Below are 72,089 nucleotides of genomic sequence, written 5' to 3' on the forward strand. Positions count from 1 at the left end.
GAGATGTAAACTTCAATTCTGGAGACTCTCAGGCATTCATCAATGCTAGCAAGTCATCAGTTGTCAGAGCAGATAATTTATTCAGCCAATACCAAATTATCTAGTACTTACTATGTTCCAGGCACTTTGCTCTGCTTTGATTTTCTTGTCCTTGAGGAGCACACAGTCCACTGGGGAAGAGAAGCAGTTAGCAAAGCATTCTAATATAATGTGGAAAGGCTATAATAGAGAGAATAAAGTGTCATAGCTACATTAAGGAAGAGAATATTAACCCTGCCTGAGGGAGCCTAGAAGGACTTCAGTGAGGAAATAACATACACACTAGTCCTTGAAGGATGAACAGTAGTCTAGCAGGCAGAGAATTTCATAAAAACAAACAAAAAAGGCTTTCTATACATTGAGAGAGCAACACCAAAATTATGGAAGCATGAAAGAAAATAGCATGTTTGGAGACTAATAAGGGGTTTTGTGCAGCTCCAAGTATAATACATATGGTATAGAATCTTAGAGAAAAGCTTAGAATGTTTAGTTGGGGCAAGATCATAGAGGGCTTTGCATGCTGTGCTAAGGAGGGAATTTTTAAAATTCCTTCAAGAAGTAGGGAGTTAAATAAAGATGTTAGGGGTAAGAGTGTGATGATTAGAGTTTATATTAAAAAGTATACCTGGCATATAATGGAGAAAGGATCAAATGTAAAAATAACTAGAAGTAGAGAGATCAATAAAGTGCTATTGTATAGCTAAATCAAGAGAGAATGAGATTACTACTAATTCATCTGAATGAATGTCCAATCTCAATTCATGTGAGTCAGGAGTCATAGTAGGTTCACCTTTCAGAGGAAGAGCATATAGAGTAAGGAAAGAAGAAGTCTGAACATTAATTACTGGTAATTTCAACTGAGGGAGAAGAGGATTAAAGAAGCACTTGAAGGGGCTTTTGGGGGAAAAAAAGGAGAAAATAATGTCACGGTGACCAAGGGAAAAAATCATCCTTAAGAAGGAGAAAGCAGTAAATAACATTAAAGACCAAGGAAGATCAAGTCAAATGAAAACTAAAAATAGTCATTGGAGTTTGGGGGTTTTTTGTAATCATTTTCCGGAGTGATTTTTTGGGAAGAAGTCAAAAGGAAGCCAGATTTCAAAGGGTCTAATAATCAATGGAGAGTAAAAAGTAGAAGCTTAAAGCAGAGACCATCCTTTTAAGATGTTTTGAAGGCCTGGGGAGCACAATGGCGGTGACTGACCAGGGGCATCTGGACCTAAGGAAAGTGAATGTTTAACATGGAAGGGACTTAGAAATGTGTGTAGGACAAAGTGAAAGTAAATGGAAGGGAGTGTTGAAAATACAAAACAAAATAATTTCTTTTTAAAACTTCTTGAGAAGAAAGATTCTTGGTGTGTGTAGGCACAGAGCCAAAAGCTAAGGCAAAGAAAAAGGTTTATCTTGTATTAATATGAGCTAAAGGTTTATCTAAGACAGTAGAAAGGAGACAATGAAAGTGCCTGGCACATTGTAGGCATTCATAATTGGGACTTGAATGAATGTTAGCAAATCAGGGAGTAATGGTAAATTGAAGACTTGTTTTCTATTTTTCTCCTATGATGGTCATAGTTTCAAGATAATATGCTGAGAAAAGCAACAAAGGCATGGTAACAAATTTAAGGACAGTGCTAAATGTTTGAGGTATTTGTTACAGAAAATGAAAAATCCAGATATCTTTAAAGATACGAAGAGTTTCCTGAAGATGCAGATGACGTTATCAGTTTTGTATTATATTGGGGTTTATCTATAGTGGCCCTGTGATTTTCTCTAATGTTAGCAGGAGCTCAGCTACATACTGCCATAGATAAGAGTACTTTTGGAAAATTAAGATGACAGTTAAAGTGATTGGCAATAGGGCAACGGAGAGAGAAGAAAATTAAATCAGAAGTATTTAACTCAAACTAGAAGCATAAAAGGAGTTGAGGCCTGGGCATCACAATAAGGATAAACAAAAGACATTGTTGGCATAATGCAATGAGTAGGGAGTAACATTATGATAAAAGTCTGTGAACAAAATAAGGTTGGGGTTTAAGAATTTTGTGACAGAAGAATTCTAGCAGAATAAAACTGCCCACAGACTTTTATTTGTTCATGTATGTGACTCTTGTTTGTTGGAACATGTTTGTTGGAACTCTGCTTCTATTACTGTTAACATCTTTTTCCCCAGCAGTCCTATAAACTTCATCACATCATGTGAATGGCAAAGGAGAGTATGGGATTCTCCAGACTTTTGATATAGTCCAGATTCTTTCCAGGCAGACATGATTCCCAGAAGAATCCAGAGTATTTCTTTCCAGGACTGGAATGGGTGTTACCTATAACTTGTAAGGGAAAGGATTCTCTACCAGAATTGTAATTCCGTATGTTCTTCCGAATGAGTTTTGCTCTCACTTGTGTACTTCCATCTACTTTTCATCCTATCTGAAACTTCTTTTCATCCTGTCTGAAATCCCACATGTCTACACCCATGCCTTTCCTTGCCTTCCACTTTTTATCTTAGGACAAATCTACTTCTCTACACCAAATAAGGTAAGAGGGAAAAAAGCACAGAAAACAAAAATAATAAACCCAAAACTTATGTTACAAGAGAAATGCAATTGAGAAAAGGGCTGTATGCAAGTACTACTTAAAGGGTCTGGAAGTCAGTTAATTCACTTCTAGTGCTAGCTTCGCCAGTATATGTTGTCTGGCCTTTGATGGATTACCAAACCTGTTGGGACCTCAGTTTCTTTATTCTTAAAAACAGTGATTTTGCTAGCTTATCTTTAAGCTGCCTCTCCATTCAGAAATTCTATAGTAGGTTATCCATTTGCTTTTAAAAAGTCAATCACAGTAGATTTTTTCATGAGTTTCTTAATGTTAGTGAAGACCTCATAAAACTTATCAGATTCCTTTTAACAAATATAATAGATGGCACTTAAAAGCTATGTTCCTTGAAGTATTTCAGTTTTTTTCATTTTATATTTTGAAGTCATATTATTAACAGTATAAAAATTTTGAATTGTTATATGTTCCTGTGAAATTGAATCTTTTATCGTTAATTATTGCTTCTCTTTATTGCTTGCAACGTCCTTTACCCTAAAGTCTACTTTGTGGGATAACAATATAGGACACCTTCTTTTGCTTAGTATTAGTTAGTATTAATAACTACTGGTTATTTATTCTTTTGGTTATTATTAATACAGTTGGTATTTTTTGATTTATTCTGACAGTTTTGTCTTTTAATTTCAGAATCTAGTCCATTTATATTTATTATAATAATATAATATATATATATAACATATAATACATAACATTATATATGTTATATAATAATATAATAAATATAATAATTAAGAAATTTGAAATTGTTTCCACCCTAATTATTTGGGGCTTTCTAATGCTCCCTTTTTCTACATCATTTTTCTCCTTTCCTGCTTTTTTTAAAATTTGACATAGAATATTTTTTATCATTATTTGCTTGCTTGTTTGTCCCCTCCCTAGTCCCCATATATTTCCATTCCATTAGTTTGGAAGCTACATACTTTACCTCTATTCTATTTGTGATTATCCCAAAAATGTTAGCATGTATATTTAGCTTTTCATGTCCAAAGTTAAGGTATATCTGTTCCCTCTTTCTAAACATTATAGGCCCTTAGAGTGTTTTATCTCCAAACTTATATTTTTACCCAATATTTTAATTCTAACATTTAATTTTTACAAATTAGATATTGTTAGTATTGTTCTATACCATCGTTTTATTTAACCTTATACTTGCTATTTTCTCTGATTACCATTCCTCTGTCACTCTGTCTTTCCTTCTTAATGATTTTTAACTTCTTCATGAAGTTCATCCTCTAGTTCTTTAAGATCTGTTGATAGTAAGTTCTCTCAATTTTCCCTATCTAAAAACAGTCTTTACTTAACGCTTTTTCTTGAAAAATAATTTTACAGGCTATACAAGTCTGTGTTCAAAATTAGATTTTCTCAGAATTTTAAAGATATTATTCCACAGCCTTCTGGCTTCCATTGAGCATCTACTTCAATGTCAGATATCAGTCTAATCGTTGCTCCTTTGTAACTTGACTTTGTTTTCCATCAATATTCATTTTAATTATAGTAAATCATGATTGGGATGGCTTTTGATTTATATTTCTTATGATCAGTTGGGTTTCAAATACTGTAATTTCATAGCCATTAATTACCTCATTCAATATTGCCTTTCTCCCATTCATTCTATTCTCTATGGAACTCAAATTACATACATCTTAGAACTTCTGTTTCTACAATTCATATCTTTTAGAATGTCTTTTTTATTTTCTATTTCATTGTTTCTTTGTGTTGATTTCTGGACAATTTCTCTAGCTCTATCTTCCAGTTTACTAATTCTCTCTTCACTTGTGACTAATCTGCTGTTTAGCTGTCCCAATCAGTTTCTAATTTCCGTTTTTATATTTGTATTTCTATGGCTTTCTTTTACAATACTACCTTGATAACTCTGATAATGTCCTGCTCTTTAGTCACACTTGTTATTCTCTCTTTTATTTATTTAAACATTTACTAATTTTATATTTATATATTTATTTATATATTTATTTATTATATCATATTTATATATGATAATTATATATGATAATTCCAATATCTGTAGGTTTTGCTGGTCTGATATTACTATTATTGGCTCTACTAAATTTAACTCATGGTAGCTTGTTTCTGTATGTGCTTTATGATTTTTCCCCCTAGTCTTAGTTCATATTCCTTGCAATTTTATGTGTGAGAAAATTAGATGTGTCTGGGTTTTTTGCTCATTCTAGATGCCTAGGGGTACAATTAACATAAAACCACTTTTAATTAAATGTTGAGCTTATACCTTTTTTGATGATCCAAAGATAAATTAAAAATCCAAGCCCATCCAAGCCCATGTACCAATCAATTGATAGATATACAGAGTGTTATTTTAAAGTTTAAGATCAACCACTGGTTCTCTCTCAGAGTTATAGACTTTCATAGAGATTTAAAGTCTGCCTTCCTATCTCACAGAGATTCTAGTCTTTGCTTTCAGTCCTCCTCACATGAGTCATTCAAATCAAAGCTGTAGGCTGCTGGAGATTGGGAAATATTCCACAGCAGTCACAGGCTTTAGTACTGGTTTACCTCCCTGGATTTGTCATTTCTCATTATCTTTAGCCTCTAAAAATTTTCTTTTCTCTCTTAAATGCCCAGCGATGGCTCTGATAATGATGGCTCATATCATTATCCTTTTACATGTAAAAATCTATTCTAGTTTTACTTTTTATAAAGAAATAAGACTTTACAGATATGACAGTTTCTTCCACCATTTAATGAGAGGTCAGCAAACTATGGTCTGTGGGTCAAGTATAGCCTACTGCCTACTTTTGTAAACAAAATTTTATAGGAACACAGTCATGGTCATTCATTTATGAATTTCTATGGCTAATTTTGTGCTATAACATCAGAGTTGAGTAGTTGCCACAGAGCCAAAAACATTTACTGTCTAGCTTTACAGAGGTTTTCGGACCCCTGATCTAAATCATCAGCAACTTATTTATCTTACAACAAACATCTTGGACTTAATAAAACAGCAAAGTATTATTCAATCTGGGCATTCATTTACTTAATGTATGCATGTGTTCAATATAGGTTTATAGTATCACTACAGCAGACTGGAACTTCTTTGATGGTATGAGTTATATATCTAAAAGGTTTTAGTAGCAGATCCATCATAGAAATACACTTAATAGATGCTTTTGATTACGATGACGATGATGGTGATGATGACATCTTGAATTCTCATAATTTTCTAAGCCATGACAGACATAGGAACAGATATCGTTTTGTAGAGTTAAATGTACTTGTCAAGTCATTTTGGAATGTGGTAAATCACCTTAATTGGGTACATTTTGCCTCCAGGAATCTTAACTGCTTATGTTCTCTGACACTCTTACTGATGAAACTCATTGCCATAGATTAAAGCTATGAATGTTACTCACTTTCTAACATTATAGCTTTTATTACAGGGGATTATCTTTACTATGTGTATAATATCCCATGTTCTTCCACAAAAGAAGAAATACACATTTACATAGAAAAAAAATGCAATATTCCAGTGATAGCTCTTCACTACCTATTTTTAGAGTACACATAGCCTCGGTTGTTCTGGTCCACAGAGAAAAAACAGATAATGAGATACACTTTAAAATATATATACATGTTGTTTTTGAAAAGGCTCCTGACAAAAGACAGAGATGCAGCCTGCAAAAGTAAAAGAAATGGCTGAATAAAAATATTGTCACAAGGGAAAAAGAGAAATATGTTACAAAATTTTATTCCTGGGTTAGGGAATACTGTACTTGGTGAGAGAAGCCAGAAGGAGTGAATGAATTAATGGTATTTGCTAGATAGAAGAAAGTGCCAAGTAAAATGAATATAGAATACTTGTAAAGTGTCCCCAATGGAGAGATAGAGTACTAGATATAAGGGACAGTTGGCATTGCTAAAACACATGAGTGGCATGTCCCAGAGTAAGAAAGGCAGTGCTAGGCATAATGGCATCTAGTGTAGAGAGCACGGACAGCAGCTTTTCTGCAGAGCAATGTTGTTCGTGGCTAGTAGTGATCTGCGGAAAATGTAAGTGAACAGTTTTGACGGAGCAGCATGTGAAAGGGAATAAACTAACCAGGATATCTGGCTGCAGCGCAACTGACTAAGGGAAAATTCTATGGGTACAAAATCAAGCTGTAATCTCTTTGGAAACCAGGCAGTAAGTCTGAGAAAAAAATTCTGAGATTGAAGTGAGTAGTACAGCATTTCAATTCAATAGATTTGTATGGCAATCTTCCATTTGTGTTAGGAAAAAAAAGTGTTGTAGAATGCTAATGAATTAGTTACAGAAACTTACAGTGTGCAAAACTTTGTCAATTGTTCATTTCATTTGTTTAAACTATTTTTCTCCAATTGATATGGCTGTAAATGGAAAGAGCATTTCCTGAATGGGCTCCATGCACAGAGCACGTGTGAAGGACTTAGTGGACTTAGTGGGGAGAGAGAGGTGCAGTGGAGGTGATTCTGATTGTGGGGAACAAGGTTCTAGTTTAAATAGAGCTTATAAACTCAAAGCACAGACCACTGAAAATGCACCACATTGAATATATGTGTAGTGGTCCAACATAAATAGATTTCTCAATGTTAACAGAAACATGTCAGAGGATTGCTTTGCAAATGTTAAATGCCACATCAAGGTCAATATTGCCAAGAAAATCCATGAATGCTGTTTTAAAGTGTCATTATAAAGCAAAGAAAGTAAAGTAGCTCTGGGTGTTATTAATAATAGCCCTAGGATTTGGATTCCATGGACAAGAAACATGAGATTTTTCCCAAAGGATAATTATTTTAGGAATCTCATTTTTGTCTGAAACTCACCTGTGTATATTGACCATCAAACCTTGATACAAGGCTTATCTTTTAAAATGGCTGTTCCTAGGCGGTACTGAATGTTTGAAATACAATATCTTTGCTGGATCTGTTTGTGATTTAACATTCTTACAATATATCTTATTACAGAGGCTATTATTTTCATAAATCCTGTAAAACAATGAATAAATATTTGCAGGGAAGGTTTAATAGATGACATCAAAATGACTCAACACAGAGTATTTATAAAAAGTATGGCAAGATGCATATGGAAGAGGCTCTCAGAAGTGCTGACAATACTACTGAAGCAGATTACCTTAAAAGAAAACACATATGGTTCCATTTTGTGCTTTCTTGCTCAACTAAATGTTTAGAGGCACAAGCTTGCAACCTGCTGAGTGAATCCTATTTTATCCATATGTGGATTATAGAACTAAAGAGGAGACAGTTAAGATTATTATTCAGTTACTTTTTCACATTTCAAGATGAAAAAGATGAGCAAATGTATGGGTTTCCCCTTTCCTTTTACAGGTTCAGACCCCAGAATTAATTTCTTTTCCTACAATGAACTACCTACTGATACTCCTGCTTCCCAAACTTGGTGACTTTCAGGCCTCTAAAATTCAACATCATTTTGTTTTACTATAGGACATCTCTAAATTGGGAAGAATATTTTGTGTAAAGACAAAAGCAAGGATAGCCAATTATCACTTCACTCTCCATCTACAATTTCCCCCATCAGTATACCCTAATTTTGTCCATTCTAAAACAAATAACTCAACCCCACTCCTCACCCCAGTTACTGTCCTTTCTTCTCTCCTTCACAGTCAAAAATTTTGAGTGTATTATCTACCCTCACTCTATTGACTTCCCTACCCAAACTTTCCTTAAAACACTCCAATCTGACTTCCCTCCAAAACTGTTTTGAAAACTAACTTTGGCTTAGTCATCAATGACTTTTATGTTAAGTTTCTGTCCTCTCAATTTCTTGATCTCTCAATTTGACTCAATACTATTGATTATTCCTTTCTTCTTGATAGCTTCCATGACGTCATAATTTCTGTTTGTTTTACTTAAAACAAAGTAAGGCGTCTCCTTTGGCTCACCATTCAGAATTTAAATGTTCAGATTTCTCAGAGATCTGTCCTAGACTCTGTTATCTGCTCACCCATGCTTTTCAAAGGTAACCTGATATGCTACTCTGGCTGCAGTTTTCATCTGTAGTGACACATCTCTAGCCTAGGCTTCTTCCCTGAGCTACAGGTCAGTATAGCCTCTACCTACTGGTATCTCTACCTCCATGTCTCAAAAGAAACTCTAGGTGGAACAGGTCTAAAGTAACCCACACATCATGGCCCACCTCCTCCATCCCAGTGTATGGCATCTTCCTCCTTTCAGTTGTGCAAACCAGAAACATGGAAGTAAGCCTTGACTCCTCCTGTCTCCACATCCATAACCGAAAAATCTTCAAGATTTGTCAACTTCATCTTCTGTATCTCTAGAATCCAACCATTTCTCTCCAGGTTCACTACTGCTGCTCAATCCAGGTGTTTCACCCATTATAGCTCAAAAACATCTCTTGAATTCCACCTTCCCTTCTCAACACTCATCTTTTGTCATTAACTTGAACTTCTGGGATAACAAGATTCATTGCCACCAATTTTTCTCCAGGTCAAACAACCTTCTACAATGCTGTCAGAGTTATTTTCTTCAATTAAAAGATAAGAAAACTATTGCCTAGTTAAGATATTTGTTTGATCCCTGTTACCAAGAGGAAAAATTCAAATTCTATAACTTAGCTGTGACTTCCATAATTTATTCCCAACCTCTGTCCAGTCTCATTTCAGAATATTACCCAACTTCATCAACTCTAATTGCAAGCCAGAGTGAAGTTCTCTGTCACTTTTCTTGGGGCCTGCCTACTCCTTTTATGATTCTTCTGGCTTTTATACTTGATGATTTCTCAGTCTTGTACACTCACTTTTTATTCTTCCAGATACAAGTCGAATATTACCTGAAGCTGCCTTTGCCTCCGGTAGAGTTCTTTGTTCGCCTTTTGTGCCTCTGTATCTCTTGATCCATCTATCTGCTTTAGTATGAACTGAACTATATTTTCAATTCTCTATTTACATGTATATCCTCCCAAAAGACTATGAGCTTCATGATGGCAAGGATTGTCTCAGTCACCTTTAGGTGCTTATCACACATAATAGGTACTCAACAAAGTTTTAAACTGAAGTATTAGAATATTTATAAAATCATGACATAAATAAAAGTATAAGAGCACAAATTTAAATAGGAATATTGTGATACATATATTTGAGACCTCACTAAATTAAAAGCAAGGCCACAAGGTAGGAAATTATAAATAAATTTGATGTCAAAACCAACACCACAGAGGAAAAACAGGTTTTGGGGGGCTGACCAGCTTTAGACACTGAGTTAGCACAAAGGATGACTTAAGTCTAGTATATTACGAGTTACTCAGAGGTTTTTTTAAAAAAAAGACATAAAGAGGAAAGCTAGTATATGTACATATTTGTTAAGGCATATTCTAGTGGGAAATTTTGAGGGGTGGCCACTTTTGGAAGTTCAGAACTGTACCCTTCTAAGCCCTTACCGCTTTACCTGGTTTCAAGTGTCTAGTCAGGTGCTTCAACTGCTTCACATCTCTAAGGTCCAGATCACAGAATCTGTAGTGTCCTTTCATTTTTTAATACCCTATGGGTCTCCAATACTTCCTCCAGAGCCCCAGTGCTTCCTTCAGGCATATTACTGCTTGTATATCTATTAATGCTCTATGTTTTTTTCTCATTTCTTAACATTTTTGCACATGCTTTTCCTCTGCCTAAAACTCTTCCTCTCTCTTATGTCTGAAGTGTCAATTTAGCTTCCTAGAAACTTTCCATGATTTTAAAAATTGATACCCCTTTATGTATGACCAGAGCCCTGATATGTCTTCACATCATAGTATGTATTACATTACTGGGTAATTACCTATTTACCTATCATTTCCTAGACTACAAGTGGAAGGATAAGTACTATATATCTTAATTGTAGTTGTCTGCCCAATGCCCAGAACTGTCCCTGACACCTAGGAGCTCAATAAATGTGTGTTGAATGATTACTTAGGGTCCCTCAGAGAACATTTCTGTCCATAACACCATGTTATATTAGGGACCTGTCACTTCCTGCTTCTTGTGCTAAGCAGAAAGAGGCCAGACACAATTTCGTTTGTTCACTCCGTTTGATTATTAGGGCTGTTCTCTTGCAAAATCAGACATCTCAGTCATGGCATGTTACATACTTGGATCATGCTGAAGTTACTGATCCTGCGCTTGCCTTTGACATCACAATTCCCAGATTTTTGACCTGTCAAAATCATAGATATCACAGGTTTCCTGGCCTCTGCTTTGATTTTATGGTTGCTGGCTTGTCAGCTTGCTGCCAAGAACTGAGAGTCCACATTGTTTAGTTGCCTCTTTGACCTGGGGTCATCTGGACCCTTGCCTAATCCCTCATTTACAGCAATCTCAGAAACTTGTATTCCCAGTTTCATGATCTCAGACTCAAGCCGCAGTCCCTAGCCTGACTAAACCCCGCCTAAGTCCTCTTGCAAAAATGACTCGAAAAACTGGTACCTATATATAATTATGAAAATCTGAAGAATATTGAGAGCTGAAGGATGGCTTAAAATAAACATCTAATGTAAAAAAGTGTTAATAAGATGTTTACCAGTCCTTCATTAACATGCAAAATGGAACTAGAGCAAATTAATATTTTGTTTCTATACATACGAACTTATGAGAGATAAAAATAACATTTATGCCAGAATTATGTGGGTGTTACAAAGGAAAATATTACTATTTTAACAATGAATGTTTTATTATTGTTATTAGTAGTAGTAGATTATATTGTTTTATTTGGTTTGTTATGAGGCTGTGGCTGGGATATGTGATGCACAAATGAAAGTGTATGTCCAGTGCAAAGGATGGTAGGTATTTTGCCCTGAGATTATGCACCCAAGTTTGTGAACCCAAGCTGAACTTGCTAAAAGACCTGCAAGCTGGCAAAGCAATGGCAAAATGTATCTGAATCCAAGCATAATCATGGTGAATAAAACGGTATCATTCAGGTTCAGAACAGAAACTGAGGGAAAGGCCCTACAACCAACAACAGAGAAAATTTCTCAGGTGATGCCCACTGAGGGAATTTCTAATCCCATAGGGAAAGGAATGGGAGTTTGTGCATTGGTCTTGTGAGGAGAGCTCTAAGAGGATAAAACAGACAATATGTATAAGACTGGAGGGGAGTGCACACATTTGGTATTTCACGATAGGGGCAGTGAGAGAAAATGAATTGTTTGCGTAGATCCTTTTGCCTTAGGATTGCAATTGCCTGTAACAATATTACAAAGGCTGGCTCCTTTGGTTCAAGAAAAACAAATATGGAAAAAAAAAAAGCTTTTTTGCATGTCTATTTTCCTGAAAAGGATTTCTAGCATTATTTTTTTCTTTATATTCTCTAACCTTAGGTGACACTGACTCCTGGGGGACTGGTCTGGGCTGTCTTCCACTTACGTTTAGTTTATATATTTATTTTTGCCATGGAGAACTTTAGGGCCGTGTCAAAAAAATGCTTGCTCCTACCCCCAGAGTCAGCAAGAAAATGAATCAGGTTTTTAAAAAAATTTCCAGTTAAATATCACCTCTTTATATTCTATCCCTCCATTTATTTCCCAAACTTCGATAGAAAATAAATGAATGAATGAATATATCATTCACACATACATACATACGTACATACAATTAGGTTCCCTTAAGTGAATCGCCTCTCTGTGGTGAACTCCTTCCGGAAATACTCTATGGACTTCTGAGGACTAATCATCCCCCAGATTACAAACACGTACAATCTCCCCACCTCAAGACACACACACACATACATACATATACACCCTGCTTCCCTAATTATTATTTTTTTCACAATTCTTTAGTCAGGGGTCTTTATGTAATTTTTAATCATTGTATTTGGGTTCACTTTTATCAGTGAGCCAAATAAATATTCCTATTAAATTCTTCAAGATCTCTACTACCAAATACATTTAAAAATTCAGTAGAACACTACAGCATCTTTTTATGAATATGCATGTATAATAGAACACCTATAGCTACTTTTGTAAAACACATATCTAAGCATATAGACACCCACACCAACATAGAAAAAGCAGAGATAATTAGCATGTTATTTATTTAGAAAAACTCCTACAAAATGTACAAAGTTAGAGACTTCAGAAGTAATAATCACATTTGAAATTACTTAAGTTTATGATGAATTAATACAAGCTCAAGACCAAGTTTCTGCAGCTGTAATCAACAAACTATTGAGAATATAACACTCTTTCCAGAGTCAACATAGGTATTCCTAGTGAATCAGAGAATTGAGGCTCTTTCAGGGAAGTAATATGTAGAAGTTGAAGGAGGAGCCATAAACACTATAATCCAGAAAAAATTGAATATATAATAATTGAAGAGTAACTACAGTCTATATAATGAGTATATAACTTGACACACTGACAATACCTTCCTTTCAAGTATTAAATCTACTTAATCTATGATAAAAATAAATGAGTTATTGTACGTCTATTTATCCTGCCAATGGAAAAGTTGTACAAGAATTGAGAGGGTTAATGAAAAATTAATAATAAAAAAAGAAGGGCAAAAGATGATACAAGTAGTGTGTTGGATGAGATATAGGGTCACAGACATTTATAGAGTCAAGAGAGGAGAAAATTGAAGGGGATTTGATCACAGTCTATAAATACCTTACAAGTACTATCTGTATAAATGAAAGAATGTGATAATTCAAAGCATCAGAAGACGGAAGGACAAGGAGCACTGATCTGGAACTAAAGAAAAAATGTCTCAGCCTTATATTAAGAAATACTTTGCAACAGTAGGAGGACTTTGCATTAGAAATAAAAATCAAGGACAATACATAAAGTTTAGAAAAGGCCTGAAAATGATGTACCTATAAGTACAGAGAATAAATCAGAAATGACAAAGGGAAGAATGGAAAACAGTGACACTCACAGGATCAGAAGATGCACTTGTTCAGGATGTGTGAAATGTTAGCTGCCAATCTTTCTGTTAAATAAGATTCTCTAAGTCTCATCCTAAGAAACTATACCAAAACTTGAAAACGTTTAAATAAATGAAAAAATTTAGCCTATATTATAACCAACTATTCTACTATACTCTGACACCCAGTAATTTCCAGCTGTTGCCTATGTTCTTGCATTTGATAAAGAGCAATGCAGTTAAGTGATGATAGCTGGAGTTTATGATTGTAGATTTACCTAGATTTTTTGACCCACACAGAGATCTATACATAGCATACTCTTTATAATTGCTTTAATTATACAGGTTCAGACCCTCTCCTAAAGAAAATGTTAAATAATAACTAATTAAATAATAAAGAGATCACTGAAAACAAACATATTTCTTTCTATACATAATACTTTTCCACCCGAGAAAAAGGAAAACCCAATAAAAATTACATATTTCCTTTTCTTAAAAAGGACTAAACATTAATTCTCTGATTAAATAATGAAAAATTCATTGTTTGTTGATTTCAGACTGCTTTCAATCATTTGGGTTTTTTCATTGCTCAAACTTCAGATTTTACCTGCTTCTTCTATCCTTTCCTCTTACGAGTGAACCTCCTACTGCCTTATCTAAAGCTCCAAAGTTTTTCAGTTTTAAGAGAGATGCTTCCAAGAGTAACAAGAGGTTTGCTGCTCCCTTGGCAAAGGGTGTAGTCAAAGATGAATAAAGGGATTATTGAGAATAAAGAAGCGCTTAGCTGGCATTAAATGAAAGGAATTTGCTGTGGACCAAATTCATTAATTCACCCACTTTAAAACAAACAGACAAAAAAGAAAATTAAAGATTTTCTAATCATCTTCTATGTATCAGGAGCTGAACTAAGTAGATTTAAGAGTATGAGAAATTTCTAGCTAAAGATGATTTTGATCCAATCCAGCTATTTGGCCTGGTTCGTTTTCACTTCCCTAGTTTCCTGTACGTATAACTTTGCAATGCTCAATGCTTTGCAGGTGGAGAAAGTGGAGACTGGTTATCTAGGAGTTTTTGATAGGGCAATCTCTAGGATGCTAGTGTTTATACTGTTAATAAGGTTGACTACGTTTAAAGGCTGGGTAGAAAAGTAATGCAACCAGAAAGAGATGATGTCCTTAGAGAACACAATATTTAATAAGAGCACATGATAAGGAAAAAGTAGATTCAGAAGAAATTAAAAATTAGAGAAGGTGGAAATCAGAGCTGATAGTCAGAAAGAAGATTTCAGAAATTCCAAATTATAGAATTTAGAATCTGAAATCAGAATTGAGTGGTCATTGGGTTACTATTATGGAATGGAGATGCAGGTGACTGTCAGCAAGGAACCCAGAAGTTCTTAATTGGTGAAATAAAGGATTTCAGTAAATGATACATTAGAGTTATGTAGATGTTTTTATGTACATTAGGAGTTATAAACAAAACAGAAAATATCTTCATAATTTAGGTGTTCAAGTAAACTCATTTGACTTTTATGTTAAGAACATTAAAGGTCAAGTTCGCCAAATTAAATGTAATTTATTCTTCTATCAAATATTCTTTTGTAGCACACGATTAGAACTATTAGAACATCACTTGATTATTGAATTTCACTGTCTTAGGCTTAACATCAAAACATGTAGCAAATGTTTAAAAATGAGTAAAACAGCTAGACTCTAAAAAACACATGCAAAATATGTAATATTACTATATTAACTCTATAACTTCTCCTTTTGGCTCCTAGGCTCCTACTTATATATGAATACTACACATATACATATATACAGCTTTGATGACTGATGAAATAGCATAATTTCAAATTATTTCCCTCTCCCTCCCTTCTTCCTTCTTCTCTCCTCTCTCTCTCTCTCTCAATCATCAAATTCGAAATGTTACTTAACAAGTTTAAATTAATTATGTGTCCCATACTGAAGACTGGCCTATAATATTATATCTTAAATCACATATTTTTGTAAGACTTGAGTGCCTAATAGAATTCTTGCAAAACCTATCAAAGTGTTTCAGAACATACGAAATATATCAATTGGACAGAAACAGTTCTTCATTATGCTTTACACACAATTTTGCTCAACTGCTTATTTTAATTAGAGCAGAACTCTAGCTTCTGCTCATTGGTTTAGCATAAGCAATAAAATGAAGTTTATTTAATTTTCTAAAATAAGTAAAGCAGAGTAAAGTTAATTAAAAGTTAATTACAGAATAATGAATCATCTACCCTTGCTGTGCTAGTGTTGCCCAGATGATTAGATGCTGTCCTTCCTGAATACACTTCCATTCCCATAAGCTGGGTATTCCCTTCATTCCATGTTTTTCATTTGTGTCCTTTAAAAGTTTATGCTGCCTTTTTCTGAAGGTGTCTTTTTCAGGAAATACACACGTACATAGATGTACCTACACACACCTTCCTAGTTTCTCTCCTTTTATATGCTTTCCTCAGGCATAATTTTCATTTAGACTTCTGATTGCCTTTTAAATTTGACAGAATATACCTATAAAATTCGTTAGTAATTGTTTCATTTCCCAGCATGGCATGTGTAGTTAACCTTGAAAGACAGATTGGACGTTAACTGTAGTGAACCCAACCTTTGCCAGTATCACAAAGGTCATGGATCTGTTCTCCCTGGTCCTGTGTCTTCAAGTAGAAGGTTTTGTACATATTGGAATTAGAATGCTTTTATTGCTCATTAATTCATCATTAAAATGATGTTAACTAATCATTCTCTATAAGGCTCTGGCGTACAGATTTTCTGGCATGAACTGCTACAGCTGGCTCCCAGCCACTTACACCTTCCTGAAAACAACAGCATTCATGTTTTTGGTAGACTTAAATCTTTTTGTCAAATTTTATTGTAAGTAGTATGTCTTATAAACTTTCACTGGGAATATAATGTGGCTTATACTGAGAGTATCTTAATTTTTATGAATGGATATATATATGGAAACACTTGAATTTCAATTTTGTAGCAGGCTTCTCATAGTATAAGAAATAATGTGCAATGAATATTATGTATACACCTCAATCATGTGTCTTGCATCTTGACATAAATATGAAGGCATTGTAACAAATACTGTTACTTAAAATAGGGAAAGAAGTGAATCAGTGTAACTTGGGATATTTACATTGATTCAATACATTCACCTTAGATATTTTTACTCCTTGACTATGTGTCCAGTCTATGTAAGCAGCTATTAGTTTTGCAAAATCATATGAGATTCAATGGTACAAATGTGATATGAACTAACTACAAACAACTGAATTCCTGAATCCTTCTTTAAAAGTATACAGATCTTCCTTGACTTACAATGAAGTTACATCCCAATAAACCCACCCTAATTCGAAAATACTGTGAAGTCCCAAATGCATTTAATACACCCAACCTACCAAACATCATAGCTTAGCTTAGCCTACCTTTAACATGCTCAGAACAAGTAAGTTAGCCTACAGTTGGGCAAAATCACCTAACAATGCCTATTTTATAATAAAGTTTGAATATCTTGTATCATACCACATTCCACTAGCCCGAGAAAAGATTCAAATTCAAAATCTGAAAAACTGTTTCTACTGATTTTGTATTGCTTTCACACCATCAAGTCAAAAAATCATAAGTCGAACCATGGTTAACTCGGGGACCATCTGTATTCTATATTCTACATCCATAATTTTTCAACCTTCTGCTAAAGGATACATGTAGAGGCATTTATGTTCCCACATGTTGTTAATCAGATGTTAAATAAGAAGAAAATAGATGGAAAAGACCTGAAAATAAAATTTTGAAAGGATCTTTTACACAGGGACTATGAGGAGTTGGAAGAGAGGGTGCAATCATGTTTTCACAACTTCTTACTTGCTGCCGTGCATTTATCTTCACTATTCTAACACTTTCCCTCATTCTTCTTTTCAGATTTTTTTCCTGCCTTTATATGTTAGTTATGTGTGCAACTTCTTCACTATTATATTCTAATTTTCTGGTTCTCAATTTTCCAAACTTTAATATGATGAGAATAATGGTTCAAAAAAAGAAAACCTTTCAGTTCAGAAATGCTGACTTCTCTTTCAACTATCATTTTTAAATGTTAATTCAAAACTTCATATTCAACTCCATCTTGTAAACACGGATCTTGGCTGTTCTTTCCATTTGCTTATGAAAAATATGTCATATTAGGAAAGTGCCATTTTGTGAGGGGGGTTGTTCACTATTTTTTTCTTGGCATTACAATTTTTATGGTAATGTTATTTTGATCCATTTGATTCAGATACTTCTCTTTAATAATGTCTGAAATTCTTGGTAGAGAAAAAATAAAAGAATTCAACCCATACCATAAAGTGAATTATGGGTAGTTTACTATAACTGTGCAGAAATAAATTATACGTAATGATGGAAATTCCCTCTTCTAGCTTTTTGGTTACAAAGAGAGATGGTCAAACGGATGCCAAAATGTGCCAAGTTTTTATAAACGGCTTCATATTATCTTCATTCCTGGGGAGAGTTAGGTCTCAAAATGTTCCACTCTCCACAGAGACAAGTTTGTGATTAAAGACTCCAATCTTAACAATCAGAAAGCATTTCTATAAGAACACGATAGAAAAAACTGTATGGATTTCAAAGCATTCTACATATATAAGGATCTATTGTTTTTGTATTATTTTTACCTCCTATCATTACTACCAATTTATACATATATTTAGAGTTCAACTTTTATTGTTATGTAATTGCTCCAGTTAATACATAAACAAACACCCAGTTGTTATGTCAAGAAAATCCAATTAATTTATAAATTTTATACAAAATATGACTGGCAGGTAGTGACATCATAAAACGTTTAACTTCTCTGCATTGAACCATATGAGTCATCTATTTGGACCATAATAGAGTATATATGTATGTTTGAAAGAATTTTTTATATGCTTAACCAGTTACTTTTAATGTTTTTGAATTCTTATTTATTGAATCAAAAGTTTAAACATTATAAGAAGTGTAAAATTGGCAGCACCATGTGTGGAAACTATGAGAAACCATAGATGAAATAATAACGCAACACGGGCTTATATAAATAATGGGACAGAGTGTGTTTCAAAAATCCACGTGTTAAATAAAATGTGTTATTATATTAATAATAATTAAGATGTCCCAGAACAGCTAGTTTATACAAATTATTAATCATATAAAGTGAGAAAAAACAGTAAATAAGTAACTAAACTCTAAGCCAGCTAGTACAGTAGGGCAGAATGTGCTTCTTTCATGTATATGTAATATAAATGAATAACGGGAAAGCAATGGACATAATATGTTTGTTAACATTTTTACTCTGCTTCACTGAAACTTTCTGCTCAATATGCTATAAGAAAACAAAAATTATGCAAAATTAGTCTCAAATGTCTTTAACTCTGCCAACTAAATTAACCTCTGAAGGAAAATATATATGCATAAACCATTGCCAATCTGTGAAAGTTGTTTAGGGACTTGTGCAACACAGTAACACACTGAACAGATTGACAATGCAGTCCTTCTCCAACATGGTATTGGGTTGGCCAAAAAGTTCGTTCGGGTTTTTCCATGTCTTACGGAAAACCTGAACGAACTTTTTGGCCAACCCAATACTTGCAGAAAGAAAAAACTTGCTGGATTCGTTACCTAGTATTGACATTATGGCTTCTAGAACCCAAATAAGAATCTGTGCTGCCTGTTTCAGGCATGATGATCTCCAGTTCTGTTTGAGATAAGAGGGGCATGGCATTAGCACTTCTAAAAGGGAGATGGAAAACCAACGACTCAATTTTAAGAACAGCACGTTGCTACACGTTGGTATATCTTCTGATGGGAAAGGAAAATCAAAAGGAGTCAGTATTGCTAAGAGAGCTCTCTAAAATGGAGCTGGGAGGCCAATGATGAAGTGTAACTTATGCATGTCTCAGCCTGGATGGGATCTGACCTTTTCACTACTTATTGCACTTAAAGAGAGTATCCAGAACATCTGCCAGAAACTCAAGATACTTATGGAACACTTAATCTAAAATAACTCACGATAACCATCCCTTAAGACAAATATTTCTTTTCTTGTGTCACAGCACAACTTCATGGCTTTTGCCTTTTTAAGCCCCTGACTCCTTCTCCCCAGAACACTCTTTCTAGGGAAGAACAAACCTGTCTTCCAGATTCTAATTCTTAAGACTCCAAATAAACAATTTTATTACTTGAAGACTTCTGAATTATTTTTTGGTTAACGTTACAGACAGGAGGTTTTTTTTCTAACCTCTTTTATTGATGTATCCCCCCGTCCTAGAACATTGCCTCATACTTACAGGCATTCAGTAAAACATTTCTGAATGAATGAATGTGAATCATTAAGATATCTCACTGAAGGAGAGAGGAGAAATACTTTCTCCTAAAAGAATAAGCATGAACGTAAAATGTACCTCTTTCTAACTATTTTGGTCTGAGTACTGCAGCTTGCAGCAAGCTAAGCCAAACTCCTAGGTCATTTCTTTTTATTTCTCTGTATACTTTTTAAAACTTTAAGTATAATTGATTTACAATATTGTGTTAGTTTTAGGTATACAGCACAGTGATTCAGTTTTTTGCAGACTGTATTCCATTATAAGTTATTATAAGATATTGGGTATAATTTCCTGTGCTATACAGTAAATCCTTGTTGCTTATCTATTTTATGTACAGTCGTCTGTATCTGTTAATTCCATACCCCTAATTTTTCCCTCCCCTCTCTCTCTCCCCTTTGGTAACCATATGTTTGTTTTCTATGTCTGAGTCTGATTCTGTTTTGTATATAGATTCATTTGTATTATTTTTCAAAGTCCACATATAAGTGATATCATATAGTATTTGTCTTTTTCTGCCTGACTTATCTCACTAAGCATAATATTCTCTAGATTCATCCACGTTGATGCAAATGGAAATATTTCATTCTTTTTGTGGCTGAGTAATATTCCAGTCATAAAATCGTCTGTTGCTGGGCACTTAGGTTGCCCCCATGTCTTGGCTATTGTAAACAGTGCTGCTACGAACACTGGGGTGCATGTATATTTTTGAGTTAGTGTCTTCGTTTTTTCCAGATATATACCCAGGAGTAGAACTGCAGTATCATATGGTAGTTCTATTTTCAGTTTTCTAAGGAACCTCCAAACTGTTTTTCATAGTGGCTGCACCAATTTTACACTCCCACCAACAGTGTAGGAGGGTTCCCTTTTCTCCACACCGCCTCTAGCATTTATTATTTGTAGACATTTTGATAATGGCCATTCTGACCAGTGAGAGGTGATATCTCATTGTGGATCTTATTTGCATTTCTCTAATAATCAGTTGATGTTGAGCATCTTTTCATGTGCCTGTTAGCCATCTGTATGTCTCCTTTAGAAAAATGTCTATTCAAGTCTTCTGCCCATTTTTTGATTGGATTACTTGTTTTTTTGATATTGAGCTGTGCGAGCTTTTTCTATAGTCTCGATATTAATCCCTCATCAGTTGCATCATTGCAAAAAGCTTCTCCCATTCTATAGGTTGTCTTTTCATTTTGCTGATGGTTTTCATTTGCTGTGCAAAAGCTTTAAAATTTAAATAGGTCCCATTTGTTTATTTTTGCTTTTATTAATTTTTCCTTGGGAGACTGATCTAAGAAAATATTGCTATGATTTACGTCAAAGAGTGTTTCACCTATGTTCTCTTCTAGGAGATTTATGGTTATATGGAACTACAAAAGACTGCAAATTGCCAAGGCAATCCTGAAAAAAAAGAACAAAGCTGGAGGTATAACCCACCCAGACTTCACTACAGTAATCAAAACATCATGGTATTGGTCCAAAAAACAGACACATTGCTCAATGGAACAGAATAGAGAGCCTGGGAAGAAACCCATTCACCTATGGTCAATTAATCTATGACAAAGGAGACATAGTACATGACAAAAAATATACTATGGAGAACAGACAGTCTCTTCAACAAGTGGTGCTGAGAAATCTGGACAGCTACATGTAAAACACTGAAATTAGAACATTCCCTCACACCATATACAAAAATAAACTCAAAATAGTTTAAAGATCTAATTGTAAGACATGACACCATGAAACTCCTAGGCCATTGGTGAGTATATCATTAACTCAGCCAGTTATGTTTTTCTCTATTTGCAGACCTGATCATTGCTTCTGCTACAGTTCCATCTATTCTCACATCAAAGACTACTCTGGTTGCCAACCAGAGTTTATCTCTCACTTTCGTAACATATAGACAAGGGAAAAGAACACCAGCAGGGAATATAATCCTTCCCCTTTATAAAATTTAACACTAGCTTGTGTTTACCTGGCTAGCCACATCTCACACCTCTCTTTCTATTCCCACACTGCTGGAACACTGCGGGGAAGAGAAGAAGCAGCCAATTTTAAGCTTAATTTTAATTAAAATGATTAACAAGCCCAAGAATTTCCAAAATAATACTTCAAGGTTTATGCTGACAGATCCATACTGAGGGCAATTAAAGTCGCATAGCCTTCCCTTGCCAAAAAACAAAATCTAGCCAAAGAAATTCTTAAACATTTCTTTTTTCATTCAACTATAAAATTATTTATTGGCTTTAGTTGACCCACAAAGAATATGATCAAATGTGGAAAAGACAGAGTTTACTAGTTTCACAAGCAACTATTCCAACTATCAAACTAGCAGGTTACATGAGTTGGAGATCTTAGCCCTGTTCCATATAACAGATAGACGTCCACATCAAAGATAAAGTCACTGCTCTTGAAACCTTTGGAAAAACTCAGCAGAAACCAAAAGGCAGAATGGCTTTGAGGTTAAATTAGACATCAGACTAAAAAAAAGTGAACCATATCATATGAAAATATATCACCTTCTTTTTGCAAATAGCGGATCAAAAATTACTAGATCAAAGAAATTAGACCTATATTTTTAAAAGAGAGACAAAGGACATATATTTCTATTTCTAAAACAGAATACATTCAAATAAAAAATAAATTTAATCTTTTTACCTTGCATTTTTATGTACCAAAATGCAGAATAACCCCCAATATTGAAAGTTACAGAATATAATCTAATTAAGTCTACACTTTCCATAATTCTTTCACTATGTCAAAAGTTTTTCTTTATTTGCGAGCCTTATGCAAAACAGTGAACTTCATATGTATACATAGAGCTGATTCACTTCGTTGTACAGCAGAAACACAACGTTGTAAAGCAACTATACTCCAATAAAAAAATTAATCCTGTGGAAATAAATGAATCAAACTGGCTTGCCATTTTAAAGACAGAAATGTCAGTCGTTTGAGAGGCCGTGTCAAATATTGGTTAAGAATATGGTCATTGGAGACATCTTCCCTGGGTATAAATCCTGCCTCTGCTGAGAGCTCTGTTGACCTTGGAAGAGTTACTTAACTTCTCTGTTCCTCAGTATACTCTCTCAAGTGAGGATAACAATAGTACCTAATTCATAGATTTGATTGAAAATTAAGCGAAATAACGCAAAGAAGGCTTGTTATGATATCTAGGAAATAATAACTGTTCAATAAATAAATTTCTGTTTTAGTCAGACTAGGGGAGAAAGGGACAGCGCTCAGCGAATCCTGGAAGTTGCTACAGATTACATTTCCTAACTAAAAGGAGAGGAGGGAGACCCTTGTTTCTATTAAAAGGACCCACAAGACATAAATACAGAGGTAATCTTAGGCCAACTATTAAATGTTAAGGACCCTAAATTGCCCAGGATCGTGGATGCTCTATGCCACGTACTCCTCCAAACTCTACAGGTCTATAAGGGTAATGGATTATGGAGTTGAAAGAACAGCATTTTAAAAATTATCCCTTAACCATTCCTTTATAGGTTTGTAATGTAACGAATCACCTTATCCAAAATTTAGCTCAGGTCAATTTCATATCATCTTTCTAAAACATATACTTTAATTCTATACTTACGAACAAGGTTTGCAACTAAAACTTTAAAATTGCCTTTGTTTTCTATATGTCTCAGCGTCATATGGATGTCAACTCAGTTATTACAATGACTTAATAGGAAGTTTTTATTTAAATCTTATATGCATAAAGGTTTAGAAGTCAACATCGTCTACATGAAGATTTTCTCTTTAGTTTTATCATGTAAATTTAATTATAGCATATACATGATAACTTGACACTAGTTAATCCAGTAAAGTCCATTTTGGTAGCACTCATATAACAGTTCAACAAATACCTCCAAATGTATAAATATTTATGTTCTTATAATTGTGGAAAAGTTAAAAATGCCCAAGTGGCTAAATTATTTTTCATTTAAGACATTTTTAGTTTTTAATTCAAATCGCATTCAAGACATTTTTAGTTTCCAATTTGATACCTCATACTTGGTTACAGATACAAACTTATTTATAGAGACTCAAAGCACACTGTATATTTATAGGTGTTTCTACATATTTAGAATGTATTTAATGAAGGTCAAGAATAAAACTGCAAATGAGGTTTATGGCATTGTTCTAAAGGTTCATTATTATCATTGTGTGGGAAAGTATAATTTTCTTAAGAGAAATGATGACATATACATAATAAAGTCCCTGTCCGTGTCATGACAGCTCAAGAGCATGCCATCGTTACCACCTATGTCACACTGCAGGTGTGCCTGCTATATGGGTGACAGCTACTGACTTCTCTGATCAACACATAATTATCTCTGAATAAAAATGCACGTTGAAGTTAGCTGGACATAATGGATTGAAGACCCAGGGCAAAATTATCTTTGTCATGGCACATAGCACCACCTGGGGGTAGGAGAGGGCTAGAGAGAAGTGTTGGCAATGATGCAACCTTGAGAAGCCTGCTGTGGTGTGGGTACTTCTGGGGTGTTCATGTTTATCCTGCTTGTCTTCTTTTGGACAGAAGAGGTCACTCGGTTAATGGTTAGGATGCTCCTGACAGAGAAAGTTTCCCGCTGATCAGCGATATTCTCCACTGATCTAACTGTATATCTCTCCCTCCACAACTAGTTTCCATTTGCAGAGTCCCCTTCCCCCATAAGATAATAAATATCATATCACAAGGATGGCAGTGCTCCTTCATGGAACACTGACTGTTTATTAGAGGCAAAAAAGTTTAAGGGAAATGCTAACAATGTTCATTAATGGCCCGCATCCAGGTTTAATGAGGCATGTCAATATGCGGACTGGGCAACATCAGTGGCATAATAGTGGTGGTAAATGGGAGTAATTGTATCCAATTGTACGGCACAGCTTCCAGGAATGAGCCCGAACTGCCAACTGACAATGACAGAGCAATTATGGGAAGGCAAGCGAGCTGTGTCAAATTAGCACTTGGTGAGAACTCATTTTTCAGAGATGTGCTTGCTCTACACCACCACAAGTGATAGCTACTTTATTGTGAGTGATAGGAAGACCAGCACTTAGACTGATGTTCTGATTTGTCAATAGCTGTATTTGAAAGCTTAGTGTCACAAATATATAGAGATATTCAGGGAGAGAGGCACACTGCTCATGATCCGAAGGATAAGAACGTTGCCGAGAAGGTCATCTGTCAGTGTGAGCTGTCAGAAAGAGATCACACTCTATGAAAAGGGAACATTCAGCCGACTTAAGTAATTATCTTTGACTGAGATTTGAAGATGTCTTCTTTTGTTGGCCTACATTGACTGCATAATTTATAATTTACTGCAATCAGCAAAGGGCCAGGAATTGTAACTAAGAAAATTCTTATTCTATTTCCCATAATTACTTTTTTCTCTCTCTCTTTTTTTTAACTCCTTTAGCACTTCAGAAGTGTAAAGTGGGAAACTGATGAAATTCATTTTTTCTATCTTTCTTAAATGACTCAGCCTCAAGTACATCAGAAACAATGTATTTACTTTTGACTGCTATTTCACAGAGCCATAGCTCTCTACCATCACACTATAAAAGGTATAAAACACCCCCTTTATCCTTGATGTATTTTTTTCTTGCTTTGTGGGATTACCAGTTAAAGAGGATAAAGTAGTAATTCAATTTTGTCTCTCTAGTGCAGAAAAATAAGAAAGAAAAAACAGATTTGGAGTACTGAGCACTGAAATTGTAATTCACATCCTCAGATTCTCATCAGTTTGACTGAGTTGTCAAAACCATAAAGAGATAACTGTTATGGCAAATATTTCAGAACAACTATATGGATTAACAGAATTTTCAATTCTTCTTGTCTTTCCCCCCACCCTGCCCTAGGACATATCACAGGATCAATGTCTGTAAAATAATTCCTTTGCCTTTAATAACCTTATGAAAAAAATATTTGGGGACCCATTATATCCTGGAGTGCAATAAGCCCCAAAATTTTATTTTTAATATATTTCTAGAAAAAGTAATTACTTAATTTTGTTAGCTAAAATAGGGATATGTAACAGTGTAGCTTTTGATTTATTTTATTCCCTGAATCCCTGAATTAAAAGAAGAACCTGTGAAGAAATATTAAACTTCTATTATTTGGCATCTTTATCAAATTCTTGCTGCTCTGTTTTTATTTTTTTCCTTATTGTGACCAATTGATTAATGAATTGTAACTAAAAATTACCAAGATTAGCCTGCCTTCTGGCAAAAACTGCTGTTTAATTCTAGGTGTATTGATTTACTGTAGAGATATTGACAAAAGAATTAATTTAAGTACTTTAAGTCAATATTACTTGAGTGGACACTTTACCTTTTAGGTATAAAGAAATACTCTTAGAATATTCTTCTATTAATATGGTGTAAAATTACTGTCACATAATAAACATTCATTTCTTCCCCTCTTAAAGTCTGCATAGGTTCATGCTGCTCTTTAGTTTTCCTCAAGACCCATCATGCACTCATATTTGAAATGAGTAATTGTGGGGTTTAGGATGTTTGCTAATGTATTTAATGTTTCCTCTAAACTTTAACTATTCTGCTAAAAAATATTTTGTTTTCCATAGTTTACCATTTACTACGTGAGATTATTTTAAATTATATACTTTGATGTTTCCGAAAGACTTTTTAATTATTTTTTTTAATATTTCAGAATTCTTTGGACCACTCAGTTTCTCATCATACAAAGCTGTTTAATTCACAATGCCTTTAGTAGAGGCCCATCATCTAGTCTATAGTGCCTGTGCCACTTAATAATGGAATAGTGCATCAAAGTGGCACTTAGGTCTCAAATTGTTATGTATGACTGTCAAAGCGGTAAGAAAAAAAGAATTAAAAAAGGAGTTGGGAGGGGTGGAAGAAAAACCCTTGATTTGTCTTTATACTGAAACGTGAATTTGTCAGCCAGGTTCTGAAATCACAACAGCATTGCATCCCCAGCGAGATGTTGAAATCTTGACAGGTACATATTTTTTTCAACTACAAACACTTCTATAATGAAAACTAAATATACAAATCTTATTTTTTTTAATTTTTTTTCTTTTTTTGCTCTTGACACACAGTTGTTGCCAATGGGATTTAATGTTCAGGTTCAAGTTGTCAAGAGAAATAACCAATAAGCAATCCAAAGAGCCACAATACAGATATGCAAAGGCAAAAAGCCTGGCTTCTGTGATATACTGAAAGGATTTGAGTGTATAATTAACCAAGTCCAAACCACTGGCACTTAATCTTCCTCCTAATGACAAGTAAAGCCCATTATAGCTCTCCGGGGGACAAACTGTAACTTGTTTAGTAGTCACCAAGGCTTTTGATCATCATTGTTCTTTTCACTTCATCATTTAAAGATGAGTTTGCTTTGGTCTGGCATTTTTCCATTTATCATTGCTTATTCTCAGAAAGAATAAAAGGGTAGTCCCCAATCCAGTAATGAAATTCTGTCATCCTAAGTATTTTTTTAAAATCTCCCTAAATATTCTTATAACCAGAACTATCTACTTTTGAGTCTGATTCAGAGTATAGCCTGTGTATATAATTTCTTTGGGTCTGTTTTGTGAACACTTTAAGTGCCCTGACAACCACTATTAATACCTACAATGATGCTCAGTGTGTGGTAATTATTTACCTGCTGGTAGCTTCACTATATTACCAAAAACCTTATGGGTATGCCTGGATGTTTTCTGTAGGAAGAAGGAAGGAGACCTGTAGTTGTAGCGCTATTTCCAAGAAATTATAAATTGCAACTGGTTGTCACCCACTGCTCTATATAAATCAGTCTTGCAGAATTGCATTCAACCATTTGCCTGGGGCAAGTGATATTTTTGACAGGTGAGTGGAATTTTGCAAGGCTAGATAATGCTCCACAAACCACATATGAATAACTGAAAACTACAACTCCCATCATGCCCTGCAACTGAACATTAAATAATCATGACCTCTTCAGAAGTTTGTTTGTTGTTAATTTTATTTTATTGTGGTAAGAATACTTAACATAGGAACTACTCTCTTAACAGATTTTTTAAGTGTATAATATAGCATTCTTATCTATAACACAATGTTGTACAGCAGAGCTCTAGAATCCTGGTAAACACCATTCAAATTTTTTTTTTTTTTTTTTTTGCCTCTTTGAGTTTGACTATTTTAAATACCTCATATAAGTGGAATCATGTAATATCTGTCCTTCTGTGACTGGCTTGTTTCACTTAGCATAATGTCCTTAGTTTCACCCTTGAGGTGGCATATTGCAGGATTTCTTTCTTTTTAAATGATGAATAATATTCGATTGCATGTATATACCACATTTTTTTATCCATTCAACCATGGATGAGCATTTAGGTTGATTCCATATCTTGGCTATTGTGAATAGTGCTGCAACAAACATGGGAGTGCTACTATCACTCTGAGATCAGGATTTCAATTCTTTTGTATAAATACCCAAAAGTGGGATTGCAGGATCATATGGTAGCTCCATTTTTAATTTTTTTGAGAAATCTCTGTACTGTTTTCCATAGTGTTGAACCATTTTGAAACCCTACCAATACTGTACAAGGTTCCAATTTTTCCACAACCTTGCAAACACTCGTCTTTTGTAGGTGTTTTTGTTTTGTTTTGTTTTTATAATAGCCATTCTAACAGGTGTAAGATGGTATCTCATTGGAGACTCATTTGTATTTCTCTGATGATTAATGATGTTGAGCATCTTTTCTGTTGGCCATTTGTATATCTTCTTTGAAGAAACATATATGGATCTCCTTTGTCCATTTTTAATCAGTTTTTCTTTTTTGCTCTTGGGTTGTATGAGTACTTTATATTACTAAACCCTTATCAGATACAAGACTTGGAAATATTTTCTCCCATTCTGTAGGTTGCTTTTTCATTTTGTTTCTTTTGCTATACAGAAGCTTTTAAGTTTGATGTAGTCCCACATAATAGATGTTCAGTCAGTAGAAGCTATTATTGTATATTGCTTGACTATTTCATTTCTGCATGTGTTTCCTTCTGTCCCTAACCAGGTCCAAGGCTGCTATGAGAAAAGGACAGTGATGGTCATATGACTTCACTTAAGTGTACATGGAGTTCCGTTACCTATGAACTGATTTGGAACCTTGCTTTGTTAATCAGAAGAGACAAAAACAAACTATAAACTGATCAACTGAATGACTGATTGATAACTTGCCTGATGTAGTTGCACTTATTTTTACTTTTATTGCCTGTGCTTTTGGTGTTATATCCAAGAAATAATTTCCAAGGCCAATGTCAATAAGCTCTTTCTTCCCCTGTGTTTTCCTCCAAAAGTTTTACAGTTTCAGATCTTACATTTAAATCTTTAATTAATTTTGAGTTGATTTTTATATATGGGGTAAGATAAGGGTCCAATTTCATTCTTTTCCAAGCAGATATCCACTTTTCCCAGCACCGTTTGTTGAAGAGACCGTCTGTTCCTCATGTGTTGTCATGTGATTAATACACGCCTTTTGAATCAGATCTCAAAATCCACAGAGAACAAATCGACATGACAGCCTTAGAAATGAGTCTTAGTATAATTCAGCTCTACAAATTGTTACCACAAAAGTTTCTACATTCTCTTACTCTTTCAGGAAGTAAAAGTTAGGATACTCCTGAAAACTCTATTTTCAAAAGACTATTGCAACTTAAAGAGTCATTTTAGTGTTTAAGCTTCCAAACATTAATTGATACACTCATCTTTGATTTTCTTTTTCCCTTTCCCTTATTGTCCACAAGTAATTTATCAGCAACTCCTTCTATGCCACTTCAAAAATCTATCCTGGAGTCCTTCTTCTTCTGTCACCTAAACAACTGTAGTAGCTCTCTGGTCTCCCTGCATTCACTATCGCCTCTTCTGCTCTACATGCAGCGGGAGGAATCTTTTGGAAATAAAAATCAACCATGATCATTTCCGTTCCACTGACTACACTTGTGTTAAAATACAGCCAAAGGTCTCAACTTATTTAATGCCCACAACAGAAAGATCAAATCTCACTAAAATTCTTAATAGTCCCTGCTCTTTTTGACTCCTTATTATTACGTGGCTCCTTTTCTGTCTGACCCACAGCTCCACTAAACTAACTTCTCATAGGGCTCAACGCCAGTACTCCTTCTTCTGAGAAAGATTTTACTTGCTTCTCCAACAAAGAACATAACTTCCCCCGCCCCCAATATATTGGTAGCACAGTGCCGAATGTGTTCCTCTATCATAACATTTGTTATACTAAATTGAACTTTTCTATTTGGGTGCCTCTCTCCCACATAGAATATGCTAATTTTGAGGACTGGCACTGAGTTGTATTCACAGGCTTGTATTCTGAGACTGACAGAGTATTTGGCATTCTAGACCCTTAATAAAATTAGTTGAATGAATGAATGAAACATTCCCTGAGGCAGGAGCCATTGTATTACATTTAATTCAGTAGAATTATAACATCTAAACTGAAGACCTAGTTATATTACCTTGAGAAAGAAACTTTGGTTCTCAGTTTAATCACTTAAAAAAAAAATGGGAAACACCATTTCCATCACATCCCTCATAAAGTTAAGTGGTTAAATAAGATATTTATAGAAAATTAAGTGCCTACTGCTTAGCAAACCTTCAATAAATGTTTGCTTCACATTGTTTCCTTCTCCATTTCTAACTGAACTCCCCTATTTAAAACTACACTTTCAATTAACTTATTAAAGAAGAATGGAACCTCTCATGAGATGATCTTTAAGAAGACAACAGAGAAACTGAGAAAAATATATTTAGTATTTAGTCTAAACTATGTTTAGACTATGACATGTTTGTGACTTTTTTCTTCCCATACATTTTACATCAAATAAGTCTCATTTGTCCACATGTTCACAATGATTGTGGCACTCAAACAATTCTGTTTTCTTAAAATGCCTTAGTATTTACTAAAAAATGGAAGGTAGGGACATTTCACTTGGCCATTTGAAATCTGAATAGCTCAAGGTTATAGGAATCTGTGAGTTAACAGGATGAGGTTTGTGGTTTAGCAGGCAGCTTTCTAACATACTGTCATAAATGAACTGAATGAAATACTACTGGCTGTCTTCTAAGGAAAAATAATCTTTCAGCTTGTAGTTATAATTTCCAAAAAGTTACAGACTTCTAAATATCCTATACATTAATGTGTAAAGGTTATATGGGAAACCATGTGAAGTAATCATTCCCATGAAGAAAATCCATGTATATTTATGTGATAGTTTAAAGAAAATGACCCTACATTTTATGTGGGCAAGTGAAGACGATAAGGGAATTATTTTCATAAATAAGTGAAATGTATAGCATCTACAGAAACAGGATAATATCAAAACTACACTCTCAAAATCAGTCACTATAAAAAGTTATAAAAAAAAAGTTATATTTGATTAACCAATGCCCGATCTGGAAGTCTACTTTTCTAAATCTGTATACGATTTGCAAGATGTTTCAGGATTTGCAGTGCTATAAATCTTAATGTATATGCATTTAACAAAAAAATCGCACAAAATACACACCAGGTCTATGAAAGAGTATTTAATGGCATTGCTTTTCTTGGTTTTCCATGCAGGCTTTACAATCACATATTAATCCAGATTCCTTAAGCACTGTTTCTTAAAATTGGAATGGATGTACAGAATATGGAAAACAGATTAGTTTATTCAGTAATAAGTAGGTTATTTGATCCTGGCAGATTAGCCATAGTATGATCCTACCGCAAAGTTTTCCCCCCACCTTTCCAACCGTCACCATTTCCATTTAGAAGGAATGTAGAATTAGGCAAAGCCACAAGTGAAGCACTCCCTGTAGATTCTTACTCTTCCTAAGCCTTCAGCAAAATCTTCTCTGGAATCAGAAGGTAAATGAAATTAAGAAGCAATAATATATGGCTTGACTTGGGTTTTTTTTTTTCTTTGATCTGGAAGACACAACTACTCTGTCGGATAACTGTGTGATACAAATCAAACCTAGTGTGTTCCCCATTTGAAGCCTAAAACCAGTGCTTTAGAACAAACATCAACAATGTTTTCCTTTTAATTCTGATACCAGTTTATTCACGACACTTTGAGATTCAATTCTGAAGTGATAAAGTCTGATATGCCAATTTGACATCAGAAGATAACATCTATTATTTTTTAAATGTTGTAATTTTGACTCAGGTAAGTTTTCCAATGTATTTAAGAGTTGACCTTTATCATGATTTTTTTTTTCAAAAGCAAAAAAAGAAAATATCACAAAAATAGAAAATAAAGCTAGCCTTCATAAAGCAGAGCATGGACTTTTCAAACAGCAATTCTCTCTCTTTCCTATGAACATCAATGACATTGCAAACCAGACATGTAACAAAAAAGAGAAATACAATATACCCTGAAAGTGGAAAACAAGGTCAGAGGTGAGGCTTTAGCTAAAAGACTTTCTTTAGGCAACAGAGACAGCAAATCAAGCTTATTCTTTTTTCTGTTCGAATCCTCATAAAAAAAGCCATAATACTTCAGGTTTTTATTTTTCCTTCCATGAAGTGCTATGTTAACACTTTCCTGCATTGTTATTTCCAAACATATTATGCATAAACCAGCACTGAAAAAGACTTAATTTTTTAAAAAGGAAGGAAAGAAAGAAGAAGAGAGGGCAAGAGAGCTAACAGGCGGGAGATGGGACAGAAGAGGGAAAGGGAGGGAGACAGAGGGGAAAAGATAAGGAAAGGAGAGTGAGGGAGGCAGGTAGAGAGATACAGAGAGGAAGAAGAAAAGAAAACGGAAGGGAAGAGAAATTGGAGGGATGGAGAGACATGTTTTATTCAATGTGGTATATCTGATTTGGGTAAGCAAATTAATAAAGAAATCTAACACTATTAACAGAGAAATCTAAAAGTGTTTCATGGCATGAGGATACGTTAAATAAGTCTACCAGGTATGAGACCAGATTTCTGTATTTCTTATACTTTATCTACTTTATGATTTCCAAATTTATTTATTTTTGTCCCTTTTATTAGATAACTCTTATAAACGGACATCTACCAGATTCCTCACTATGATTTTTATTTGTTTATCCTTCTGAAGTATTCAACTCCTGGTGACTTCTACTTCCCTTAATGTATTTGTTATTTGTTCCTCTTTGCCTTATCGCTTTCTCTTCCTAAGTTTAAAACATCATCTTATCATAGGGACACATGTAGTATTATTGTTTTTTTTTTTAAGTCTGTTCCTAAAGAATGGACCAAAAGCAAAGTGGAGCCATTAGAATAATCATCTATTTCAATGCCCTAAACTGGCTTATTCAAAGCTCACGGGCAGAGGATAGACTGTTGTTTTACAAAAATAAATGTACTTATTTATAATCAGTAACTGTTTAAACACTTTACAATTTATCAAAACTAATACAGAGAGAATATAAAGAATTTTGTATCAAAACTCATACAGAGAGAACATAAAGAATTTTGTCTTTGATCTGGTAGTCTATTAAATGATGAATTATTTCAACCATTCGTTATTATTCATTTATGCAATTGCATTTGAATTTCACTTATTTTATCCTATCCTAAAACATCCTTAGCCAATAACAAAGGTGTCTATCGTGTAGTATAAATCTTGGTGGTGAGATTATATTTATAAGTGTATCTAAGAAACAGAGTGAAGGGATTGTGACTAAATTCATAGTAGGGGGAGGGGAATAAATGGTTCTATTTGTAAAGAAGAGGGGCACAGAGCACTGTACAACAATTCTCCCTGAAACATTTGAAAATTGATCTCAGTTTGAGCTGAAGTCCTTACCAGCCTCACCTCAACAAAGTGCCCAAATGACTTTTTAAAAGGGTACAGCACAAACCAGGGGAGAATGAGGGAAAGGGCAGGTTTGAAACTTACAGTGTTTCTATAATCAATACTCTGCTCCTGAACAAAAGTGTAAAGAGGTGCACAAATGTGCTAAACTGCATTTCAAAAATGACATCGTAATTGCTGGCACTGCCCAGCCTACCCTGGCCTCAGCATTGCCAGGTTTTAAATTTATTTCAAACTGTTCTTCCAAAGCCTGCCTAATTTTTTTTTGTCCAAATAGCAGCAACTCGCAGTTAGTGAACAAAGCTTCAGGATTTTTTTTACTTACAGCTAAATTTAACTTTACCCATCCAATAAAAAAGAAATAAGGGAGCCTTTATTATCTCCCTGGATTTCTGAGTATGATACCACATCATAGAGAAGTGGTTATTAGAGACAATGGCCTACCAAGGTGAAGTTTGTAATAAAGCCTATTATGTGGTTTCACCATTGACACTAATGGAATGTAACAGTGATTTAGAATGATTTAATGGTTCCCAGGTTGTGCTCTAATAGTGCTCTTTATATTATGATGTATATCACAAAACCTAATGTGGCTGTTGTGATATATTGATAGTATTCATGCTGTTTCATTTTTTTAGAGGAATTTAAAAAACTGTCAAAGAGGAAAATTAATAGCTGCAACTGCTTTATTTTCAAGGGTTCTGTTTTTTAAATGTATGTGCATAAATTTCCATTTGGTGCCACTCTTAGGCTAATAAATTCATTTGCATTTTCATTCTGAGGTAATAAAGAAGTATGCATGTGTATACGTTTGTGTGTGTATTTATGCATGTGTGTATATACATATATATTTGTGTTTGAAATCCGACTTGGAGAAGACTGCACTGTCATTTCATATGTTTACAAAATGGTTCTATTAGATTAAAATGTACCTGAAGGAATAGTACAGGAGAAATCATAGTTTTATGGTGTAAGATAAAATTATTTACTTTCAACTGTGAAGCAGAAGGCTAGGATTTTAGTACTAGTTCACTAAAAAACAAAAACAAAATCCCTTGGGTAGCTGGCATGTGAGCTCTTAGATTTCTGAGTAAAAGGAGAATAGAATTAGTCTAAAAGGAGAACTGACGCGGCAACGATGCTCCTTAGAGCTTGTAAGCATCACAACAATGCCTGATCTTTTATGGAGGCATATTTTGAACTCAAATAGAAGGTGAACAGCATTGCAAAATTTAAGCCTCTTATTGTCGAAAGTTGTCAAACTGGAGAGTTGTAGATAAAACCTAAAAAGAGGGAGGGTTTTCAAGAGCTTCCATGTTCCATCTCTCAAACATTTTGATCACTACTTCTTATCTGCTCAGTTTGTTCTTTCTTTGGAATGTCCTACTTTCCCCATTTCCACGTAGCATTCTTTTCTTAAGAAATCTAAAAGACTTTCTATAAATCCTACTTAATTTATGAAATCGTCTTCCTCCTTTCCAGCCCACAGCAATTTTCATGGCTCTGACCTCCCTTTATAGTCAGTTAATATGCAGTTCATCTGCTGTTATATTTCAAGTAAACACATGATAAGCATTCGGCACATACCTTCTAGTTATTTGATAGATTGATGTGATTGCATACAACTTCACCCAATTCTACTGCTATCCAACCAGACCATGCCTTCTTGTGGAAAAGAAGGCTACCATATTGGTTGGATATGAGGCCTTCAGATATTGGATTACTTCAATAAAAAATAACAACTTGATCATGATAAGAGCTTTTTTATTTGAGGAAAAATACTCCTAAATTCTATAGTTAATTTATTACAAACTTGTACCACATAGAAAAAATATTACTTTTAATATTTACTTGAGGTACATAATTTTCTTTATGTTACTGTTGGTATTGCATCTTAAATGTAATCAGAGATATATCTGAATAAATATATATAACTTTTACCTTGAATCCCTCTCTCCACCTGTATAAAGATCACTAGCATACATCATATGCACATGGGTATACGTATGCTTATACATGTAAGTAGACTTCTGGTGGGTCCAGAGAATTAATTATAAGAGAAACAGTGCATTTTCATTTAATACATACAGGGCAACATATTTATACAAATGTACGTATTAACTTCAGGGCATTTTTAAACTATAACATTTGTAAAGTATATGACATTCAGTAATGAGCTAGTTATTAAATTAGCCTATTTAAATCTTTTCATTTGAAACCTAGTGGCTTATGTATCCAATTGGCCATCTTAAGCTCTCTTTGCCGAAGCTGGCAAATTAGAAAAAGTAAATAGAAGAGGAATGAGAAGAAAATTTGAGTAAATGAAAATACATCTTATTCTTGGCTTGGGGACACTCAATACTGCAAAGAGGCCAATTTTCCCAACAATTAATGTATAATGTAAATTTAATATTACACAAATTTTGGTGAGAAGTCAACAAATGATATTAAAGTTCATCCAGAAAGCAGCCGCATAGCACAGGGAGATCAGCTCGATGCTTTGTGACCACCTAGAGGGGTGGGATAGGGAGGGTGGGAGGGAGGGAGACGCAAGAGGGAAGAGATATGGGAACATATGTATATGTATAACTGATTCACTTTGTTAAAAAGCAGAAACTAGCACACCACTGTAAAGCAATTATACTCCAATAAAGGTATAAAAAATAAATAAATTATTTAATAAAGTTCATCCAAAATGTTAAGGTAAAAAATCTAAAACATTTTGAAAGGAAAAAGAAACTATTATTAAAACACATTAAAAAAAACAAATTTAATTATAACAGCTCATAATTAAGTTCTGGAATAGACAGAAAGTTCTAACCAAGTGGGAAGTCCAGAAATAAATTCAAGTGTATATTGGAATTTAGTGAATGACAAAGTTGACAATTTAAATCAGTAGAGAATAGTGTATTAATTGAGAAATAGTATTTGGACAACTAGCTAGCCATTTAGGGATAAAAAAGGAACAATAAATGCTTCTGGGTTTATTTTACTCCAAAATAACCCCCCTAGATCAAAGATTTAACTGTAAAATTTGAAACCATAAGAGATCTAGAAGAGATCATTAGTTACTTAAAAAAATAATAATTTGTGGTGCTTTGAGTAGAGAAGGCCATCCTAAATATAGACAAAACCCTAAAACCATGAAGAAAGAAGATTGATAAATTTGGCCACATAAAAACAAAAACCTTTGTGTGGCTAAAGATAGGATAAGCCAAATCAAAGGGCAAACTAAAGGAAATATTTGCCATAGACAAAAATCTTAGTAAATTTGTAAGAATCCTTAAGAAATCAGTAAAATAATCAATCCAATAAAAAAAAAAGATCAAAGACAGCAGTAAATATCACACAAAAAATGGCAAAAATGGTTAAAAGAAAAAAAACAACAAGCACAGAACGATGCTCAAAGTCAGCCATAACGAAAGAAAAGCATCACGGTAATAATGTGATTTTTTGTTTGTTTGTTTGCACTTAAAGTTTGATAGTTCCCAGTGCTGTTAAGGGTGTGAGGGAATATGCATTCTATACTGTTGATGATATAAGTGCAATTTTTTAAGGCAACTTGCAAAATCTACTGATATTACCCAATAAACATTAAAATGTGCTTATATTCATTGGTAACCATGGAAATACAAATTAAAACAACAATGTGATACTGTTACATGCACCAAAGAATGACTAAAATTAATAAGACTTCAACAACACAAATCTCTACTAAGATATAAAACAGCAGGAACTCTCTTATACTGTTAGTGAAGAAATACATTGGTACAATCTGTTTGAAAAACTGGCATCATTTTGTCATTTTGAAGATATGCCTGATTTATGACCCTAATTCAACTCCTAATTATACACACAACCAAAAAACCTGCACACACTGTGTTTAAAACAGCATGATTTGTAATATTCCCAAACTAGAAACCCAAATGTTCATCTGCTGTAGAACGGATAAATTAGTCAAGTGGTATTCATAAAATAGATAACAACAACGACAATGACTCAATTACTGAAGTATACAACTACAATGAAGAACCTATCCAATATAATGTTAAGTGAAAGAAGCCAGATACAAAAGTGATTCCATGTATATAAAGACCAAACAAAATTTAACTTTAAAGTTAGAAGTCAGAAAAGTGGTTACCTTTGGAAAAGAGGAAGGAAAAAAGATGGAAGTAGCAATTGTCAAAGGTCCAAAGGATGTTGTTGGTTTGCTGCCAATTTTGTATTTGTTGACCTGCCTGGTGACTACTCAGATGCTCACTTGTGATCACTCTTTGAGCTATATATTTATGTTTTGTGCAAATGATCTGAATGGGTGTTATACTTTACAGTAAAAGGTTTAAAAAACAAGAAAGGGCAGGTTAAAGGGAAAGAATAAAGAGATGTTCATAATTTTTAAGGCTCAAAAAAACCTCTGTAGGTTGCCATAATGGCCCTTAATAATAATAGTAGCTTCTAAGCCAGCAGCTTTAGAAATGTAAATATAGATATAACTGGTTAGTAGACTAATCATCCATTGATTTTAACCTGTTGGTACAATTCTGCCATTAAATATGGAATTATGAAAGTCACAGAAAATAATACTTTTTTCATACACACAAGTATTCTGCCTTCTTATCCTCATGCTTTAATTAAAAGTATGGGAAAAAGCCTGATAAATATAAATAGGCTAAACATTTTGATGGCTAACAAGTTTATGGCTTTTTACAACTTTGTAAATTGGTGGGATTATCTTCATTCTCTGGGAGTTGTTCTAGATCTGAAGAAAATTCCAGGCCTGAGAAGAATAAAGACATTCTGTGCACCCATTTAACCAATTCAATGTTTATTAAACTCCCAGTATATTCTGATTACCATAAGAAATAAGACATAGTTTTTGACCTCATGGACACAGAGATGAATTTAATAAGAGATGAGCCCACATAAAGATCACTTTGCATACACTGCATGGCATGGTTACCTTCAGTCTTACCTTTCCTTAAAATGAAAAACAGAATTTCAATTTGGAAAAGAATAAGGTGACTTTCCTCAAATGGGGGGAATTAGGCCATCATGGCTCCTGTTATGGAAAAGATGCAGTCTTGCTGGGAGAGAGTGGCCCCTGAGCCAGAAAGAACTTGTTTCAAATATAGTCACTGAGTTTGCAACACGGTGACTTTCCCGAGCCTCAGTAAGGACAGCTTAACGAATGAAAGTATCTCACAATCCTGTGTCCATTCATTGGAGTTATATAGACTGACTGGCCACCTATAGGTGCTTAATAATTTTAGTTACCTTCTCCTGTTTCAACTGTTTGCTATAGTCACTTGACTAGTGTCTTACTTCCCATATTGGTCTGTAAGCTTTTTGAAATTAGGGATCATATCTTATTCTTCTTTATACCCCTTATAGAGCTTGGCATAATGCCATGTGCAGAGCTGAAATTTCACATTTGCTGAAGGAATGAAATTTTTTCAACCACATACTGACTATGAGAAATGAAGATATGTGCCCTTAATTCTGCTGAAGCTAAAGGAGAACCTACTCAATGAACCCAAACCGAATGATGCTTTACTCACATTCACTCTAGAGAAAACTAAATGTGTATTTAACAACTGTCATGAGGTTGTTATACAAAAAATAAATAAATAAAAAGGGACTATTGCTTTGTGTAAGGAGATGGTAGGAAGAAATAAGTTTCAACTCATTGAAGAAGCTTGTAATACAATGGTTAGCTATAAAGACTGACTTTTTGTTGTCCTTGTATTATCAAGTTATTACTTGAGAGTCATATTGCTTTTTGCAGATACACGTGATGCTGAATTTTAGAATTTTATATAAAATATAGCCTCTGGGGCTTCCCTGGTGGCGCAGTGGTTGAGAGTCCGATGCAGGGGACACGGGTTTGTGCCCCGGTCCGGGAGGGTCCCACATGCCGCGGGGCGGCTGGGCCCGTGGGCCATGGCTGCTAAGCCTGCACGTCCGGAGCCTGTGCTCCGCAACGGGAGAGGCCACAACAGTGAGAGGCCCACGTACCGCAAAAAAAAAAAAAAAATAGCCTCCCCCGAAACAGCTTAGCTACTTGATGCCAGGATGTAGAAGGAGTAGATAAATTAATGCCAAGGTCCTTTAAAGTCCTACGATTCTTTGACCTATTTGGTTTTCCCTTCTATCTCTCCTCTTAGGAAAGCTCTGAAAACTTTAAACATAAAATTAGACAACTAGCAAAAGAACTCTAAAGCTGTTCAACTATTCCTCTTATACTAGAATGGTACATCATAATGAAGCGTATCAATGTTCTAGGTGACAAAGGTCATATATATATGATAGGTAATAATCACACCATTGTGTGTTAATAGCACACCTATCCCATCCTACTGTATTTGAACTTTCCATGAAAACAATAGCCTGTGGTGAAACAGCTTGTCGTGGATACTAATGAAAAATTACCCGATGGGATTCCTCCTGCATTCATTCTGCCCCTGAGGTCTGGAAAGTCACTGAACACAAAAGTGAGATTTTCCTCTATCTCTTATATTCTGCCAAAAATTGTACACAAATTCAGAATATCTCAAGTGGCAAAAGTGGGTAATGTGCAGAATGGTTTTTAGAATACAACCACACATTGATTAATTACAGTGCTGAATGGAAAGAGGACAGGTTGACGGAGGGGGAAAGTCAGTTGTTTTTGACACCAAAGTTATTTCAAGCCTACAAGCAAACAGATGTTCACTTTTGTTTCTAATTTTGTATAGCACCTTGCCAGTGGTGAACTGGGCAGATTCCTACAGAATAAAAACAGGCAAAATGCCTCCCCTATGTAACCTTAATGTTCTCTAAAAATAATAGTGTATTCTCATCACTGGAGCTTTCTGTTTCCAAAGATTCTATACAGTAGGTTTGGAAAAGTAAATGAGGGAATGACTAAGAAATACAAAGACTTTTTGTAAGATAATAAAATAGGATTTGAATATTATCCCATTTTGATTTTTCAACTTTAGAGTCTCTCTCTATATGGGTCAATTTCTAGTGCCTTAATTAGCAAAATAAAAATAACAAAAAATGGCAATTTCCTACACTTTCTCTTAGGTTCTTTTTTTTTTTTTTCGATTGCAGCCTGTAGCAATAATTATATTTTACAAATGCAAAATACCTCATTTAAAATGCAAGCTTCCCAGAAGTTGGCCAACTCTTACGTGCTCAAAGTGGCAGAAACAAGCAAATCATTTTCTCTGACATCTTCCCGTTAAAACTCCTTTTGGCACATGCACTGAATATGAATCAGCCACCATGTAAATACATTTCTGCGTCAATATTTTTTATTGTAAAATATTTTGCCCATTGGAGTAAAAGAAGAACAAGGGTTCACAAATCAGATTACTAGCTGATTAGCACATTTCTAATTTATACCTTGCACAGATAGCCTTTAAGCCACAGTTCACCTCTTATTTTGTGCGTGTGTGTGTACATATATATAATATATATATATATATGTATATATTAGCTGGAAACAATTCATCAAGTAAGTTATCCCCTTTCCTTTCAAATCCACTTGTATTACTAAAAGATTGAGTAAAGACCTCTAGGGACCACGGGCAATTTTTGACATGGGTCTCAACAGATTAAACTGTGCGGGGACAATATAGAATACACTGGAGCAATAACATTATCACATCACAGGCTGATTGAGAGGCATTTCCTTGCATTTCTGTCCTTTTACCATAAGCCAATAGTAGCCACAGGCACTTGACTGGAGAGCCTGGAGGATTGACAGGCCTGGCAGTCATTACACGCTGGATTGAATACTAGATTACTCCAAAGTGGCTGAGGGTCAGGGATCAGTGTGTTCCCTTTTGGCACTAAATGACTTTAATATCCTTACTGTATTAGTCAATTACTTTAAAGCTGCTGCTCTCTGAGCTCTCTCTGCCCCCCTGCAGTTTACTGTGGACATCTGAATTGCTCCCATACTTAACCCGCACATCTGCTTTTAGCTGTCAAAAGAACAGTGCTATCAGTGGAGCTATTGACAATATGAAAAGAACTGAGATACTTGCTGGAGGTGTCAAGTGCCTCTTTCTTTTGGCTGCTTAGTTTAAAAAAATAAAAAAAACTTAATAACTCAGTTACAAAGGTGGTCTTCAAAGAAAAGGAACTCAGAGTCTTTTAATCTATTGGCATGTAAAGTGACCAATAGGAAAGAAAATGGTGGAGTTGATTTTCTTTTTTACTACTCACTTCCATAAATTATGCATCTTCTATGTAGGTTTTTATGAAGTTTTGTGAACAAACACTTTGAATGTAACTGTGAAAGAGTGTGCACCTGAGTGAGGACCTGTATCAAAGTCTTTATTTCATTTCACGATGGTTCCAGTGACAGTGGAGAATTATACTGCACTTCTCAATTTATTGGTGCAACACAGTGAAGAATTTTATATCATAGCCACTGAATTTTTAAAAGGTCTGGTGTGGCTTGGTGTTAAACCAACATATCGAAATTAAATATGCGCTAACCTGATTTTAAATTTAAAACTACTTGAAAGTCGTGCCTTCAGTGTTTCAGAAAAAAGTGATATGATTCCCACACAAGAGGACATCTGTTGAGCGGGCCCTGACTTTCATGTGTTTGCATGTGGGTATAGAGTCTGTTTGCTTGTGAGTGTCAGTGAGAGCATGTGTAAGTCACAGCACTACAATGATAGTAAGGAGATCACAAATTTCTAAAAGATTCTTAAGAGCTATTTCACATAGAAGATTTTTTAAATGGACAGATACTTAAAGAAGGGTTAACACATTGCCATTAGCTTACTTATACCATAACCTGGGAAAACCACTGATTTCCTACTTTAAGGCCTCCTTTCAATGAGACTATCTGATTATTTGAATGAAAAGTACTCAGCTGTTTTGCTAAGTTTCCATTACTGATTTTGACTTTTGTGTATACTAAAATATATATAGATATAAGCAATTCTTCACAGCATAAAATTTAAGTAAAAGCCTAATTTTTCTAAAATAATGACTAAATAAACAAACACAACAGAAAATTTTTCACTTGTTTCTAAAAATTTGAACCCATAAGCTGTGCTTTCAGGAACCATCCATCTCTCCTGCTTAGAAAAGATTCTTCTCAGTTATGAAAACATACCACAAAACACAATGTCAGCAGAAACATAATATAACCAACCCAAGTCAAAAATAGTAAAGAAATTACAAGTTTAGATTGTTATCAAGTCAGTAGAGAAGACAGCTTTTGTCATCAGAGTGGCACTTTTAAGGTGATTTAAAGGGGAAATGGCATGAAATTATAAGATTTGAGAACCATTCTGTATTATTTGCTAAATATAAAGATTTTGACTCAATTGTTGAAAATGACATCAGCCTGATCCTAAAGATTTAAAATATACCTTTAATACAGGACAGTTTCCAAATCTTATCATTTCAAGCCATTTTCCTTTAATTAAAATGTTGGGTTTTTTTCATTAGTCTAGTTTTTATGAGTGTAGATCATATAATTAAATATGGAATAAACTACATATACTTGGGACTTTAAAAGCTGATATGATTCATACCACAGGAAAGACAGACATACCAGAAGACAATATTATATATTTCCTTTCAGTGGACATCTATTAAAAATACAAATATTACTGCCTTGGGAAATTAATTTCAGGATTTTGCTCATTTAAAATGTAGTCAGCAAAGTACCTTTAAAAACTTAATACCTCTTGGCAATCATGCATCATTAGCACTTTCCATTCAGTTATATTTTGTTGTGTTTTGGGAATTGAGTATTCTAGGGAAGAAAGGTAGCCTGACGAGAAAGTGATTGAGTCAGCCCCCTTTATAGCTGGGATGACAGAAGGTGAAGAACTGTAGCTGCAGCTGACAACTTCTTTAAAATGAGTCACTTATAAATATTTACAATTCATAATTCAACAATAAGTCTATGGGTAGCACATAAACAGAAGTATCTGATGGTTTGTTTGGAATCCTGATCATTACTATTTTGATAGGAGTGTGTTTCTATTAGGAAGTGGTTTTTTTTTTTTACCAGTTCATATGGAAAAGTCTAGTCTTTCCTCTATGTCTCATCATTATTTCTAATAGATAACTTCCCCTTGCAGTTTACTTACCACATTTTATTTCTGTAAGAAACATACTTTGCATTTAAAAAAGGTTAACTTCCTCTTCCATTCTGTCATGATGTTTAGGTGGATACATTTAAATTATATTTCCTCTAGAATATACATTATAAACTAAATGGAGTAATTTTTTACAACACCATACACTAGTTATCTTTTAAACACAAGAATGACTATCATTGCAAAGTCTGCAAAGTAAAATACTGAGTTATCTTATGAAATACAAAAATCTACAACAATCTGTTAGTATAGCATCTAATTTTCATTTTCACAGATTTCATTAATGTTTCCCTAATTTAACAAGGAGGATTTAAGTGACCAATAGGGTTGTCGGGTGTATACTTCTTTCTTTCTGACCTAGTGAGTAATGAGGCAGACAATCCCCCGACCCATTATGCCTTCAAGTGTAGAGTGGGAGTGCAGTTAACTTTCAAAAGATAGAAAAAGGTACATATTGTTTATGACAGTGAAAAAGAAAAGATGTAGAATTATAATCTATGTGTTTTAACATCTTTCTCAGTAATTACATAGGAAATTAAGGGCCACGGTCTTTGAGTTTCCCCTCAGTTGCAGTACAAAATGTGAATATTTCATATTCACATGTGCAGTAAATCATTCAATATTTTCTGATTTTAGAAAGAACGTTAACAATTTCTGAAACAGAATATAGTCACTAGAGAGTAACTGGTTTTAAGCAGTGACAAGTTTACTTTATAAGTAGCATAAATAAGGGTGAGAGAGGTTTTTGATAATGTGATCTTTTCTTTAACCATGTCTGAATGCTTCCTGATTTTCTTATGAAAATGTGCACACGTGTGTATATGTGTGCATGTTTAGTAATTCTGGTATAAAGAACTGACAGTTGTTTAGGGAAGTATCATTAGAATCATTTAAAATGTCTATTTCCCTTTGAATTGCTTCATACATCAACAATTAAAAGAAAACTCTACAGAATCTGCTTGTCATGGTTCATACTTCAGTATGTAAACAACTCACTGACTGTCTTTGCATGAGAGTAGGGCTCATAATTTTCAGTCTGAAAATGACATATACAAATAAAGGAACTAAAGCATGGAAAGTAACATGTTTTGGTCTTGTGACTAATGGTAACCTCGCGCTATTGAATTACTGAACTGTGTCTGAGAACTAATGAGAAAATTTTCCCAGGGGAATCTTTATCCAGTGCACTTGGAGAGCACCTCAGGGACCTATTCTGAGTCTGTCACCTTCCCCGTCTCATTGACACTCCACTTCTTTACCACCATTACACTGTGCAACCATTTCACTTCACACCTCACGATTAGAATATTAAAAGGAGAGAATACTACACGACTTGTTCCAGATAGCAGAGTTGTTTTTGACACTTAGAATAGAAATTGTCACAAGAATATCAGAAAGACATGAGAGTCTCCAACTGAGTAGAACATTCTAAAGCTTAAAGCTATTTTATTTCGTAGCTAATGAAAACTTTCAAGAAACCTCTTAATGGCACATAATCCATTTACTCAGAGTTATTTAAGGGCTGCATAATTTTAACCAAAAAGGATAACTGAACTTTCAAAGTTACAAAAAATGATTCTGCCATAGAAATATAGCTTGGGTCGTTATTATACTGATCTTTTGTTGGTTATTGCTGTTTGATCGTATATATACTTGGATAGAAGGTATGGCCCTAGATAGAGGGTGGCATTCTTATACTGGTCAGTGGTTAAGATTAGCACTGTTACCACAGAGGTCTTACTGTAGTGAATAAGGACAATGTTATTACTTCTAGAATAGTGACATGCCTAACAGGATACTCCTAGTTTCTGACACAAAGGAACAAAGAAGATGGAAAGATAAGACTGTTTAAGAAGGTATTCCACTATTACAATGCTTTATATATGTATATATATTTTTTACATATATAAACATTTATAAGTATCTGTTTTATCAAGAAATTATTAATTAAGGAATTCTCTTATGAAAACTGGGAACTATTTTTTATCAGAAGCAAAATCCCTGCCACTAAAAAGACAAAACTGATGTTGATCTCTTATTTTATCCTTTCTAAAACTGTGAATACTGCCTCTGTGGTTAGGCTTTACTACATGCCTATAGCAGAATAAACATTGTTATTTCCATTGCTGATGCCAGGCTATTAAATTAAGAGCATTACACATTCATGTAAAAGACTGTCCCATGCACATTTAGGGTTGGAATTTATTAATTCTCCAATAACCTTAGCAGTTATCTGTATATTTTGCAAAATATACTTTGCACAATAAACTCCCCTTACTAATAATATTATTGCTACGTTTGCATTTGCCTCAAATTAGACAACCTCCACTCTTCTTAACAAATGGTTAAATTCATATGCTCCATGGCCAAATGTAGACAAATATTACTGAAGATAAAATTCTACAGAATAATAAACTTCCACAGCCATTCTCCTTCCATAACAAAGTATCATTTTTATTATATAGCTTTAGATGTTTCATTACTGGAGCTTGTTTGAGCTAGAAAAAAAACATAGTCCTGGTTTGGTCATTTAGGTTTTCACTATGAATATGCATGCTGGGATTTGGTACTTTAAAAATTTTCATTCCTGTATTGACCTGGTATATTGGTATTTCCCTTTCAGAACCTTACTGCAGACCACAGGGGATTAAAGCAAATTTTAAATTTTAAAGCAAATTTCCTTCCAGATACATCCAGAAAGATTTATCACTCTGACAAAAGTAGGATTGAAAAATTTCAAGTTCAGGGGACAGTGGAAAGTTTAAAGGCTTGAAATCCATTTGTAATGGTGGGATTTGGGATGAAATTATCTATGAACTATCCATCTTGAGGTAAGTTTATCAGTCCAGTATACTAAGTCCAGGGAAAAGAAAGAGATAAATTAGACGTGAGTCCTGGTGTCACTCATGCTTTCAGTGTTCATTAAGCATCTATGTTTTTACTTCTTCAGATCCATTTTATATCATATGCTAGGATGAGAGCTCATCTTATCCTTCTGTCTCACGGACCTTTCTACCCATTGTAAAAAGACATAAAAACTAAATTTTGTCTCTTTCCCTCGGATATGAATTCTAAAAAGTTATTCTTTTGATATGTAATGTAGGTCTGTTACTGTGTCTGTTAATTTAATGTGATACAAGTCAAGAAAACCAGAAAGCTCTAATTTCTGTTATAATATTTGTATTTAAGTACTCAAGTATTAAAGTGGTATTTTCCCAGCGAGTTTAGAATGCTTTTCCACACAGGTATCTTGAGCTTAAGTAGATGAAACCTTGTGACTCTTGAGTGGTAATGATTCAAAATATAATTCACATGAGGCAGTTAAACACACACTCATAATAAGCCTACATGAGCCATCCCGTTACAAGGGTTTTCTTCATTTTCTAGGCCAGAGTCACAGAATAACTTCAAACTTTGTTCCAGAGATGAAATCAAAAGTCCACCTCACATACATGAAAAGAGCATCTCTATGGATTTAAACCAAGACCCGATTATTCGGGAGCAGTTTATTTGGCTTGTGGCTAAGTCAAAGTTTGCTACTTCTGGGCATGTTTGACTATAGGGAACTCACCCTCATCCCTTAGCCTGTTCTGAAGGATGTGAAAAACACACAACTTCATTTTTACTCATGTGGTTTTGAATGGGCACTTTAGAAGTGTGAAAAAAAAAAAAAATAAGAAAGTTTTGCATGTGCAGGGATTTGGGGATTTATTCTCTTTCTTCTCTTTTCCATTTCTTTTTCCCCTTGATAGGATTTCTGGTCTTTAAGCATCTGTAAGGTCTCTGTTTCATTCTTTCAAACCAATCCCTGATATATGGGTGGGGAGATGGGGGATATGGGAAACAGGAAATGTATTTCTATCCATAGGACAGCTTAGAACCTAGGGGACCACAGGTCACCACCCTGGGCAGAACACTTCAGCAGAAAGTGTTTCAACACAGCTTGGGCCGACATACAATGGCAGCATTCAATGGATGCGTGCTTTTTGATGGCAGTCATCCATCGAGGTACACAACTCCATCCTGGCACATTGCTCTTTCATGCATACGCTCTTAAAGCCTACTGTTTTTCTTTTTAACTTGTTGTACCTGAATCTCCCCCAGTCCATTTACTACTTAAGTTTTTAATTTTGGTATTAAACTAGTCACACAAATGAGACTTTCTGACAACCAACAAAAGAAGAGATGCGCTCATCTCACCCAAGACCCAGATCATGTCAGAAAAACTGCTCTCTTCAAAGGCAACAGAGTGATAGAAAGCCATTGCTATGGAGCTCAGTAGAATCAATTCAGCATAACTGCAAAATGGTTTCTACAAAGGATAAAAATATGGGCCAGTAGAAAAGGTGTGAGAAAACTTTAAAAACTCTTTTGACCCAGGACTGAATTCATGCAAAATGAGCCAAATTGAACTTAATTTATCAATCAGTTCAATTCACAGTAAGATAATATCATAAAAAGGGAGGGTCAGGCTTTTCATTGCTAAATTTCTACTTTAGTATGTTTGGTATTTTATTTTCAGTGTCAAAGAACCTAGCTGACAGTTTGAATCAATTTATTTCAGCAAATATTATAAATTGATACCTGTTTTATATTTCTGTTGTTTTGATAATCCATGGCTGAACTGATTTCCCCACATAATACTCATAACTTTAAAGTGTCATTTGAGAACAGAGGGATTTTATTTTCTCATGATCTTATGCAGTTGAAGAAAAAATTCTTTGAGGTATTTTGGGAGAGATTTCCTTTGGGCTATGTCTATACAGTGTCTAAATAAATAGTGAAAAGTTGAAAAGTTCAGTCAATTCCCTTTGTTATTGGCTCTCTAGACACCAAATAAGAGTGTAGCTCAAAATGGTATCTAACTTGTTCAATTAAAGTAACCTGTCATTTCAGTCCAATTAGTCAAAACCTTTGTGCACATTGTGGAAGTCTTTGCTACTCAGAGACTGTAGCAAATTTCCACATAGTTAGAGCCTACGTATGAAATTTAAGCACTACGGCATAGGCCTCAGTGTAGTCTTTTTCCCTGTCTGATTTTTCTAGGAGTTTTCTCCATAAACTCCTAATACAAAATACAAAAAATGCAGAGTAACTGGATATTTTTCTCCACTAGTTTTCCATGGAAGTCTGAATTTTGGGCTCCTTTTTCTATTCAGATCACCAAATATTTCAAAGCTAGTTGCAGAGAAAAGTAGATAAATGAGAGCGAATCTGCTTACAAGGAGCTTTGCATCTGCCTCCAACAGACAACAAATACCTTGATGAAGGAAATTAAGCCAAACAGAGGTGCAAGCAATATTCTGAGAAAAGTACAAGGAGAATGAGGAAAAGAGTGTATGGAAGAATGAGCAGTAGAGCCCAGATTTAAGGGATGAGACTTGAAATTTAGGGGAAGGGCATTTAGACTAAAGAAACAAGAGCAAAATATTAACTTAGATGAGCAAGTGAGTGAGTGTGCTTGTGTCCTAGTGTAGACTGTGTGGAGAGATACTGCGAATATTTCAGAGCCTCAAGGGAGACAATGCATAAAATGATTATATCTGAAGTTATTTACCATAGGCTCTGAAGCAAGATATTTTGTAATCTTTTATTGTCAACAAGAATTCCAAGTTTAGAGCTAGCAGTGTGTGGCTAGTCGATTTAATTTCACTCTCAGGTATAGTGAAGTATTTGTCTGCTGTACATCACTCACTGGGAAGTCAAACTGATTCAAATGATGGTGAAAAAATTGTAAGTGCCATAGCTACAAAAAAATACCTGTGCTAAAACTTGGTTGTTTTATACCTAAATAAAAGGGAGAAAAATTTATATTCCACCAAATATAGGTATAGATGCATTACCCATTATTCTTCTTGACAGTAAGGATCAGAAAATGGATTTTCTACAGCTAAGGACTTTAGAGAGGAATCATTAAAGGTTCTTATTACTAGTCCCAAAGTGTTTTCCAGCTCTCTGTGGCTCTGCTGGTGTTCTGGGACCATTTTGCTGGACACACTGAAAGCACGCTTCAGCAGTGCAAAGGCACAGTGCTTCCTGAATTCAGCCCATCTTCTGGGATTCAACAAGGAGAACCAAGGCAACTAATTTCAATCTTGGAACATCAGCTAAATTGTGAAGTCTTTGTTTATATGATTCTGGGCATGTAGTCATAGATGGAGATGAAATTGAATCCTTCTCAAAAAGTCCATCAAAGCATTGCTTTCATCTATGTGTGTTGCTTTGTTGAGAAGTTTCCAACCACAAGGATACTATAAGCATTCTTTGCCAAAATTTTTGGGGAAGTAGCATCCAGGTCACGGGATTCAATGCTAAATTAATACTGAAGTTCCTCAAATTTATCGTAATTGTTTTTAGGTTTCAAGTTGGCATTCTCTGGAATCCTCAATGAATCAGAGGTCTCTACTGATGGGGTTCCAAAATACACTGTAGAAACATCTCGTCCTCCCGAGAGAGTATACAAACTGTCCATGTGATCTGGTGATCCAGTTTTATGATAAGACTGGAAGACAGTGCTACAGCAGGACAGAGAGTTGAATACACCCTCCAGAGAATACCAGAAGTTTATATGTGCTCTCTCATCTTGCAAACCAGGATTTGGAGTGGATCAATTACAAGATGATAATCTAGAAACTTACTGGCAGTCAGATGGCTCCCAGCCTCATTTAGTGAACATCCAATTCAGAAGAAAAACAACAGTGAAGACATTATGTATTTATGCAGACTACAAATCTGATGAAAGCTATACTCCAAGCAAGATCTCAGTCAGAGTAGGAAATAATTTTCACAATCTTCAAGAAATTTGGCAACCTGAATTGGTGCAACCAAGTGGCTGGATTCACCTTCCCTTAACTGATAATCATAAGAAGCCAACTCGTACATTCATGATACAGATTGCTGTTCTAGCCAATCATCAGAATGGAAGAGATACCCACATGAGACAAATTAAAATATACACACCCGTGGAAGAGAGCTCCATTAGTAAATTTCCTACATGTACAACTATTGATTTCATGATGTATCGCTCAATAAGGTGACCTTGAAATAGAACAAGTCATTAAACATATCTTTATCTTGTCAGTAAATATTAAATCTGGTATCTTTATTGAAAAATGCATCAATTATTTTGCAATTTTTTAATGCATTGAAAAGTATTTTATTGTAACTTTAATAAATAACTTTTGGGTCAAAAAAAAGTTTATACGTGCTGGCTCTCACTTTTCCTTTTTTGTTTTTTTTTAATTTTATGTTTTGTATATGTAATTTTTTTGGTAATGACTTAATTGAGAGCTTGGGTATGCACATATAACAAACTTAAATTTGATTTTTAGAAATCACTTTTCTTAAAAGATATTTAACCATCTGCCCTAAGGAATTTCCCACTTGCCTCTTTCCACAGGCTCCAATCTCCAACCATGGCACTTCCCTCCTCATTTTCTTCTTTGTTTTCTTCACAATTTTTCCTATCTTCTCTCATATCATATATATTCCCTTCAACACTGTCATATTCTTAAATAGAGAAGTCAAAAGAACTTTGTGTTTTGCTGTCCCAATCTAAATAATACTTAAGGTCTTCTTATTCCTTTTTTTTTCCTTTTTTCAGCTTTACTGAGGTGCAACTGACAAAAAATTATATATATTTAAGGTGTACAATGTGACGTACACACACACACATTATTTCACATAGTTACCTTTTCTTTCCTTTCATTCCCCCACTCTCCTCCCCTCTGACAACCACTTATTTGTTCTCTGTATCTATGGGTCTGTTTCTGTATTGTTATGCTTGTTCATTTGTTTTTTTTTTTTTTTTTTTTTTTTTTAGATTCCACATACAAGTGATATCATACAGTATTTGCCTTTCTCTCTCTGAGTTATTTCACTGAGCATAATGCCCTTTAGGTCCATCTGTGTTGTCACAAATTCTCATTCTCTTCAAATAGGTCCTTCAAACTCCTTTCCTATTAAGACAGACGTCAAATATGTTTTGGTGATTTAGCTCAAAAAGAACTCTAAAAGTAGGTACCATTTTGGAAATTTTTAAGTTTTCATTTGAAGCTTCTCATAATTTTAATAAGCTTAAGTAGTTGTAAATTATGCAATTTCTAGCATGTTCTAAACATCACACTGTAAATAAAGCTTAAAACAATTTAAACTTAGAATAATTTATATTAAAAGTAAATTAAGAGAAGCATGTTGGGAATGGTGGAAAAGGACTTCTGAAAAATCTGCTCTGCCACAGAAGAAATGAGACCACTGGCAAAAATTATCAAAATCAACTTTTTCAGAATCTTGGAAATTTAACCAAAGACTTGCAATAATCCAAGGAGAACTTATCAAGAAAAATGACTGAATCTCAGTATGAACAGTAAGCTTTGTGTCATTTAAATTTCCTCTATTCCTATCCCTCTCTTCCCTGGTCCACAGCATGCTTGAAAACCAATAGCCTCACAACTATGATGGCTATAAAAATTAGCAACCTAGTAGCCACTGGAAGAGACAGATGGGTTTGGAGATCCCCAAAAGCCCCATTCCCAGAGAAATATTGCCATTTGGAAGCTCCCTGAAAAACTCCATTCTTAGGGTTTGCCTTCATTTGATCAAACTCAAAGCTTGCCCTGTGTGAGCAGCCATACTCCTAGAGCATTTGTTGAAAATAATCAGTGGCAATTATTCAACATCAAAGCAGCCTAAGGTGGAGTACTAGTCAGTGCTAAATAAGAGGCTGACTAAAAATCTTAAAAGGAATATCTGGGGAATGATATTTCCATAAGTAGTGCTGTAAAGCTCTGATATATTCTTGAGAATCTAGAATGCCAAGCACACATGCAGAACTGTGCACATTTCAAGGAAAAGCTGAAAACACCCTAATCGCCCACTTCTACCAGAACTTGAGGCTCTCCCCAGGCAGGAATAGAAGGCTAAGGCAGGGTTACAGAGTTCCTGTTGGAGCAGTGATGCATGGCTTCCAATACACAGAGAACCACTTGGCAAAGGTTGGGAGATTTATTAATTCAAGATACATAAGGTAATCTCTGTTCCATCATTAATTGACCACTAAGCTTAATGAGCTTCCAATGCTTCCACATAACTAAAAATAGACTTTATAAACTTAGTGCAGTTAAGTCACTAAACAACAACAACAAAGGATATCAAGCAAATTCAATGAGGAAAGAACAGTCTTTTTAACAACTGGTGCTGAGCAACAGGAAATCTACACGCAAAAGGATGAAAATGTACCCCTAATTCACACAATATATAAAAGTTAACTCAAGATATATCATAGATATAAATGTAAGCACTAAAACTCTAAAATACTTAGAAGAAAACTTAAGAGTAAATCTTTATGACCTTGAGTTTGACAATGCTTTCTTAGATATGACACCAAAAGCACAGGTCACCAAAAAAAATTGATTCGATTTCACCAAAATTAAAAACTTTTGTGCTTCGTAAGATACCATCAAGAAAATATATATACAGCCCACAGAATGGGAGAACATTTTTTGCAGACTTGTACCTAATAAGGGACCTGTATCCAGGACAAATGCTTACAGGTCAACAATAAAAAGACAAATAGCCAAATTAAAAAGTGGCACAGGATTTAAATAGACATTTCTCTAAAGAAGATACACAAATGGTCAATAAGTATATGAAAAGATGCTCAGTATCATTAGTCATTAGGAAAATAAAAATCAAAACCATAATGAAAGATCACTTTATACCCCCTGGGGTAACTAAAATTAAGAACACAGACATTAACAAATTTTGGCAAGGATGTGAAGAAATTGGCACTCTCCTACATTGCTGCTGAGATTGTTAAAGGTGCAACCTCTCTGATAAACATTTCAGCAGCTCCTCAAAATATTAAACACAACTACTACATAACTCAGGAGTTCCACTCCTGGATATATAGCAAAGAGAACTGAAAGCAAATGTCCACACAAAAGTTTGTACATGAATGTGCAAAGCAGCATTATTAATAATAGTCCAAAAAGTGGAAACAACAAATGTCCATCAACTGATGAACAGATAAAGAAAACATGGAAATCCATAAAATGGAACATTTGGCCATAAATATGAAGCTTTGATTCATGATGCAACATGGATGAACCTTGAAAACATGCCAGCTGAAAGAAGCCAATATCAAAGACCAAAATGGATATTCCATTTATAGGAAATGTCCAGAATAGGCAAACCTGATGAGACAGAAAGTAAATTAGTGGTTCCAAGGGGGAGAAAGAAATGGAGAATGATGATAATAGGCATAATTTTTCTCTTTGGGGTAATGAAAATGTTCTAAAACTAGATAGTGGTTATGGTTGTATAACTCTGTGAACATACTAAAAAGTGGATTGTATACCATGAAAGGAGGAATTTTATGACGTGAATCATGTCTCAATAAAGCCATTACTTAAAAAAGTAAACTAACAGACTTCTTCATTAACAGTCAGAAATCAGCCATTCAATCAGCCTTTTTTGAGGGGGGAGAGAATGCTGTATGATCAGTTTAGTGTTCACTGATTAAAAGTGAGGCTGAATAATTTTATAAGTGTTTATTAGACATTTGCATTTATTTTAATCATCTGTCTAGTGATTTGATTTCTTTTAATATTGCCTACTTTATTATAATTAATATATAAGAATTGTCCACATAATAACATCAGTCATTGATCAAATACATTGAAAATTCTTTCCCAATTTGTGGCTTACCTTGTTTCTAGTACTGATTTATATACAAAACTTCAAATGTCTATTTATTGAAATCCATTCACTTTTCTTTTATGATTTGTTATTTCATTTTTATAAAGACCTTCTTGTTGTGGAATCACATTACTATTTGCTTAATTTTTTTTGCTTTTTTTGTAGATTCATATGCTGTATTTAATTCTTTAACCAATCCGGATTATATTTTGAAGTTCTGAAGTATGGCGTGTTATTGCGAATGTAATTATGGTTAAAAATAATTGTCCTAGCACTACTTAGAAAATATTTCATCAATTTGCACTGACTTAAAATACCATTTTTATCACATACTAGTGTTTTCACTGATACTTAGGTTTGATGGTTAAGTTTTCTCTTCTGTTCCTTGTACTGATATCTCCCTATTAATTACTATAATTTTACAATGTACTTTAACATTTAAAAGCCAAGTACAACATTAAATAAGCTATATTTTTTATAGAATTATCCTGGTTATTCTCATAGATTTAATCTTACACATGAAATTTAGAATCATTTGATAAAGTTTCCCAACATTTTTAATAGGGATTTTGAGTCATGTTACAAAGTATTAAAGTGGGAGGATCTCAAATTGTACAGGCTGAGACAATGTTTAATCCTGTGTCATAAACACTTGACTTCTCAAAACCTGTTTCTTCATCTACAAATAATAATAATCCTAACCAGTAAACTATGTAAGTCTTAAAAAAGCATGCATACTTATACATCTATTACTTGACATAATATCTACCCCAGAGTAAAACATTTAAGAAAAGTTACACAATACTACTTTAAAATTTTAATTGGATTTATCATTTATTTAGGGGGATAATTGGTACTTAGATTTAGTATGTTTCTAATTCAGGAAAACAATTATTGAAGTGTTCTTTCTCTTTTCCTTTCCTAATCTTTATAGAGGTTCTTCAACAAGTCTAGAACATATTTTAACCTTAAAATCATTTGTATTACTTATTTTCATTGCTTTGTGAATGAGAATATTTGCCATTATACTGACTAAACTTTCATAGTGATATATTATAAACAAATTGATTTTATAACTGATTACATTACTAATCTTGCTTGTTAGGGCTAAAATTTTTAATCAATTATTCTGAGTTTTCTAAACAAGTATGTTTTGTAGCAACGATAATTTTATCTTTTTCTTTCCAATATTAACATCTAAAATTTTTCTTCCTTTATTATATTCTCTAGAACTTTCAGAAGCATCTTGAATAACAGTGATAATAGACATCCTTATGTTGTTCTGGTTCCTAATTTTAATTAAAATGTATTCAATGTTTCAAAATCAAGTAAAATGCTGATTACTGTTAAAATAAACTTTATCACAGCATTGTTTTATTTTTAGTTTGTGCCAATTTTTTTTAGAAAGGGATATCGCATTTCATCAAGATATTCTTTAAAATATGACAAAATATTTCTTTTTCTGAATTATTGATTGATTCAATGACTTACTGAAATTGATCTATTTTGATCCATCCTTGTATTTTGAAGTAAAAATGTTACAACATAAGCACTGAAATCAGATGCCCTGTGTTTCAAAACTGGCTCTGAAACTTATTAACTATATAATTGAGGGCCTATTAACCTCAGTTTCTTCATCTACAAAATGGGGATAATAAGGTTGCTTTCCTCATGGGATTATCTTGAAGCTTAAAGTGTTAATACATATAATGATGGTTTATTTTTTAATATTCTTTTGGGTTTTCTCTGAATTTATTTTGTAATGTTTGTATCTAGCTTTGGAAGTACATTGTACCATTTATTTTTGTATACTTCACTGGCCAGACTCTGGAACCATTTCAGGGGATTCTTGCATTCTTTCAGATTTTGAAATTATTAGCATTAAATTGTATTTAGTGATCCAACATATTTAATCTCAGCCATACATATTATTTTATAGTTAGCCTTACTTTTAATTCTCCTTATGAGCTTTTCCCTTTCATTTGTTAGCTATATTAGTTTCCTATTGTCACTGTTACAAATTATCACAAGCTTAGAGTCTTAAAGCAACACAATTATGTAACAACTGTATTGTACATATAAAAACATGATACAGTTTTTAGTTTATTCTATATATTATATGCATATATATGACATATAATTATTTCAGAAGTCTAAAACATGTGCACAGGCTGTGCCCTTTTGGCAAGCTCTTGGGGAGATCCATTTCCCTGCCTTTCCCACTTCAAAAGGATGCTCCTATTCCTTGGCTCATGGCCCCTTCCTCCATTTTCGAAACCAGCAGCGTAACATATTTTCTCCTTCTAACCTCTGTTCAGTCCTTGCAGCTCTCTGACTCTACCTCTACTGCCTCCCCCAGACTAGGAACCTTATGGTTACCTTGGGCACACTGGGATAATTCCGGATTATCTCCCCTTTTCAAGATCCTTAACTTAATCATATATCTGAAGTCATTTTCACCATTTATGATAACCCACTCACAAGTTCCTGGTTAGGATGTGACATCTCTGGGAGGCCTACCAGATTATTACCAGATTAGCTATATTACAGATTTCATATTTTAGTTTTCTTCAAAGAACATTATCTTGGAGCGATTTGTTTATTTGGGGTTTTTTTAGTTATTTATTTTATAAGTTTCTGTTTTCTTCAACTCTGGTTATATTCATTTGTCCAACTGTTTAATACCTATTTACTTTATTTTTTCTTATTTTTAAATTTAAGCATTTACATCTCTGAATTTTTGTCAGATTACAGCTTTGGATGCACACCATACGCTTTGTTTGGTGATGTTCCCATTGTCATTTTACAATTGGTAATCGCAGGCTTGACATTCTCCTTGATCTTAGCATTATTCAAGAAAGAATTTTTTTTTATTGCAAGTGACATTTTAAACTTGTACTTTGTTATTAATTTCTGGTTATGCATTGTATTAAGATAATATCCTAAATACTTTATGCCTTTTGAGATTTTTTTAGGTTGTATTTGTGGCCTAATAAGTAACCAGTTTATATAAATTCAAGTTACTTTTTGATAGGATATAGAATGTGATATTAATTAGCATTATTAACTATATTAACTTTATTTTATATCCACTATAGGGTTATTTATCTTTGCCTAATTTGTAGGCTATTACAGTCCATTATACTGCCATGGATTAGGATATATGGTCATACTACAAGAACACTGAGATGATGTTCTCAGAGAAGTTTTTAAAATTTTAGATAAAAATCGTAACAAATATATAAGTAGAAAAAAATTTAGTATACATTTGTGGACAATAAAAACTAACTGCTTGCCTGCATACCTCATTCATATTTTTGCACAAGTGCCTACCGAAGTACATTTAGGGAAAAGCAAAGCTAAATTTAAAACAGTAAACAGATATTCTTTTTTTTAAAATGTCAATTTAATGTCTCACTTTCTATCTTCTGATCTTTTGAAAAAGCTTTTGACTTTGCCCATCCATAGTGGAATTAGAAACAGCAAACACTGACATGGCATTATTGTAAAAAAGTATGAGGAACTTACTTTACAATAGGTAACTGCTGTCCCAGCAAAAGCCCAATGTTGGTTTTAGCTAGTTTTTCTTTAACCTTCTGGATTGCAGCAGAGAACTGATACTGAAACCATGTCTCCAAGTTCTAAACTAAATGAGTTTGATGGTGTCAGCTTAACTGGAGCCAAAATAAGCCTACAGTATATGTTTATAGTCTCTGTTTTATACATGTCTGGCGCACAGGAACAATTGAAGTTGAATTACTTCTCACCCCTGGAGAGTGTAGTCCTTCAGTGTCACTGACAGGTCATCATGGATAAGACAGCTTCTGGATATCAAAGTACAGTTTCTAAAACTTGTCTATTTTCTTCACTTTTACAAAAACAAATTGTAAAAATGTTTTCATAAGAAATATATCTGTGCACATTTCCATGTCCAAATTTAAAATACTTATTTTCAGTGTGGGTACAGAAAATTGTAAACTGTACCTGAGAACTATGGCTATATTTGGAAGCATTTTTTACTTTGAATTATACAGAATATGACTAGAAATAAGAAAACTTCACTGATGTATCAATGTCAAAAAAAAAAATCATAGCTTTGCCCAGGTTAACAGTGAGCTTCACTGACAGGTGCCAGAAGCTGGTGAACCAAGTATGAAGAATATATTCCCCAGCTCAAAGGAACAGAACATTTTTCAAATCCTTCAGTACATATAAAGAACATTTATTTTTATATAAAGTGGTCACTACGGTAATTTTAAATTTCATTTCTTATTCTGCCCGCCACCCTTTTTGAGCAGAATGATTTTCCAAATGTTGATTTTCTTTAAATGTAAATGTTATAAAGACCAATTACTCAAAGGATATTCTATCCTAATTATGACAAACTTCATTTTAATATTGAAGATGGTGGTATGTATAAATAATAAGTTTGTGATCTAATGGTCCACTTTCAGCATTGATCAACTGATCCATGTGATGTCTTGTTGCTGTCGCTATACTGACCTCTGCAGGCTTCTGAAGTTGGGAACAACTGTTTACTCTGTGTAGCACTGCTGGCTATTGTATAAGAGTAAAATGACAGAGTTTATAGTCATAAAGGACTTACACATTTTAAGAGTTACTGATGAGCTAAAATCCCTTTTTATTCTATCTTTCATAAAGAACTTTGTATAGATACGTTTCGAAGAACGATTTCAAAAGCAGTATTGGTCATTTTTTATTACTAAATAACTTTCTTGCCCAACAAACCTGTTTAAGATGAAAAATCTCCCTTTAAAATGAACACTTTAAAAGTCATTTTTAATGATTAATACAGGAAAAGACTCTTGGTCAGTTAGTGGGTGCAACGATTTTAGTTGAAAAGATATTCCTTTGCAAATAAACTATATGTTGACTCTAATTTTATCCCATGTGCAGTTTGGTTCTATTTTTCCATCTGTTACTATGTAATAAGCACTTTCACTTGCAAGTTAGGGAGCCACTTGCAGACTTACTGAAGCTCAAATGAGGCAGGCTATGAATTCTAATATAAATATTACAACTAGAAAATAAGTTTTCTGAAATATCTATGTTGAATTCAATTTTATCAGTTAGAATTATGCATTACCTGTAAAGAACTAGTCAGTTCTTCCCAGCTTAAGTCTTCTTACCCCTCTAATAATTTGTCTCTAACATTTGTTCATGTCCAACTATAACTTCCCAATTAGTCTCTTACACTTCATATATGTATATTATATATATTATATATATATATAATATACATATATATTATATGTATATATAAAATTTGTAACTCATGGTCCAGTCTGGTTGATTTGCAGAGCAGTGCTCCAAACTTTAAGTTAGCAACAAAAGCATGTTGAACTACAGCTCTGTGTATGCCTATTTGTGGTTTAACAAATGACAAAAAATTTGGTACTGGAAATATTTTTGTATGGTTTATGTTTTCCTTTGCTTTCTTTGCATTTACTGATTTTAGTAACCATTTCACCCATTTCCTATAGCTACCCTAACTATTTTCTTAAACAGATACAGGGGATATTCAAGTAGTTTCTGGCTCTCCATCAAGTAAAAAAAAATCATTTATGAAATGAACCTTTACTAATGCATCTTTGAAAACTGAATTGTGCTATGTTCTGCCACCTTTCCTCTATCTGTAAAACTACAGGCGATACGGATTCTGCAGTAGTTCATCTCATCCTAGCTGTTGACAACTGAATCCTGTGTCCCAGAATTTAAATAGTCCAAAACTTTCATTATAAGCCACTATCATTTCAAACACTGTATGTTTTAGCATTGATGTTAATAGTACTTTGATTAGTTTAGCCAAAAAATATACTTTTATATGAAATATACAGACAAAGCCAGGCAAAAAAGTGTCCTTAATATATTATCCCTACGAATTTTTGGAAGAATAATTGGGAAAATTTTAACATTGACTAGGTATTGGAGAATCTTAGGGGATTACTATTAATGTTTTATGTGTGTTCCAGTTATGTTTCTAATAAGTCCTTATCATATAGAAATACATGCTGAACTGTTTGCGGATTAAATTATATAACTTCTGGAATTAGTTTCAAAATATTCCAGTGGTATTGCTGGGGTAGGGCAAGTAGTAGTTGGTGAAAATATAGATAAAAAAAACACTGTCTTCAAAAATCTAGGGGGTAAAAACTGGAGGTTCATGATACTATTCTTTGTTTGATTTCCCAACCCCAACTTGAAAATAACAGTAATTATTTCACACCTCTTCCTAATCATTCAACTGAACCAGCATCTCAAACCTGGGTCACTGAAGTTCTCCTTTATCCATATTCTTTTAATACAAAAAGTTACGCACTCCAGATCTGGCCAGTTCCACACCCACCAATAAGCCTACCTGTCCTCTCTTCTACTTTATAATGCAGCATTTGATTTCCTAAATACACTAGTACCACGTTCTATACCATTCTGTTTCATGCCTACACAACTTTGCAGGTATTGTTCCACCCTCTACTCCATGTGTCTACTCTTTCTCTTGTTTCTTCAAAAGTGAGGTCAGATACCACCTCTTCCAAAAACCTGTTTGATTTAGCTAAAACCTCAAAAGATTCGCTAGTTATGCATTCAATTCTCTTTCTGTTACAGCTCTACTTTGTACTTTTTAATTATTATACTTAATCGTACATTGCATTTTATCACTTTACACATCTCACTGAAAGTATTTAAGATTTTATTGCATGTGTATAATGCATGGATGTTATTTCTAATTACATTTTATTTCCCTAGTCCTGTTTATTCTCCCCTGCATCATTCTTACCTGTTTTTTATTCATATTATTTATACTGTTACAATGTATTTTTTAAGGCTGCCTTAAATAATTTTTTGTACATTTGGAGCATACATAAATGAGCCAACAAATAATCTTCCTTACTAATCGTGAAACTCTTCAGGACACCTAATGTCTCTTGTTGACTTCTGTATACCCAGCAATAAAGCTGTGTTAAACTAAATTGAAAAAACAAAAAAATTCAAAAGAACAGTTAGTAATGGTTTACTATAGAAGGAGAAGGACAGTGAGGGAAGATTTCTGGAATTATCCAGTTTAGAAAATGCTCTAAAATAAATTTCTAAAACTTTATTTTCCATTTTATATTTTTCTAATGTATAAAGTTGTTACTTTTTATTACATGAAACTGGATGTATATTATTGATCTGGAGCCTAATTATTTTTTTTTAATCATTCATTATAATTACATAGTATTCTTTTCGGTGCTGTTGTTGTCTTGCCTTAAGAAAACAACTATTTAATTGTTATAATGGCTGGACCAAAGTACATATTACTCTATAGGTTTGTTTGTTGATAAATCTTAAGTTATCGTGAAGATACACGTGTACACATGTTAATTCATAAACATATTTACAAAGCTAAGTAGGGTTTTCATCTCAATTAAGTATCCTTTCATTTACCATGGTGAAATTAATAATCAACATATAAAAAGTAATGGGAAAGCTGAAGACATAATTCTCCTCTTAAGTGTTTTCATATAATTTCAATTCCCTTTAAATAATATTCCTGGATTATGAGCAATTATAACTGTGGGCTATACAATCTAAGCAACTTTATTAAAATTCATAAATTTTCAGAATAGGAGAAGGCCATATGCAAATATTTTTAATATAGTAGATGTTTATGGTAGCATTCAGTCTAAAATTCAGTAGAACTATTAGATCACATTTAGGGTGTTAAACTGTCCCATACACACTTGTATAAATACCATTTGGAATAGGCAGAAACTTAGTTGTTTTAGGAAGGAATGGAGATATTACTATAATCCTCCTGCCCATGAAATTTACTTTAATACTAACAGTCTTTAACCTTGATTGTAAATAGAAGCAATAGGTGGGCTTTATCACCAGCAAGATCAAGGCGCCTTAGGACTAATACAGCTGAAGACCAATTCAAACGTATGTGTCCATGAGCTGCCCCTTCCCTCCCTCACCACTACTGTATAGGCACTGTGCTGTGGCTTTCAGGTCAGCAATCAAGGGAATCAAAACTTCCAGTATAAGAAATCATTTGGCAAGTTCAAGTTTCTCTCTCAAAGCCTGCTTCCAACTCCTACAACACTGTCATGGAGGTAGTTATGGGTAAGACCAAGAAGGCTCCCCCTGAATGCCCTGCTTCTCTCCTAAACTGGTTAGGAGTGGAATGTAATAAAAGTAATAAAGACAATCATAACATTTATTCCCAGCTTACTGTTGGCAGACACTCTGCTAAGTCCAACTTTCAGTCAGACCCTTGTAATTAATTTGTGTGATTTCAGATTGCAAGGCTTTTATCTGATTCTTTGTCTTTTGACTTACTCGTAACTATTGCTTGGATTAAAATCCTGAAGCTGGACAATAAACGAAAAATAATTTGCTTTAATTTTCTTGAACAAAAGACAGGGTAATATTCTTCTTCCACATTAAATCTAAAACCTAAGCCAAGACATTTTGAGAGTTAAAGCATTCTTTAATAATTTCTTTAAATTTTTATACCAGAGATGGGGTATGATTTTATAACCACAACTTCAGATGTGCAAAATTATTTTTTATTTCTCTATAACTTAATTTAGCTCATGGCCCTCCATTTTTACATAATCCTGTCATTTTAAGGTACACTCAGCCACTTTCAGTTGAAATTTGCCATTTCAAGATTATATTGCCCTTTCCCATGTTTCATGCCATCTCTCCATGAGTGATCCACGAAGGAGGTTGGGAGGAGTTAACTTGTCCATCACTATCCTCCAACTTGCTCTAACTTCTACAGTTTGCATAGAGGCATTCATTTTTGGTACCCAATCCTACTGCATCCATGCCCTCCAGTCACCAGGGTCATGAATTCCCTTTTCATTAAATGCTAATCAGAAACCCCTTCAGGTTCACTGGCAAATGGTCAGCTACTTCTGTGGCCCTTCCCCACCTCATGAGAGGTCTAGAACCTTTAATGTGATCTCCAGTGTACTGTATAGAATCCAAGGGATTTTGAATGGCTAGCTAAGGCCAATCTAAAAAAAGTAAAAAGGAACAGGTAAAGTTAATTAATAATACAGTTTTTAACTCATATATTCAAATAATAATAGAAAATCTGCTTTAATTTTGGAAAGAAATTCCAGATCCAATAAGCCTCAAAAAATCCCCAAGATTGTTTTTAGTGTATCTTTATTCCAGATTTAAGGATGACTTTTACATAGCTTGATAGACTTTTTTTTTAAATTTATTTACTTTATTTATTTTTGGCTGCGTTCAGTCTTCGTTTCTGTGCGCAGGCTTTCTCTAGTTGCGGCGAGTGGCGGCTATTCTTCGTTGCGGTGTGCCAGCTTCTCTTGTGGTGGCTTCTCTTGTTGTGGAGCACAGGCTCTAGGCACACAGGCTTCAGTAGTTGTGGCACGCAGGCTCAGCAGTTGTGGCTCATGGGCTTAGTTGCTCCGCAGCATTTGTGATCTTCCCGGACCAGGGCTCGAACCCGTGTCCCCTGCATTGGCAGGCAGATTCTTAACCACTGCACCACCAGGGAAGCCTGATAGACCTTTGTTTTAATGCAGGATTTGGAGATTCATTTGAATCCCAATCACCCCTCCCTTCTACCCACGACCCACTTAAAAAAAGAAAAAAACCCTGTAATGTTTTGATCTCGAGGTGGTAATGGGCTACTAACACATGGATGCAGTCAAAATCTCAAGAGAGCATATTCTGAAGTCTTTATAAAGGCAATATGACAGCTAGGGATAAAACTCAGAAGTAATATTTATTAGGATTATAGTAACGTTACTGTGTGATGTTTGTCCAGTATATTTTACCAACTTAAACTTTTTGAAAGTAATTTTTATTTTATAATTGTATTTGCGCAGATTCATTTGATAAATTAAACGTCTTACAATTCTATTTACTCTATTTATGCTAAATCTGAATATCAGTCCACTTCTCAGGCTAGTGCTGGATAACAAGCTAATATTGAGCAAGATACTATTCTATTATAGTTAACTATGACAACAGAAGCAACTTCTCTTTTCCCTTTTATAAAGTATATTTAAATTCATCTTCAATCTGTCTCCACACAAATATGACCACCACTGCTACTATATACACAGTGAACCACCTGTGTTAAAGGATCAGGATCTCAGGTATGCTATTTATTCTAAATATAATGCACTTCTTTGTCCAATAAGAGATCAGAGCATCATCCTGTTAATTCAACCATAATGGAGACTTTATCCTACCAGCATATGTAACCATTTAATTCTTTACCTTATTTTTACTGGGGTCAGAACAGCTTTACTAAGTGATCAAGTTTCTCTATGCTTTGGTCTACAATGTGGAAAAAAAAAAAAAAAGATGGTCAAATGGCACACATCCAAAGCATTTTTAAATGTTGATAATTATGTTTTATAAACTGGATAATTTTATAAGTGAAAGGTCCTGTATTATTAAAACTTAGAACATATTTATCTAGGGGAGAAACATTTTCTGTTAAACCCATTAGACTGTATAAGTCAGCACAATATGTCTAAGTTTTTCTTAGCTGATCTGAAACAATTCAGCTGTGTCAGATGGAAAGGTCATAAAAGAGTTTCACATTCTGAGTGACTATGTGATTGGTAAATTAAAAGGAAAAAGTGTTAAACTTACATTCACAATATGTTTTCACATTTATATTGTTGCCTTTTCATAACTCTTTTTTTCCTGTTTCTTGTGTTTTATGATAAAATGCAGAATGGAAGGAAAAATATCCATGAATCACAAGCCATGTGTTCTACCCACAACATTAACTAGTTGTCAAATCTGAGATAAGCCTATTAACTTCTTTGAGCTTCATTTTTCTTTATGTTTCATTTAAAACATTAATAATATGCACACTCCCTTCCTTTCTTTAATATAATGTAATTGACATCTCACAGCTCCTCAATAAAAGGAAAGGACCATATTGAAGGAGTATCCTCCAGGTTTAGATAAATGTTCAGATAGTTTCTGGACCTGGTATCTACATCACAATAGCAGATAAATAATAACAATAAACCTGATTTAAATGATGAATTCAGTTCAGTAGAATGGTTCCTAACTTATGGAGATAGAACTTGTGTATCCCCAGAAACAATGACGGGATTCAGAAGATGCCTGAACATTTACCTTAGATATAGCAAGAAATGGCTGTATCTTAATAAAACACTGTTGCTTCGTATAATAGGGAGAAATTATAAAAGGCATATTTGAAGACAAATAATTTGAGTTACATGGTATTTATACACTGGGCCATTTTTTTCAGCTATAAATCTAGGGGAAAAAATGTATTACCTGTACAAATTTGTGTTTGATGAAACTCTAATCCATCTTGTCTCTCTAATTGTAAAGGGAAACCTCCTCTCCTCTCAGCCAGAATAACATCAAGAAGAAGCAATGTCAAAGGATAGGAGGAACAGCAGTGGAAATATTAGAATATTACTTTTGGCTAAAGCATTATAGTAGAAAACAGTACATCTCAGGTGAGAATTAGATTGGGTAGAGCCTGAGAGAAAAGGATCTGTAAAAGGGCTTACACAGAACTTACTATGTGTCAGGCACCGTTCTAAGCACTTTACATATATTAACTCAATCAACTCTCACACTCAATAAGATAGGTTGGATTACTACCCCCCACGAGGCACTGAGGCACAGAAGGGTTTAGAAGTATGCTTCAAATCACAAAATTTTTAAATTGGTTACTCACCCCAAAACAACTACATCTATCCTTTCAGATGTTTTTCATTTTTTTCCTCTTGTATCCCCATAGTATCTGCTTAATTATTTACAATACAAAATTAATTTTTGTAAATCACTGTATTTTAATTTCACCATATTTTACATATATGTTCTTTATAGAATTTCAGCGCAATTTTCCAGCAAGTCTCGTCATTGTTCTACTGCAATCATATGGATTGAAGTCATTTTAATGAACCTCAATCTCTAACTTCTAAAATGGATACCACATTTATAAGAATTTATGGAAAGAATCAGACTGGTGTAGAATGCTGTAATTAGGTGTATAATAAGAACATCACAATTTGCAATGCATCCTACAGAGGAATAGCCGCCTACTACGATTTAACTAGGATTGGGCAAATGTGCAGCCCTCAGCGCCATTTATGAATTAATCAGGTGCACAAGCACCTCTTAGGAGCCTTCATACCGAGTGAGGGAACCTCCTAAGGGACATCATATTAAAACAGCCCTACAAAACTCATTAGTAGAAACTACATCTTCCTATTTTTAATTTAAATATATAATAGAAAAAGAAACAATCTCTTTCAATCTATCACTGGACTTGAATTAGGATCATTGCAATGAAGAAATTACTAAAGTTTTGTGTTTAGTTTCTGAATAAATGCATATTTTATGTCCATGAAATTCCAAAACTAAAAGAAATATGAAAAAAAGCATTCTGATGTAGTTAATAATGTATCTAAAACACATATACCTTACAAAACTTCCAAACAGAGGCACACATAAATGCTTTTTTTTATTTCATCATGAAGGCAACATAAAATATATGTGGTTAAAATGATCCCCTTGCTTAATTCAAGCCAATGTCAACTTCATATGACTTATCTATAATGAGCTTTGAAATTGAACCAAAAATTAGGCAAAGTTGTAAAAAGTCACTATTTTCTTCTTTAGCTGAGCTATTACAGAAGTACTTTTTAATGCTTTCAGGCAGAGCAGGTAATATAAAATTTCCAATACTGACTTTAACTTGAGACAAGGATACACTTTAGGAGTTATTAGCACTCTGCAAAGCATGTTAACTCTGACATTCATGATGTCTCCGTTATTAAATAGATACTGGTACGTACTGATTTTCTTATAAAACTTAATAGTGATAATGACCTTTCCTTTAGGAATTGGGTTTCCACGTTAAAAACACAGGTAGATATATAGAATTTGACACCAGATACAGACTGTAGCAGACTGCTGAGTTTTTATAAAGAGAGACGTTGAAATGCATTTCTCACCTTGGGCTTTGAATACTGGTGTGCCATCATGGCCATCAAATGTATATATTTCAGTTCATAGTGAATATAATTAGTGTTACACTCAATTACCTGATTCACTGTCCTTATGCCCCAGTGCATCATTCTACTGTAGTGATCTGCACATCAGAAAATCCTATTAAAGGAAGAGCAGCTGATGGTACACATTTTTTCCATGTCATTTTGTTCTACTTAAAAAGTAGTATTCAGCCAAATTTTTATGACCACACAGAAGCTAGTAGCTTATAGAGATGATACTACAATCCTTAACCTTATTCATAATCCAAGATTAAGGTTTATTCCAATATGATGTAATTAGGGATTCAATGATCCAATTAGTATTGTTTTGTTTTCCTCCAAAGTCTGAAATTCTCGTAAGCAAAAATTAATCACATTATTAATATTTCATTCAATATTCAAATGTGTGAAATAGCCATTAATGGCTACCATTTTTTTTTTTGGCCCTGAGGCAGTAAGTTGCTTTATGACATGTTAAGTTGTATGTTCGTCAAGGGCCAAAGAAGGGAAATCAATTATAAAATAATGTTTGTACATATCAAGGATAAAGAAAATTTAACTGTTTGCACTCAAAAACACTTTCTCAGTATTAAAAATTTTAGGTGCTTCTCTAAGCCTGTAATATTGGCTTGCACTATATAACTTGTATTTTACCTTAGCTCCAATCACTTGTACAAGTTGATTTTTATATAATTAGCAATTAGCAATCAACAATAAGACTCCCACACATCAATTGTTTAAGTCTTTTACAAGGGTATGAAAATTCAGCCCAACTAGATTTGAGTCCAACTCAAACTCTGGCTCTTGTTTTAGCTACCCATATTAATTCCCACAATCTTTTGAACCATCCGTTCAAACGTTTTTGAGTCCCGTTAGTGTGTTTGTGCAGGTATTCTGCACAGCATGAAATGCTATGTAGATAATAAGCTATAATTTGAATGCCCATTCCTTTTGTAGATGCTAGGATCATTCTCTTATCACTGGTGAAATTCACACTCAAATATATTTTTAACAGTGTTGACTCAGTCTTAATTAGTTTGCACATGGAGCGCCTTACTCAACTGACAAGAAAATATGAAAGTTAAAAATTATTTTTCTTTTCATATAGGCCATAATGATAGATTGGGATGGAAATTAACTGTAGGAATATTGTTAGAAGACATGTCTAAAGTGAGACACTGGGATCACCTGGAAAATAAAGACTAAAATGTGTTTTCATCTTGCCCAGTAAGGGCTCAACCATGTGGGGCTTTGAGAGAGCCATGGGAGTAAGTGAGTGTGCAGTGGACAAGAATCCTTGGTTTTTAGCATTTGCTGAAGACTAATAAGCTGTGTTACCTTGAAAGTGAACCATTACCAACTCTGAGCATCAGTTACCTCATCTGTACAAGAAGGCTTTCATCAAAATCGGGAATTTTTAAACTTTCATCCTTAGAACCTCTGGAGTCTATGGCATAATTCAGAAGCCTCTGAGAGATGTAACCAAATGTAGCATGGGCAAAGATCCAGGCCTTCTGCCCCATTCAATAACATCAATTTGTTTTCTATTTTGAGGTTCCCATGATTTCATTTGAAAAAAATTTAAAAGGTGTGGGAGTGGTAATGCTGTTAAAAAATCAAAAGGACTGTTTCTACATGATCTTGAGTTTCATTCAGTTTTAAAATGCCATATATTTTTTAACATTGGAATAACCATCTCTTATCTAAACAGTTATAAATCCTCTTACCTAGTTATTTATTTACTTAAACACTTAGATGGTGACTTCTATGTGCCTGGTTCGATTCTGACTACCTCATAAATAATAACTCATTTACTCTTGTAAGACAGATATCATATAATGATCCCTATTTTGCAAATGAGGAAAACAAAGGCACAGAGAGGTTATCTCTCCAAGGTCACAGGGATAGCAACTGGTAGAACTAGGACTTGGACCCAGGCTGCGGGCTCTAGAATCCATTGGGCTTAATCCCTACATTGCTCTATCTCTCATATATTTCAAATGTATTAGTGATATACTAGTGATACAAATGTGGATTGATTAATATCCTTTAACAAGTCTATAATGATTCAGATATATGAGAGCTTTTTATCTCTTCCCAACAATGTTAAAATTTGACTTTTCCCATGTAAAATAATGTAACATGGCCTTTGTGGGACTGTCAACTACAAGAATATAACCATCATTAAGGTTTGATGCTCTCATGGTCAGATTAACATAAATGGGTAAATATTCATATTATTTATATGAATTACTTTTAGAGAAGATTATATTTTGGAAAATATTGGTATAGTGCTTGAAAATAGACCTTGAGGTTTAACACTTTCAAATTCGTTAGTAAATGAAAATAGAAAAACATCTAATTCTACTGTTTTAAAAAATACTAGAGATAGACTATAGGAAGCTTATTTTAAGAGGCCCTTTTAAATTGTGAGTCTGAGACATAATATCCTTTAGTGTACACTGCCAATTATTTTTAACAATAGAGGTATCCTCAATTGTGATATTAATAAATGTTAGGAGAATATATTCACAGTGTGTCCTTTATCACTTTTTTCACAAACTGTTTTAACTTTTTGGACACACTGTGGCAAAATGTAATCTTAGAAATTTAGGATTAATGAATTTATTACCCATTAATGTTTTTTCACTGAAGTAATCCATAAAATATACTGAGTTTGGTTAAGTGAGGAGAGTACATAAACTTTCACTTAGTTTGCAACTTGGTACAGCAACTCTTGACTAGCATTATCTTCATAGATGGACACAGAGATGTGGAAAGGAAGATGTGAATAACTCTAGTGAGTAAGGCAGAAATATTAAAATGATTGGTTATGACTAGATGTTCACTATTGATGATTTAATTATCCATACTATACCTACTTTGCTATTGCTAAAGAACAGCAAGATTTTTTATATCATCTATATTGGTGACTATTCATACAGTAATGAAGAGATAGGTGATCTTAGAAGGGAGCATGTTAATACACATTTTGTAATTTTCTTACACTGTTATCGTTAAGTTGTTAAGCTTTACTTAATTATTCTGACACTTCAGAAAACACTTCTACTTCATCTTCACAAAGAATGTTTTTAAGTTAACACACAACACATTTAAAAAATAACTTAATAAGGAGAACACATACCATCAAAGCATTTGACAATAATATTATATTTTAGAGTCTCTACTAAAAAGATAGCCTCTTATCTCCAGATCTTTCTTCCAGGATTACTTGTTTCAATTATTTACCTATTCATTAATTCATTTCCGTCTTTTCCCCAAGAGGTTTCAAGGCTCTTTTACAAAAAGAACAAATCAAACAAAAATAATATAGTAGAAATAAAAGGAGGAAACCAGGGCTAAAAACAGGAAAGCAAGCATTCCAACATCAAGGATTAATACTGCTGCTGTAATTGAGCATAAAGCCTGCATTAAGTTTCCTGGCAGGCAAGGTAAAAAATACAAAGCAGCAAGTTACAAATCTCTCAGAGAAAAGAAAACATAGCTGCGATTTGCTCCTGAAAAACAAAGCTTTTCCTAGCAGCAAATTTTGAGAAAAATGACTCATGGGAGGCAGTGTTTTGCAAATTGTAGGTCAGCCCATGAAATAATGTCACTGGATCCTGACCAAAATTTAAAATGCAAGAGTCAATTTTTGTTATTTACAGTAGTTATATTCTATACAGTACCTGCAAACACTGAATTAGGAAATACTGATTCACTGCCACTGGAGAAATTCAGCATTAAGTACCTGTCTGGCCACATTTTTGTAAACCTATCAATACATAACCTTATTTTATGTTTGTTTCTGTTTAAAAGACACCTTATTTAATACATATTGTTGATTCATTAACATTGAACTCATGGCCAATAGCACTATAACTCATGCCTGAACAAAGTTTTCCAACACACATATCTTCTCAGTAAGGCACACCACGGCCCTCTTGTGCTTAGAAGCACTAGACAGAGCTTCAGCACTATGCTGGGGGCATTTAAAACAGCAAAATCACCAACGAAAAGCACAAAAGTGTGAAAAACTTTTACAGTATGAGAGTTAAACAAGAAAGCAGTGCATTTCACCATGTGTGACCTCAGCTGGTATGTGCCTATCTGGTAACTCAAACTTTTCACCATGCTGCACATACACATAGCTACAAAGGACTGTGAAAGGACTATGAGTGTTGAGTTTGGTCTTAACAAACAAACTTTACGGTTTAGGCAAATCTGCAAATACAGAATCTACCAATAATGAAGACTGACTCTATACTGGAAGTGAATGGAGAGGAATAAAATAGGAAAAAAGTATTAGTGCTCATCTCAGGCAGTCAGGATAAATACTATTTCATGAAAGATTTTTCAGAGCTAATATATATATTGATATAGATGTACACATAAAAATCCATATTAACAGATACACCAAATCACAATGAAAAAATCCTTACTATCATTTTTTTTATGTTTAGAAATCACTGGAATAGAGGATACACAGTGA

General features: G+C 34.1%; 1 pseudogene; it reads left to right on the forward strand.

Moving 5' to 3' along the window:
* The first annotated feature begins 6,587 nt into the window (after window positions 1-6,587).
* Window positions 6,588-50,890, forward strand: LOC114901361 (annotated as a pseudogene).
* Window positions 50,891-72,089: the final 21,199 nt, after the last annotated feature.

The sequence above is a fragment of the Monodon monoceros genome, unplaced genomic scaffold (genome assembly GCF_005190385.1).
Source record: "Monodon monoceros isolate NGI ecotype Baffin Bay Population unplaced genomic scaffold, NGI_Narwhal_1 Super_Scaffold_2, whole genome shotgun sequence".
In the NCBI taxonomy this organism is placed as follows: Eukaryota; Metazoa; Chordata; class Mammalia; order Artiodactyla; family Monodontidae; genus Monodon; species Monodon monoceros.